We start from the raw sequence: 72,089 nt of genomic DNA on the forward strand, positions 1-72,089 counted from the left end.
TGGTTGGGATTCCAACCTTAATCAAATATGTTCCATATCTGCTTAGTACCACAAAATACAGAAGATATTTGAAATGAGAGAAAATGCTATTATTTCTAAGCAGTAGCCTTGCCCAAAGATACTTCTGCAGTGGCGCCAGTCTCTGCCTAAATACATTATATGTTTATATCCCAGATCACAACTGTCCAAGTGCAAGAAACAAAGGAGACTCTAGAGACATTGCATGGTAAAGAAGAAACTCTTTTTAATTGCAGGCTGCTAAGAGTTGTTACAGTTTTTCTCCCATACAACAGATTTCTCCTGCTGACACAGGGAGCATACGGTAGATACACTGGTTACACTGTATATGAGACAAGTTACACTCACGAATCTGTGCTCCCCCCTGCCCCCGGTACAGTAAAGTTTCAACAGAGACAAGTGCTTTCAATGTTTTTAATTACATGATGTTAGAACAGTTCAGAAAACCCAGCAGGTCCAAGTTCTGCTTCTTTCCCTACAGCTACAGACATCCTTGTAGAGAGAGCGATTTGGGGTTCAGCTACTAAGGGTATCTGATCAAGTGCTGCAGGACTGGCTCAATTAAGCTGTATCCTATTTTCTTTCTCTTTGCCTTATGACACACCAGTTTTTCAGTCAAATTAGATGGTTTTTTCCCCTACCTATTCCCAGCTTGCTGTGAGGTCAGTGGGCATTTCTGTATCTCTGATGAGTAACACCCTGGGTTTTAAAGGATCTCTGTGGCAAGTTATTTATTTCTTTTCTAGCCTCCTTTTCTCTGAGGTCTGGGACTAAATTTCAAAACATTAAAATAAGTACAGGTGAAATATTATGCTTGCTGTTTCCAGGGAAATATGCCTCTTTGAGTATTCTGCATAGACCTGCTATGCTTGGTCCAAAACTGAGGTGGAAAAGAAACTTCGCAGCTGAAGTTAACAAACCATCCCAAACGGATTGAAGACTGTGGGAAGTACCTAGGAGGGGGAAAGGTCCAGTTTGATGCTAGCCACTTTTTGTGGCTGCTGGTTGGACCCTGTGACACATTAACCTAAAATACAAGGCTGTAGAAAGAATATATAGTAAAATTTGATCAGATAAAAAAGTTGTCTCCTTAAAATTGAACCAATGGCAGTGGTAGTGAGAATAACTTGCTCAGAACAGAACTTGGGAAAGTTACTTTTTGGACTACAACACCCAGAATCCCTGAGCCAGAACAACCAGTGTTATGGTCTAAAAATCATTTCCCCAAGCTCCGAGATGGCAAGCTCTCTGCTATGTCATCCACCATCTCTCCCACTAGAGGTTTTGTGAGAACTATGTGAAACCATCTCTTAGACTAACCTGAAAGTGTTGGTTCACCTGCAGGTGCTGGAGGAAGGAGTTTGCAGTATTTCAAATAGCACAGAGGCAAAATGCAGATTGTCAACTGCTAAAAGTAAGGAATATTCATGGTTGGTGAAATACTTGAGTTTTTATTAACTGTGAAAATCCCTGCTTTATAACTTTGTATTGAGTTTAGGAATGTTGGTCAGGTTGATTTATTCTACGTCCTTTGAACGAAACTCAAAAGATGGCCATTTAGGAAAAATTCTACCCATTCTAACCTCAATACTACAAGATGAACTCATAAAGTATATCACGACTTGTTCCTTGGAGTTGATCCATTTTGAGTGCTCCTATTCAACGATCCAAGACATATTGACGATTTTACATGTCACTATTACTTGCTACAACCCCATTCAACATTCAGTTTCAGAGGACCTTTTTAGGAATCAGGGTGACTTCTGATGTACAGACACACTGAAACAAGGAACAAGATCTCTGTATGGGGTGATAAGTTTGAGCTTGATTTATGATGGTACAAATAAGTCAAAAAGTGGTCATCAAGACGGATCATGTCGCAGTTGTATGCTTTCAAGTTGCTTCCAACTTACAGTGACCTAAGTTAATCCTGTCATGGGAGTGGTGGGCTTTTTTTTTTTGCAAGATTTGTTTATTTGGAGAGGGGGTTGCCTTTGCCATCTTCTGAGGCTGAATATATCTTGCCTAAGGTCACTCAGTGAGTTTTCATAACCGAGAGGAAATTCAAATCAAGAAGCATAGCAGGGATAGATAATAGGTTTTTTTTAAGCAGCAATCTGAAAAGCTCATCCTCAAACAAAACTGAGTTGCTTTAACCTTTAAAAGCTTTGGCTTCAATCCTCTTTCAAGGCAAGATATAAGGGCTTATGATATGAAGTGATGGTGCATCTAGAGTCTATGCCAGGCATCCTCAAACTGTGGCCCTCCAGCTGTTTGGTCCTTCTACTCCCAGAATTCCTGACAATTGAACAAGCTTGTTAGAGTTTATGGGAGTTGGAGACTCAAACAGCTGGAGGGCTACAGTTTGAGGATGCCTGGTCTATATCTATCCATCCAGTCCTGACCACTTGATCATTTGATTATTTGCAACCCATTGGGGCTGAAAGATGCACACCAGTGTGAAAGCAACATAATGCGAACAGATGCCACCAATATTTGGATGAGCATCCCAGGATGTACTTTGTGCTTGTGTGTTCTGAACTGGAAAAAAAAGATTCATGTGGGGAAGTGTGCTACTACATAGAGAATCCATTTTCTGGATTGGCATGTAGATTGTATCTGCTGCTTGTGCTATTATCAGGAGCTGCATTATTGGAAAGATTAAAGGCCCATTTCAATTAAGTGTGCTTAGCTGTGGCTGAAATTCCTTTCTATGGCAAACAATTCAACAACATACAACAGAACCCAATACATTCTACTTGGAAGTAAGTCCCACTGAGTTTAATGGAACAACCTCATGTAAGTGAGCAAAAGATTGCAGCTGTAAATATTTATGTGGCTGTGCTAAAATGTAAAAACCCAATGTGAACTGATTGTGCCCAAATGGCCAAGATAATGGTATATTTAATATCCCTGTCATGTGGATTCATCTAGTAAGCAAAACAGGAACTATGGGATACATTCTGAATATATTGCATTGGTGGAAGTGGCTGCTAATGTACTAGTTTTTCTTTCTGGTCTTTTGTGCTTCACAAAGTTGTCGCCTGTGCTATAAGACATTAGAGTGTCCATTTTGGGCAGGTAACAGCTACAGATTCAGCTAAATGACAGATGGGAGTAATTACTGAGAATACTCCAGGTCAACTGAGAATATCATAGACTACTCATTATATGATTATAGCTACTTATTTTGCAAAGTTTGGACACTTCTTATCATATATCTGTTAAGCAACAGCTACCTGCATCTAAATAGAGATCTTATGACCCCTCTATATGAAAGAGCAAGGTGTTTTTAAAAGAAATATTGACTTCTGAAGCTCCCCATCTATTATCATTTATGTATTTCGGATCCACAATAGACATAACCATGATTTTTTATTCATTCTTGTAGCTACATAGCAGGAGTGAAAAATACATAGCCCTCCAGTTATTATTGGACTCCATGTCCCATCAGTCTCACCCACAATGGCTAAAAGTAATGGAAGATGGGGGGTGTAGTCAAAAACATCTGGAGGACCGTTTTCCCCATCCCTGCTATATATCCTGAACATGACTGCACAACCTTTCAGAATAAGCTGTCGATTTGGGGATGTTCTTAAGCCACACTCACTGACAGATAATATTCACAATACGAAAAGCTACAGAATGGCCTTGTAAGTGACAGCATTATAGGATATGCTCATCCTAGTATAACAAACATAAATGCAACAGCAGCTACAAGCTCTAACACAAAGAGAGTCCATGGAGCGATTGCTCAAGGCATCTAACATTGAGTCCCACCACTTTCCAATTCTAAAGCCTAGCAAAATGCCACAATATAATACTGTTAACATTTCCACAGAAATAATGAAGGCAGTGCCCCTTAGTGCTCCCCCACCCACCCCCCAAGTGGGCAGCTCAGCAGGGTGTGGTCACCAATCATACACTAAAAAATTATAAATATATCAAATATACAATAAAATATATCTGTACAGCACTGAGAATGAAAATAGTTCACATTATCACTCTTGGAATATGTCATTTAACAGAATTTACAACACCATTTACAGAATAAATATACAATAGAAATAGAATCTATGGGTTATTCTATATATATTTACATATACACACACATAAATCATGTCTCTTTGTCTTCCCATTGCCATTGCTCTATTAGATAAGAGCATGAAGTGCAGTGGGCCCTTGCAAAATGGCAGGTATGGCCCATGAGACTGTGACCAAGATACCATAGAAATGCAACACAGACCTGCTTCCCTCGCAGGTCTCTTTTACCCACTCCAGTGGAGGTGCATTGATTTTTGATTTGGCTCTGGTCATCTTATGGAATTTCTCAAGTAATATGCCAATGTGCATAAGCAAAGAATCTGGACCAGCAGAAATACATATATCTCTGGCGGTCAAGTCCCTAAAAGTTTCCTTGCTTAAGAAGATGACTTGACCTCAGAAGAGGGGGAAGAAAAATATGGGCCGGGGAAAAGAACAATAACATAAGTCCTGAGCTTTTTCTAGGAGTTAATGGATGTGCTTTAGTCATTAAAGTGCTGTACTGGAATGTGGGAGATTCGGATTCCCCACTCTGCTGTGAAACTCTCCAGAGTATCCTTGGATTAGTCCTTCTCTCCTGGTCTGACTTAACCCACATGGTTCCTCTCCTATCAATTTGATCCACACAATAGTCCAATGGGATAAGACTGGATGGTCCTTGTGGTGTCTTCAAACTCTATGATTCTAGGTCAGTTTGAGAGAAAATAACTAAACCAAGGTTACTCAATAACTCTGCCAAGAACTCACTGGCAGAAAAGCGGGATAGTAGTGTGAGAAATAAGTAAGTGTAAGTGATTATCCCATGTATAAGGAATTCATAGTCTGTTTCATGCCTCTCCCATCCTTTACTCTCTCCAGCTGATTAGCACTGAAAACACTGAGATGGGAGGGAGGATGAGTGTATTTGCTTTGTGTACATGTCTGTGTACTCATTCATGCATTCAGATGGGAGGAGAGGGATTAAATGTAAAAATAAAAAATCTTTCATTGGGTTGTTGTGAGTTTTTCAGTCTGTATGACCGACCATGTTCTAGTAGAGGTTCTGAAGATGCCAACCATAGATGCAGGTGAAACACCAGGAAAAAATGCTACTGGAACCTGTCCAGACAGCCCAAAAAACTCACAGCAACCCAGTGATTCTGGCCATGCAAGCCTTTGACAACACAAAAACCTTTAAGACAGCAGTTCTTTCAGATGAATGGCTCCTTTCTTTCAAAACTCACAGGTTACCATGATAAAACAGTTGGGAAGGGTCAATGAACCCTCTTCTGTTATCCTCTCAGCCATTTTACAAGAAAATGCCTGTGTATTGGTAATAGTTCCATTCAGATGCTCTGAGTCCAAATTTTGAATCTTTACTTGAATTTCCCAATCCAAATCAAAAAATAAGTATGTCAAGAAGGAGAGGAACCAGCTCTACACAGGTAACCCATTAGATTTTGGAAAGCAAAATCTCAATACACTTCCAATCAGTTCTTGAATTATAAGGAAGGGGTTACGGACCAGTTTTAAAGGGTTCCTAAAGCTGAAGCACCAATACTTCTTGATTATTAGGAACAAAGATATCCTCTGCTTTCCTCTAGCCATTTCCTTATTCCTTCTGAGTTTTCACTACCATAATATAATCAGAATTGGTCATACTCCAAGGGCAACCTGGCTGTCTGCATATTGCCACAACCATCTATATGGAGAAATGTTAGCACCATCCAGAAATACATGTGAAAAAACCAACAGCTCCCAAGATCACATTGGGAATAAGTGCATGGGCTTATGTTTAATGCTTGCTTCACATGGTCTCATTATGTTGCTCTTCTAAGCACAACTGCAAGGGGAAAGCAGGTAAGAAGGCTTGAATCTGCAGTCTTTAGTTTGGTTTGGCAAAACATTCTTATCAAGGCAAGTGACTCATAGCTGAAGAGGAGATATGATTGCCATCTTCAAATATTTGAAAGGTTATCATAGAGGAAAATGGGAGCAAATGTGTTTTCTGCTGCTGCCAAATATAGGTTCAAAATTCAAGAAAACGAATTGAGACTAAACATTAAAAAGAGCTTCCTGACCAAATAGGAAGGGTTGGAGACTTTTTAAAAACTATTTTTTAAAATACAAGTTACACTTTTTTGGATATTAGCAACTACACAATGATGCCATAACAGCATGGGATCTCTTTGTAAAGTACACTGTTTCATTATGGTAGTTTTTTTGTTTGTTTTCATGTCAGGAGCGACTTGAGAAACTGCAAGTTGCTTCTGGTGTGAGAGAATTGGCCATCTGTAAGGATGTTGATGTTTTACCATCCTTGTGGCATGCTTCTCTCATGTCCCCACATGGAGAGCTGGAGCTGACAGAGGGAGCTCATCCACACTCTATCCGGATTCGAACCTCCGATCTGTCGGTCTTCAGTCCTGCCGGCACAAGGGTTTAACCCATTGCGCCACTGGGGGCTCCTTATTATGGTGGTGGTAAAAGAGTAGCCTTTTCACTGTTTTCCACTTTAAAAAATCAGACTAGGTGCACACACACAAACAGTGCAACAGAGGAATGTTGAAACACCAAATTAAGAAAGGGAAAAATACACCTTTAAACGGTTATAAAATCATGTGGCAATATTGAACGTTTTGAAAAAAGGATCTCTCTATGCGTGCACTCCCACATTATTAAATTGTACAACAACCAACTAGCTAAAAGAATAACAATATAAAACTTTTAAGAAGAGGTTTTTTAAAGAGTGGCACTGCAGGTCTTGAGTCATTAACTGAATATGACTAAGCAAGAGACCGAACCTGTGTCATTAGTTATTAATAATGTAATTGCTATATCTTATGGGTGACTCTTACACATCTGCATCTACATTCCACCCTTCTATTACAAAAGCAAAGAATGCAGCATCTGAAGGAGGCATGACATTTTCTGAGCCACAAAATGTAACATGTTACTCAGAAAATGTGACAGACCCAACATATGGGTGAGTGCTATCTTGAAGGAAGATGTAGTTATTTTTCAAATGTGCTTTTACTATCCCTCAAACTAATAATGCAAAAAGCCCCTTGCATACATTCAGTGTGGCTCTAGAGCCACATTCCACAAACAGATACTTTCAGTATGTTAGATTGCAATTTCCACTGTCCCCAGTAAACCGAACACACCTGGAGGGCCCCAGGTTGAAGGAAGGCTGCAGCAGAGAGTAGCTGCTCCTGAAGAGTTGTCATTATATGTCTGAACTAGAGAAATGAGACTAGGAGTGATGACACTGATGGCAAATATTCTGCCCTACATGCAAGATTCCTTGATTCTCCCCTACACACATGGCACACAACCGAACTTATACTTTATACTATTGCTTGAGCCATCTTTTGGTAAAGGAAACTGCATGTAATATTAGCAAGCATATCAATGCAAACTTCACTGAAACAACATCCCTTCAGTTCTCTTACAGTTTTTGGTCCCCCATCAGCTTTGGTTTCCCCACCACTGGGCATTGTAATGTGCTGTCAATAGACTATATATCAGGCCCAGACTTGTAAGAAGCATTCACCAAAGCTAGTGTGCAAACTGGATATCATCAAAGCTTAAAACCATAGGTTGTCTGATAAAGCCTTCCTTGTGCTATGAATAGAAGTGCTTAGACGTACTCAGCTGAATGAGATGGGAATGCTTCTTTTAACTAGAGGAAAGGCATGGACACAGACAGAGCTTCTGGGAAGCAAGACATCTTTTCTTTGGCTGTTGCCTTGTTTTGCTTCCTCTTTCCATTCTCTGATTGCTTGAATATGAGTGATTTTTAAAAATGTTTTCAGTACCAATTAGCTAAAATTGTCCTTATGCCCATAAAATTTATTGCATTGTCTTATTATTATTATTCACTGAGGAGGGCTCTGACATTTTGGCTAGAGATGGCCAGAAGAAAGGCTTTCACCCTTCCCAGCTTTTATACCCTCTCAACACCAAGTGGTCCCTGACTGCTGTAAATTCTGGGAAGGGATTCCTAAAGTTCAGTTTCTTTCTCTAGGGCCCCCTCTCCTTCACTCAGTAAGTAGGGGTGGGTAGCTTGTTGATGGTCACAGTTCAGATTCAGGGGTGGTAGCCGTAAGATACCCACCACTGTAGCGTCCATTGGCTACATTGCTCATCTCCATTGGAGATGTCGTCCCTGGGCCCAGATAAGAACGATGGGTAGGCATTGGGGATGGGGCTTCACTCGGTACTTTACTCAAGATAAAACGGGTCTCATCATTATCTTCTAAGTTGGAGATGTCCTTCATCATACGCCCCTTCTTGTACGTGACAGACAGTGCATTGGAACCATCTGATATTAGATGGAACTGACGGAGAATGAAGACTACGGGAAGAGGAATGATAGCCAGTATGATCAGGGAGACAAGGACGCCCATGGCCCATTTTGGATAATAGAGAAATTTCTCTGCAGCCTGGAAGAGAAAGAGAAATGTCATTTCCATTTGTCTACTTCACCACCAATACAATTTTAGAGATAATTTGATTGGTATTTCCAGTGCTTTCTTTGGTACAGTAGCAAGCATTTCACTGTTACCTGTCCTTCAACTCCAAGAAAAGAAGCAGTGTGTGCTGTAAGGGATAATTGTAGTATCTGCATCTCAGTTTTGCTTAAGACAATTTGATATATTATGAGATAGTCCCTTCTTTTAAAAAAATAGCAGCAATTCATAAAGTTATTAAAAAATGCTGCTAAAGGAATAAAATGGACTTTGATGATCAACATCTATGTCCCGAACAATCACATATAAATTCTGGTTTACTCTACATTATACTATGTGGAAAAGGAAGTGAAAACATGGCTTTTTGATCAAGCCTTTGGAAATCTAGTGCAATAGATAAATATAGAATTATGTGCAACTAGCCGTCCCCTGCCACACATTGCTGTGGCCCACATGGGGGTTCTGTGTGGGAGGTTTGGCCCAATTCTATCGTTGGTGGGGTTCAGAATGCTCTTTGACTATAGGTGAACTATAAATCCCAGCAACTACAACACCCAAATGTCAAGATTCTATTTTCCCCAAACTCCACCAGTGTTCACATTTGGGCATATTGAGTATTCTTGTCGAGTTTGGTCCAGATCCACCATTGTTTGAGTCCACAGTCTTCTTTGGATGTAGGTGAACTACAACCCCAAAACCAAAGGACACTGCTTACCAAACCCTTCCAGTATTTTCTGTTGGTCATGGGAGAACTGTGTACCAAATTTTGTTCAATTCCATCGTTGGTGGGGTTCAGAATGTTGATTGTATGTGAACTATAAATCCCAGAAACTACAACTCCCAAATGACAAAATCAATTTTTTTTAGTGAAGGACATACATTGGATTGTTAGGTGTCTTGTGTCCAAATTTGGTGTCAATTCATTCAGTGGTTTTTAGTTCTGTTAATCCCACAAACGAACATTACATTTTTATTTATATAGATTTGAATATTGGAATAGCTCAGACTATGACTTTGAATAACGGTTCTGGCCCAACTTATCTATCCGAACGTATCTCAGCCTATCAGCCCACCAGGACCCTAAGATCTTCTGGGGAGACCCTGCTCTCTATCCCACCGGCTTCACAAGCACGGCTGGCGGGAACGAGAGACAGGGCCTTTTCTGTGGTGGCCCCTCGGCTTTGGAACGCCCTCCCCATAGAGGTACGATCAGCCTCCTCGCTGATGGTGTTTCAGAAGAGATTGAAAACATGGATGTTTAAACAAGCATTCGGTTATCCGTTGCAACAAATTTTGATGACTAAAGGATTGGTAATCATGGACGACGACTTTTGGATTGCGATTCCAGTTACGAGATGCATGGGATTATTATTGGTGGCCCAATAATTTGTATTGTATATGTGTTTTATACTTTTAAACTGAATACTGTTTTTTAAGTGTTGTAAACCGCAATGAGTCGCTGACTTAGGCTGAGATATTAGCGGTATACAAGCGCATAAATAAATAACGAGGTTAACAATGAAGGTATTGCTTATATGTTTTTATTAAAATGATTTAATGTATGTATTTTATAACTCTGTTTTTAAATGCTGTTTTTAGCTGCACATTGTTGGTCTTATCTTCAGTAGGGAGAATAGGAAAATGACTAGTTGTTTTTTCTATAACCTCCACTTGCATAGCTCTGGAAGAATCCACAATACAAGTATTAAAACTGAGATGATTGGTACTATCTTGGATAATTAGCAGAACCAGTAGGAGAAGTTACAAAGTACCTGAGACCCTCTAGATCAGTGGTTCTCAACCAGTTTACCAGCTGTTAGGATTTCTGGGAGTTGAAAGCCAAAACATCTGGTGACCCATGGGTTGAGAACCACTGCTGTAGATCAACAAAAATGTGACAGTGGAAGTCACAATGATTACGACTCTTTGGCTTCCATATGGATGCAGGACTAGCAACTGCACAAATGATCACACTGATTGGCAATGAAGATCTGTTGTGTACACTGGCATGGAGTTCGTATTCAGCTAATGATACCACATGGTATATATCAACACTCCTCAAAGTGGTGGTCCCTACATTGTTGTTGGTTTATGAGTCAGCAATTGTTGGTCTGCAGAGAGTTTCCAGGATAGAAATAGTTGTAGCCAGTCTCTGGCACATTATTTTTAAAAGGATTGCTGATCCTCACATGAGATATCCTAACTCAAGAGAAGTTGGACTATTAATCCTATAAACAAGCAAACAGATGGATAAATAAATAAAATGTCAGTGGTAGTATATTATGCGTCACTGACTCACCTCTTCTCTGATCCAGGCATTATAACCTGGTGGAGAGACGACTAGCTGAATTATACTGGCTGTCATTAGGCCTGCCATGCAGATGGGAGAGATGTACTTCCATGTGTAGAAGTAGAAACGATAAGGACGGAAACCTAGCATTTCAGTTAATTCTTGCATGAATCTAGGAAGAGAAAAGGAAGAAAGCAAAGTGATAAAACATATTAAATTGGTTTTATAGTCCCTATGTCTCTTGAATTGAATGGGGAAACTTTGTCAAGGAACACTGTTGGAGTAAAATAAATGTCCAACCAAATATGAAAGTCATGTGCTTCAAGAGCAATTAAATCTATTACATATTTAGTGGTTATAGTAGATAAGCATGTAACCATATGGTCCTCAGAACACATCTAAGACATAATAAAGAGTGGATTTCCAGCTCAAGGGCTTTGCCAATGCCCCAGATCTGGAATGGAAGAACTGATGTTGGATCCCTGTCTCAGCCTTTCCCAAATAGTGTGAAGATTTCCAGGGTCCCTAAGCTTGTCAGGACCACAGTTTCTTTATGCTATCAGAGCAGAAATGAGTATGTGGAAGATGTGCTTAAGAACAGAAAGTGAGAGGACCTGCATCTACTGGCGTCAAAAGCTTCCAAATGCCCTCACAAAACACACAAATAGTTTGAAGCATGTTTAACTTATTACTTTGTCTCTCTGTTTAGAGAAAACCCCTTTTCTCTCTCTTTCATTCTGGAAAACAACTGACAATTGGTTCCCGTGATACTTTGGCAGGTTAAGCATAGCTTTGAAAGGTCAAGCATAAATAGAGGAGTGCTTCATTTTCCCACTTCTCCTTCAAATTGCTTCTTAAATATTAAAGCACAGGAGTTTGGGAAACCAGAAAATTCAGAGAAGTATAATAATTTTTCTCACTTAGCAAACTTTTTTTAAAAAACTTACTTCTTGGTACCATAAATCCACGCCACTGCAATGTTCTCCAAGATGACAACAAGAGTGAGGGGCAGTGTTGCAGAGTAATCATCAAACATGTTGACAAAGTAGTTGCCTGACCGTTGCACAAATAACAACCCCACAAAGAAAGCAAAAATGCAACAGCCAACTGTAAAGAGTAGAGGATAAGAACTGTCAGTAAGAACACAGGTACACAAGAGTATAACAATCTTCTGATGGCAGAAGGCAGAGTGATAGCATTGTTGTTACAGAAAGGAAGCAATTTATTAATGGGATATATTGCACAACACAACAGAATCTCCTTACAGACTTCAAGAACAGGAATTAGCCTTTATTTTACACTGGAGAAAGATACTCTAGGATTCATCAGATGAGGTAATTTTGGAGATGGACCCCCATGCTGGCCATCACACATGTTGTGTGACTTCCAGCGGAACTCCACCCCCAAACAGGGTGGAAGTGTCCTTGGACACTTCTCCCCCAGTATGGGAGCTTGACCATGTTATGCTGGCTCCAATGGAGTCATCCTGGGTCCTCACCGGAAGAGCAACACTACCCAAGTGTGATGGGGAAAGCATTACAGTGAGGGAGCAGCACGTTGGAAGACAGATTTGTCTTGCTGCCCCCTCAGTCCGGTAGTGAAGCCAGGCAAAGAGGGATGCTTCACCTGACCTTTGTGATGAGGTCATTTGAACTATGAACCATCAGCTGTTGGCCCCACAGCAACCTTCCTCAAAACTACACAACTATGTGAATAATGTGGCATAAATATGGTATTGGTTCCAAGAAAATTGGGCAAGGCAGAACCCACCAGTCTACCAAATTAGATAGTTTGAGAAGCACTGTCCTATCAGAAAAACAGTCAAGAAGCCACTTCCCTCATTATACTAACCAGTTCCCTATTGAAGCATGAATACAAATTGTAAAGATACGTAGATAATTGCTCTATTATATAGATATGGGGATTATGCAATAATAGCATGCCTGAATTTTCAATCTAAGCCAAATACTCTCTTTTTGTCATATATCAAAGTCCAGATTACAAAACTGCTGCATTATGCTAGTTCAATGAATACCACTATGCTTTGTTCTATGGTCGCATCACCAGTCCTGCAGAAAACAAATCTATATCAAGGCCTTTTCACATTTTTTAAATGAAATTTATTTATGAAATTTATACCCCACCTTTCCCCAGTCAAGGGTCCAAGACAGCTTACAGCTAGTAAAAACATACAATATAAAAATTAAAACCAAGTAACAATCATAAATATTAGAAAATGGTGTGAAACACTAATTAAAACCGCAATAAAATACATTTAAACCACCCTGATAATACGTAACGAAGTCAAAAGGTCTTCCTAACCTTCGGATATCACTATTTTCCTCTGAAGACTTCCTTGAAAAGGAAAATTTTATGCTCTACATAAGGAAAAATATGTGACTTTTCACATAAGAAAGAATATGTCACATACAAGAGTTCACAAATCTTGTGATGTCTGAATGCTTCTTTGTATGAATGCCTTGGTGTTTAACCTTAACTTTTGTTCAAGGTTTTACCAGATGCTAGCTTGCAAAGAAGGCAACAGTGCTTTACATATTGGGCCGTTTCATCATTTCATCTCCTCAAACAGTAGCCATGGTAGGTGAGGAATTCTGGGACTTGTAGTCTAAAAATCCATTTTTCTAGCATTTATGAGTTTCCCCCGGAGTGACCTTACCTGTTAATGCTTCTTTACGCACTTTGAACATATCAATGATGGGTGTGGTGATGCCAGCCATGGTCCCAATCATGCTCCCCAAACCCAGATTTATCAGCATCAGGAAGAACATCACTGACCAGAAAGGAGAAGCTGGGAAGTGGGTCATTGCTTCTGTGAAAGCTATGAATGCGAGCCCAGTCCCCTGCACAGACTGTACATGGCCAAAAAAAGATGTTCATGTTATGCTTGGCAGAAAATAATATTTTAAGAGAAAATGTACATGTATTCATGCAAACAGATCTCTATCAATGTAATCAGCCTCTTCAAGCCCAAGAACTAAGCCATGATTGGACTTCTCAAAATATAAACATGGATAAGAGCAGGAATAAGTATGCAATGTGCATACTGATGATTGCAGAAACATCTGTTTTACCGCACATGCATGTTCTAAATAGTCATGGTTAACTGCGACCTCAAAATGCCATGTGCTATGATGTGACATGTTTCTCAAATGGTACACCAACTTATTGTGCAAAGTATTCACACCACTCAGAACACATTTAAATGGGATCTAAAAGGGCTTTCCACAAGCCATCATTCTGAGTGCAAATTTTCTACATACCTTTGGTTGAATTTTTGGGAGTATCTCATCATTACTCCCCCTTGCAAGCTAATGCAATATCTAGAGAACTCTTATAATGTGCATCATGCTAAAGCTGTAAGTTGGCTCCCATTATTCAGAGATGTTTTACAGTGGGTAAAATATTTTGGTTGAAATTCAACTTAATGCTACTATACTGAAGTGCCATTCTAGCACTGGTGTGAAGGATTCCCCCTTTGCACAAGCAGTTGTGCATTTAACAGAGTAGTACTTTGTGCAATTGTTTTGTTTTAACCCATTGTATAACAAACATATTGGATATCATACTTACACTAATTCCAAAAACACACAGCCACAAGTATACTGGGCCTTGTGCAAGCTGAATAAGATACCTGGATATAAAACTTTGGCTGGATCTACATTGCCATATAATGCATTTTGAATCTGCATTATATGTTTTGTATAGACCAGTGGTTCCCAAACTTTTTTTGACCAGGGACCACTTTGACCAAGAACCAGTCTCCAACATTAGGACCAAAAGGATTATGAATAAGTTTTTGGTCAACTTTAGATTTGGTTTAGTTATTTGGGGTGCTGATTCAGAAAATTGCATTTGATAAACCACATCAGCTCTAGTTTCTGATAAAGAACATATGCTATCCAGTAGTCACCATCTGCTCGCCCACAGAAAACCATATTTAATAAGCCTCAGCAGTATATAAGAGGGTTTCATGAGACCACTTGCTCTCATTGCAATGGTGTAGTAATGGTGAGGCCATGGACCATATTTTAGTTCTTATGGACCACTGATAGTCCACGGGCCACAGATTGGGAACCACTGGTGGACCCATATCATGCAGTTAAACTGCACTGAATTACATGGGTCTATATCAGCCATATAATGCAGATTCAAACTGTGTTATATGGCAGTGGATCCAGCCTTTGAGTCTCAAATCATTATGAAAAGCAATTTCAGCTATAAACATACCTTGTCAAGCTCATCTTCCAGTAGACAGGGATCCAGCCCCAGCTTCTGGAAATGATCCTTTTTTACCGTCTTTATCACACCATACATCTCAGTGTAGTCCTTGGATGTGAGATGGGAGAAGTTCACTTGGGGTGGAATGAGTGCATGGCTCAGAACATTGGAGTTCAGATAACCCAGGATCTTCTCAGCATTCCTACAATGGAGAGGCTACAAGTCAATGCATAGCCATTTCCTGGCTCTTGGACAATGATATTCCCCTTGTCCTGGGCATAGGGTGAGGAGCATCTTTGCCTGCAAAACCTGCAAGGTAAACCCTTTATAGCTGGTGTAGGTGACATTAGTCATAATGTTCCACAAAACTTTCTGCAAGAACAATAGGTTAAAGCATATTTCCTTGTCCTCTAAAACACTCTAGATTTCTCATATTGCAGTAATTAAATTGCAGATATAATCTGTCAGAGCTCTAGAATAAAACAGAAACAACCACATCATTGGCTTTTTAAAATATATTCTGAAATATGTGCAGACGGATATAGATACAAACCCACACCCACCCTCCAGAGAAATATCTTAGAAAGAGACTAAAAGTGGCACTTACTCAACCACACACTTCTCATTCATGACATTAGCTTTGAAGCCCAGCACAGCAAAGACTACCAGTGTGGCCAAGACAGAGGTGAAGAAGTTTATGAAGGAGACAAGAGCTGCATCAAAGTGGCAGTTGTTGTCCTGTTTGTTGTAACTGGAGAAAGCAATAACTCCACCAAAACCCAGACCTAGAGCAAAGAAGACCTGAGTGGCAGCTTCTCGCCAGACTTGGAGATCCAACATTTTATCAAGCTGTGAGAAGAGAAAAGAGGAAAGTTAATTTAGTCATCTGCTAGACAGATGTCACAGCAGGAAGCAGTATGTCACTGCTTGTATGTGCAAATACTATGATAGGTACCTTTTTGCATGAGTTAGAAGAAATTTGATTTCATTCTTCTGCATTTATGATTAAGGGAAAATAAAAAAAAAAAACACTGGGCATAGCTCAGATTCAGTAAAATCAAATTGCCATTTGTTTAAAACAGAGTCTTGCAGCATCTCAATGACTAGGACATTTTCAAATCCAGTAATTTTCCAGTAACCATGGAACCCTTATTCACAGCTTTGCTTAAGGAAAAATAATCTTGAAATTTGCAAGATCCTCCAAGAGATTATATGGTATGCTTCCCCAAAAAATTAATAAAGAGTTGCCTTGAAGGACATAGTAAATTCCTAGGAAGGATGCCTCCCTAGAAATCCCTAGGTCCTCCAAAGCAATTCTATGGTATGCTGAAACTGAAAGTGAGGTAATTCCAAGACATTTTATCATATCTACATTCTCATGTTACCAGAAATGTATCACTTTGAGACACATGGTTCTTATGGTAAGCTTGTGGGGAGTCCAGTATTTCATTACAATATCTCTTTCTAAACTATTGTATTTGATTTGGCAGAAGAGTACAAAATTGTACTGTACTGCCTTATCATTGCATGGAGCACAAGCTCTAGCACGTCCAACCAAACTGGTAAAGATAGACCCAGTGGAGGTCTACTTCTGTGCCATCTGAAGACAACTCCAAGAAGTTACTGCAAGTTCCTTCACCAGAGCGTTGAGCAGTAGGTGATGAACTGCCAAAAATTAATAATACGAGAGTGTGTCATAATAACAATATTGAACAAATAAGCAGTGGATCAAGTTAAATATCACAAACTACAAAAAAAGCCTGGCACTAAAATGGCTATAGAAGAAATGCAGGCAAAACCACTTTGAAGAGAATATATAATGACCGAGTGGGTCACTACTAAAAAGGTCCTTAACTTAATTTGGTTCCAACACATAGAAGAGGAACTCTCAAGACAAACATTGTTTTTGTGATTGCACTATGTAACACATTTTTTGTTCCTGGGCTATGCATGTCCTTTCTTAATTTGTTCTATCATAAAAACCTTGAAAAGTGTGTGAGGCCCCTTTCCACACAACTGAATAAAATCCCACATTATCTGCTTTGAACTGGAATATATGGCAGTGTGGACTCAGATAACCCAGTTCAAAGCAGATATTGTGGGATTTTCTGCCTTATATGGCCGCGTGGAAGGTACCACAGACTGCAAAAACTTTGTTTTTAGAGGTCATCCTGCAGCACATTTTGCTGGAGTTTTTAAATGAATACCGGATCTCATCATAGTTTGTGGCAGTCACAAAAATGAAGTTTCTGGGGTATAACAACTACTTTCCAAGTAAACACTTAAAAACTAAACAGGAAATAACACTTTCAAACAGGAACAGAAAAATATTCACATTTTATTACATAGTGTTATATGAAGAAACCCAATTCTTTGGATAGCTTGCCCCCAAACAGTTGACTTGGGACTGGAACTGTGTGCATCATAAGGTGTCAAAAAATCCCCACATCAGATGCCCAACCAACTCTCAAACGTTAAGATGCTTTCTTCTCTATTGAAAAATCTTGAGGAAATGGGTTGCTGTCAAGCTTTCTGGGCTGTATAGCCATGTTCCAGAAGCATATAGCCTGGAAAACTCACAGCAACCTAGTGATTCTGGCCATGAAAGTCTTCGACAATATCTTGAGGAAATACTGAGAGTCATGCCTACAATGACCTCCAGATGGTGCAATTCTCTATTAAATGCTCCTCCCCCCTTCTTCCCATCATCTTTAGGTCTCACATAACATTTCTGGAATTGGTTTGCTTTCAAACCAAGGAATTAGTGTATAAATCATTGACATAATTTTATTGAATTTTCCAATGCCACTTAGCATTTCTGCAGCCCTTTTCATCCAGTTGCAGTTTCCCAGATCATTTTCAAAGGCAGTCCACTCAACAGATTGTATTAATCCAAATGGAAAGTTATCACAGTCATGGTAATTGTAGCATGTTATTCCCATTGACTACAGTAATAGTATCAAGCTATCCCCATTGAGGCAGGGTAAGAATTTATGCATCAGCTGAAATGTACCAGAGACATTTAGAGCTAAAGAGGCTACTTGAGCCTCTAAGATGGCTTGAGCAACTATGGGAGGTTGAGGAGACCCTACAGGGCTGCAACCTGCCACTATAGCCCTCCACCAAAAAACAAGCAAAAAGTAATAGTTGGTTAAATGCAGCCTAGAGGACATTTGGTGTTTTTTTTTCTCCTTTACCCCTGAAGGAAGGCACAGGGAACACTATCCCCACCTTCGCTTTGTTAACATTCCTAGAGTAATACGCAGTCTATAAGATGGATATCCTAAACTGTGTATGAATTGCTGTAGTTGTCCCAGCTGATCCGTGAATGTTAATAACTCATGATTACTGCGAGAAATGCTTTAAAAATAGATGTGGTATTCAAAGGGAGAAATGATCATGGTTTAAATTTTAATTCTAATAATTAGAGTTAGTGTTACATTGCTTTCTACATAAGAAAATAATGTCTGCAGTCTAAAAATGCATTGCAAAGAAAAACCCAATTAAGTTGTTTGCATAGGCCTCTTTCACACCACAAAATTATAGCAATCTAATACTACTTTAGCTACCACGGAGATTATAGCTATAGTATATACATCAAAATGAAAAGCCCAGACTGATTCTCTCCAAAAGCCTACCAGCATGCTTTACAGAAATGCAAGATTTCCTCCCTGAGCCAGACTGTCTCCTTCCCAGGAATCTGCATCATTTCTGCAGACTCTGATCTGGGTGGCCAGTCAGCAAAGGTACGAGGGCAGGCTGGAAGAGACCTCATGGGCCATCCAGTCCAACCCCCTGCCAAGAAGCAGGAAAATTGCATTCAAAGCACCCACGACAGATGGCCATCCAGCCTCTGTTTAAAAGCCTCCAAAGGAGGAGCCTCTACCATACGCCGGGGCAAAGAGTTCCACTGCTAAACAGCTCTCTCAGTCAGAAAGTTCTTCCTAATATTCAGATGGAATCTCCTTTCTTGTAGTTTGAAGCCATTGTTCCGCATCCTAGTCTCCAGGGCAGCAGAAAGCAACAGGCTCCACTTTGGGGTGCCTGGGGAATACATGTTTTGCTCCCCCAGTCAGTCTGCTTCAATTTGGGCTTTTGCTGCCTTTCCACCCACTCTGTGTGTGCTAGGGTTTTATTTATGCTGGTGCTATATATCACACCTTTAGCTCTGCAGCATGGGACAGGATTCAGGGGGTCTTTTTGGAGGGGGGGCACTTTAAGCCCTTCATTCCTAGTTAGAGGATCCCAATAAAATATAGGGGTTCAGGTGGTCAGGGTTCAGTCTCCAATCAAGGGACTGAAGTAACCATATCACCCAATTGTAACAGGATATATCTCAATTGCCAAAGGACTAAATACCTTCCAGCATTTCATAGAATCATAGAATCAAAGAGTTGGAAGAGACCTCATGGGCCATCCAGTCCAACCCCCTGCCAAGAAGCAGGAATGTTGCATTCAAATCACCCCTGACAGATGGCCATCCAACCTCTGTTTAAAAGCTTCCAAAGAAGGAGCCTCCACCACATTTAGAGATGAAAACTAGGATACTAGAAGAGCAACATCAGAATGTGATCAGAATATTTAAAAATGGTGCAAGAAGCTTTCTGGTTGCTCTAAAAAGCTCTGGGAACTTTTAAAGGCCTTTAAGAGAGTGTTGTATTGTTTTAAATTCTACTATTTAACTCCTTTTCATCCTTTTAAAGTGTGCGTTTTAAATAGTTTTGATACTACTAATAATTTAATGGCATTTTAATGTCTAATTTTGTACAGTTTTACTATATTGCAAACCTTTTGATTTTGTAAACTACCTTGAATCCTATCTTGAGAAAGGCGTAGGGCATAAATAACATGAAGTAGATTACAAGCAGCACCATTATAAGTATTGTGGGCTTACCTTGGGAGTGAACATATGCACAATCCCATCTACTGCTCCCCTCAAGAGCAACCCTCGGACCAGGAAGCAGATCAACACCACATAAGGAAAGAGGGAGCTGAAATACATCACCTAAGAGAAAAGGAGATGCTATGACATAAAGTGGGAGGAGGCTTCATATATGATATATTCAAGGAAGAATACTAAAGCTGTGATAACACCATGGAAAACATATGCCTACTTGTAGTGACATACTTTTCTGAAAAGCATTTCAGGAATGATTTTTGGTAAGGTATTGAGAAGAGGAACTTGTTCAGAAAACTGTAAGCTCTCTTCCTCCAACAATATTAGAGTTCCAAATTTCCATTAAATATTAAGTAGTTCATATGTAATGTAAATGTTCTGTAATGCGGTTAATTGAGCAGCATCATCCTAAAAATTGGACCATGTTTTGTGGTTGTCACATTGATGAATGCTGCATCATAACTGGAATATGACTTTGAATCCCCAAAGAGCTATGGAAAGCCATTGGGTGGCCTTGGGCAAGTCAAACACTTTCAACCTAAGCAGAAGGCAGAAGTTAAACCTCCCGTTGAACAAATCTTGTCAAGAAAACCATATGATGAGTTCTCCTTAGGACTACCATACATCAAAAATGACTTGAAGGCCCACAACGACAACTCATTCCCTACAGACTTTTACAAGTGTTCCTTTCTGTATCATATAGCTGCCTAAGGCACAGGGACAGGCAAAATGATTTTGGCGGCAAATCAAAGTGTGCCATCTTCTTTTCCTTCTTATCTGTCTGCAGTTACCTGCCGAATAAGAACTGTTCATGATGTCTACAGATGTTTGAATTCATGGTTACGGGAGCAGAATTGCAGACTCTGAACTGATATTGGTTACTATTCTGGAACAAATCTTAAGACAATTGAGTTGTGGAGTGCCTGATGAAGGATCCAGATTAATCTACCTCCTCCCAGGGTTTAGATACATAGACACACATCACTTTATAAGTCTGTTTTCTTGTGTCAGGGTATGACAAGTTCTGTTATGCTTCTGGTTGCCACAATCAGCCCTTACCTTTCCTGAAGACTGGATTCCTTTGATCATAGCCAAACACACCAAACTCCAAGCCAATAGTAGACATAAGGTCATTCTCCAATTAAGTCCACCACTCTCTGAGATGGAATTTGAAATTTCCAGGGCATCACGGTACCAGAAATAGGTTGTAGCAGAGCTTTTGTCACATTCTGGTTCCACAGCTGAAAATGAGATGTGTTTTGGTTGTTACACAATGCACAGCCCTTTCTTTTGGCATCTCATAAACACAGCAAAGCAAGTCAATATTTAGAGCCAAAGAAGGATGTATAAGCATCACAAGGCACTTTATAAAAGATGGCTATGGTTCATAGAAGGAGAAAGGGAGCAAGCAGATGTTCCAACTAAAAGAGGTTAAATAAATTGGGTAATTTACACACACTATAAAACATTCAACTATCTGTTGGGTGATGTTCAAATTCTATTACACGCTCCATTACCCTCCAAAGCATTTCTGTTTTACTCAATGGAAATTATTCATTTGCTGCCAACCAATGGTCAAATACAATTCCATATCCTACCAGCTGGAAACAAGGCACCACTTAGACTGGGAGGGCTCTCTTAAGTATTTTTGACATTCTCAGAGACAACATAGTTGTCTAATGGCAGAGTATGAGCAGAGCCTGAAAAAGTTACTTGTTTGGCATAACGCTTCTGGTATCCCCATGGAGAAAGCAGATGTTAAGAAAATGCTTCTTTTTCCTTGCGCGTCATAATGATGGAAGAGGGGAGTGGATGACAATTATCCATATTTGAGTACTGAAATGAACAGCCCCAAAGTGAAACTCAAAGGTTTGACATATCTCTCCACCCTCTCATATCAAGTTCTGAAGGCAAGTTACTCACTTGCTACTGAGCCGTTTTTTAAGAGAGGGCACTCGCTCCAAGGCAAAGGATACTGGAAAGATTTGAAGAAGTAAAAGATGCTCCACCCTATGATCACATTGTAATAGAGCCCAACAAACAAGCAGACCTGGCAAAAGGAAAACAAAATAGTGTTTGGATCCTGTACGTCAATAATGTCCTTCAAAGAAGCTCAGGGGATATACAGAAAAGAATGACAAATATTGACCATGGAAATACATAACATCCATCTGAATGCCCATAGGAGTACACTGAAATAACAAACGACTACTAGAATGCATAAATATAGTTGTTAAACTGTAGTCAAATTCAATCCTTAGCAAAATATCTGGTTATTCACATTTACAAGACTTGGTAAGTCAAGAATGGACTAATTTATTTCAGTATAATAACATTAATATAGAAATTCTAAGTGGCAATTTCTCAGATAGTCTATGCAAAAATATTATCTGTTTATTCAATATTTTGAAATGTAAGCTGTTTTTAAAAGTGTTTTATTTATTTTTAATTCAAGTGTTTTAAAACATGAACAACTCTGATTATTCTTTGAGGTTATTGTTTTTAGATAAATATACCAGAATTAAAGCACAATAAAGAAACAATTACATTTCAAAGTATTCAAAATAAGAGAAGCACCATGATAAAGAAACAAACAAAATTAAAATAAACTCCAACAGTTTTAGCTGGAAGTGGAGAGATTATTCTCCCACAACCTTCATATTATTACATTTCTTACCTTTTTGCCCACACTTGTACGACCTATAACCTAACATAAAGTCTTCATTGATCAAACAGAAAGATCTCTATGACAGCCTAAGCCTTTGGAAAAACAAATGGTATCTGATGAATCACATTCTCTAGTGTATCAATAACTAGTGCTGTGAGAACTTTGTGGGATTACAAGCCCTCTAACAATTATTGTTGGCTTTGAGTTCAGTTCTGCAGAAGAGCAATTGCTTTGGCAGCACTGAACTGGAGCCGCAGTGGCACAATGGGTTAAACCCTTGTTCTGGCTGAACTGCTGACCTGAAGATCAGCTGTTTGATGTGGTGAGATGGGGTGAGCTCCCATCTGTCAGCTCCAACTTCCCATGTGGGGACATGAGAGAAGGCTCTCACAGGATGGTAAAACATCTGGGCATCCCCTGGGCAATGTCCCTGCAGATGGCCAATTCTCTTACACCAGAAGCGACTTGTAGTTTCTCAAGACACTTCTGACACACACACACACAAATGAACTGGTAATTAAGACATAGCGGTGAGACTTTGAGGAAGGGCTTCAGAAAATGGAAATGCACATTTTTGAGGTCATAAAGTTTTTGGAGGTGTGTGTATGTACATGCCTATGGTCATATGTTTCAGAAGGGAATCTGTCTCTCAGAGTTGAAACAACTGTCAAAAATAAAGACTGAAGTGTTGCACAGGAGATTTGGAGTTACCCTGATGGCTCTTGGGACCTAGAGTGATCCTTGCAAAACCAGCCACAAATTATCTCAATTGCATCCATTCTACCTATAAAAGCAGCTGGACTGAGAAATACTTTTGATTTCAACAATAGCAACAGGAAAGCATTTTTCATAACACCAGAAGGAAGCTGGTTTCTTTAGGAAATGCAAAGCAGACTGACCTCTAAAAAGGGGGAAATGCTTGGAGAAGTGCCATCCTACACCATCTGCCTCCTGGAGTGGTTAGCTCACTGTCTACTGGTAAAGCTGTCCCTACATTCCTATGATTCACATAAAATGCCAAGTGAGAAAACTATGCTCAGTAGGGGTTTGAGGAGGTGTAGGAATGCTGACCTTCTGTTCTAGTATCTGGTGCCTGTGCTATCACTGCTGGTCTCCTGAGCCACTATATCTGGCAGATGGATCAATGAACTACAGCCACATTTACTTTTGGGAGATGGAAGCAGAGAATCAGATTAGGGCACATTACATCTTCTTGAAGGGTATATCTGGTCTGCTCAAGTGTCTATATTGTTTTAGGTTAAATCAAAATATGTTAGGCATTAATAGCATTCACTTGATTTTGGTATTCAGTCCTGGGAAAACAAATCTCCCAGCCATATTCTAATTCTCTTCTGTAACAACTAGTTATTCTTAACAACAGGAAGTAGATCTGCCAGACCGGGCCTACACAATCCGTGGCCTTCCAGATATTTTGGATTTATCTGGAACATTGGAACAGCTGGTTAGAACTTCTGAGAGTTGGAGGCCCTCAGGTTGTGAAGGCCTGTGCTAGACAATGGGATCCAAATATCTACAATCCATTCAGACACATTTCATACAACCAGTTATGAAGCACCCACTAGGCAGCTGGCAAATCCAATGCCCCCTAACCGGGGACAGACATAATTCCACACTCCTATGCTGCCACGGCGGATTCTCTGGCCCACAGCTAACTCCAGAAAGAACAGAGGGATTCCAATGAGGATGAGCAGTATCAGGTATGGAACAAGGTAGGCACCTGGAAAGGAAGAGAAAGGTTGTTAGAGCAGTCTGCCTGGAATTACACTTTTTTAGAGTGACAATTTGGTATTCTTCTATTCCAGAACTGTCTGTAGTTTCACTCTTCCCAATCCCAAGCAACCCTGCTATAAAATAAGCTTTATTGGTGATAAATGATGCAGAAAACCATAATAACTGAGAATCATTCCTTAAGGTTGAGAACCACTTAAGGCAGTGGTTCTCAACCTTCCTAATGCAATGACCCCTTAATACACTTCCTCATGTTGTGGTGACCCCGAACCATACATTTATTTTGGTTGTTACTTCATAACTGTCATTTTGCTACTGTTATGAATAGTAATGTAAATACCTGATATGCAGGATGTATTTTCATTCACTGTCACTAATTTGGCACAAATACCAGATATGTCCAAATTTGAATATTGGTGGAGTTGGGGGTGGGGGGATTAATTTTGTCTTTTGGGTGTTGTAGTTCCTAGGATTTATAGTTAACCTACAATCAAAGAAGATTCTGAACTCCACCAACAACAGAATTGAACCATACTTGGCACACAGAACTCCCATGACCATCAGAAAATACTGGAAGGGTTTGGTGGGCATTGATCTTGAGTTTTGGAGTTGTAGTTTGCCTACATCCAGAGAACACTGTGGACTCAATGAATGATGGATCTGGACCAAACATGGCACAAATATTGAATATACCCAAATGTGAACACTGGTAGAGTTTGGGGAAAATAGACCTTGACTTTTGGGAATTTTAATTGCTGCGATTTATAGTTCACCTGCAATCAAAGAACACTCCGAACCCCACCAATGATAGAATTAGGCCAAACTTCCCACACAGAACCCCCATGACCAACAGAAAATACTGTGTTTTATTATGGTCTTTGGCAACCCCTCTGACACCCCATTGTTGCAGCCCAGGGGTCCCTACCCCAGGTTGGGAAATGCTGACTTGAGAGCTCCAGCTTCTTGTTACAATCAATGATAAAACTGGGACCCTAGACAAATATTACTCAGGATTTTCCTGGCTGGTGCTTCAACTCTCAATCACTGGTTGTGTCAGGGCCCCCTGAAGAGGAGGTACATTCACTCCAGAATGGGGCCAATGGAAGATGGATTCCCAAGGACTACATAGTGTAGAAGCAAATATGTGTTTGTTTGTGTGTGCATATAACACGAACCATTTCTCTCTCACAGCTAAAAAAAACCCCATGTAATTAGGTTAGCAACATAGGAAAATTCGCATCCATTCTCAGCCTTCCTATCTTTTTCCAGCTTCAAACTGACAAGCTAATGCAAAAAAAAAAAAAATCACATAAGGTCGTGCACACAAGTTGACTCTTTCTCTATAGCTATTTATATTTGGCCATGATGCTAACAAAGGCTTCAAAATCCATCTGCCTACTTCTGAAGCCCAAGTAGCTACAGCTACATTTTACTATCTTCCTCCAAAAGGGATCATACATGCTATTCTCACTTTCCTAATTTTTTTTTATCATTGCAACAACCCTGTGAGATATGTTATCCTGGCAGCTAATGACCAGCTCGAGCTCATAAAGTAAGCTTCTTGATTGAATGGAGATTTGGTCAGATTCTGTCACAGCTCTCCGACCATTATACCACACTGGCAGTGACTGAATCTGTGAGATATCATAATCTCCTCTTCCTACTTGAACATTTTTATATTTTACCTCCAATGGCCCAATTTCTTGCTTAGGTGGAAAAGGACCAGGAGTTGCAGACTGCGCTATTTACCTGACACAGGTCCTATTGTTACTGCTTCATTCTAAAGAGCCATCCATTCCCATTTGGGGCAGTTGGTGGGCTTCTGCATCAATGGTGTAATGTAGCTACTTTCGTTTTTTATTCTAGCCTTTAATACAATGGTTCTCAACCTGGGATCCCCAGATGTTTTTGGCCTTCAACTCCCCGAAATCCTAACAGCTGGTAAACTGGCTGGGATTTCTGGCAGTTGTAGGCCAAAAACATCTGGGGACCCCAGGTTGAGAACCACTGCTTTAATAGAACTGTCCAAGTTGCTGTATCCTTCATCCAAAAGAGATTCAGCACTATGGATAGGTCCTTTGAGAGTCTAGAATACTGTTCAGTTTGTATTCACAAACCCACTGACAAGCATCTCACCAAATTTGAGGCAAGCTCTGAAAAAACTGTGGCCCCTATGTGTGGGATATGCTGTTATTGATAAGAGTTCATGTGCTTTTTGTATTTGCTCTGGGCATTGGAAGATGGCTTCTCCTTTTCCTGCCTCAAGATTTTGGCTGCTGTTATTTAAAAAAGCTGTTCCCTGTGACATGAAGGCTGCCAATATTAGTCCAGAAAAGAGCAAACCAAAGTATACAGTGGCTAAACTAGGAGAGATTCCAAACAAGACTCACAGTATGAGGGGATAATGGCAGCAGGAGGAGCTGGGACATACTCCTAAAAGGGGAAAGCCATATTTGTGGGACTTGTTTTTATATATTACGATTGGGGAGAGTAACAGGAGCAACTGGAAATATGCCTATATTCCCATGAAAGACTTACTATAAAGCAGGATATAATGTTAATAGAGATACTTGAGATGTTCTCAAATATATACTTCAAGTGTATACACACAAGAAACAGACATACTTCTCAAGTGATGCAGAACATTTGCAAGAAACTGTGTTGCATAATGGTAATTCTGAGAGTTATTACAAGAAATATGTGCAGAAAGAACTTTAGATCTGGGGGGTGGGGAGGAGAGAGTACACAGTAGTAGTAGCACATGCTCAGTTTCCTTGAGGTACTCATTCTTTGGAGAAAACTACAATACCTATTTAAGAGAACAGTGTCCTCAACACAATGAAACCAACAAAAATCCAGTAGAATTTTCTTTCTCATGTCAGGAGCAACTTGAGAAACTGGAAGTTGCTTCTGATGTGAGAGAATTGGCTGTCTGCAAGGATGTTGCCCAGGGGAACGCCTGGATGTTTTACCATCCTGTGGGAGGCTCCTCTCATGCCCCCACATGAAAAGCTGGAGCTGACAGACAGGAGCTCACCCCACTCCCCGGATTCAAACCAACCTTTTGGTCAGCAGCCCTATCAGCACAAGGATTTAACCTACTGCACTCCTGAGGGAAGATGCATAAACCCTAATCACTGCATACTTTACTCTGAAGGGGAAAAAAGCCCTAAGCCGATCCATTGGAAGGAATAAGCATTAGCACTATATTAGTGATGAGAACCTTAACAACCTACATTAGACTCATTCATTGCAAGATGACTGCTTACAACTGCTGAATTGTTTCACTCTTTACTACTAACAACATTTAAAAAACTGAATTTTATATATGAAACTCTGGGAAAACTTGGTCTCTAGCAAGATGAAATACATTTTAAGGCTTACATATGATTTATTTATTCCAAGAAATCTATATTCCACTTGTTAATTTTTAAACACATTCCCAGAATAGCCAATAAGAGAAAAGTAAAAGGGAATTTAAACTCATTTCCAAGTTAAACAAAAATATCTATTAATAAAAATAAAAATGTTTTAAGATAGAGGAGAATCAATAAAGCAAAATGTATCACAGAAGAAAGAATGCAGTTCCTTCAGGTCATTTTTAATTTTCTGCCAAAAAAAACCCCCAGCAGAAACCTTAATCTCAAAACATTTATTTCTTATTTAACATCATATATTTAATGATAAATGACAAAATAGCATTTGAGTTCCACAAAGTGCTATAAGGTGCCTGGCAACACCTTACCTCCTACACTACCACAAAATATATAAAGCAATATGTGATGTTAATCATATTTTTAAACAAATGTGATTATTACAATCACTCTTATTTAAGAGGAAAGGCAACTGTGTGCTCTGTTATGGAGAAGACAGTTGTAAGGTCTGATCTAAAACACACTCATGATCTGAATCACTGTCTGTGCAGCTGAAAATTTCTCCTGTCTACTTCCCCTGACCCTGAAAGACTGGTAACTGTAAGCAGCATGTCTGTGACAAGTTGCAGTCAGGTAAGCAGTCGTTTTCAGCTGAAAAACTATGCAAAACCCCAATCAGACTAGGAGCACATTCCAGATGAAGGCCTAACATCCGCTGTTCTTCCAGAAGAAATGAGGCCAGATTAAATTAATCCATTTAAATGCATCCCCAACATGACATGCAGTTTTGGCCCTCTGTCAAAGGGAGTTATTTGCCTAGTTTCTGCCATGTCACTAGACCATGCCTACAATCTCCAGAGACTATATTTCCACTCTCTAATCGAAATGAACCAGGTCACCAAAGGAGACCAAGTCTGTTTCTACATAACTGTCATTCCCAGTTTAGAACAATCATTCCAAATCTTTAGTTGTCCAAATCTTTGGAGCTTCAACCCCCAGAAGCCCCGGTCCATTTGGCCAATTGTCTAGAATTGTTGGAGCTGAAGTTCAAAATACCTGGGGAACAAATACTGGGAACAACCAGTTTCAAAGATTCTATTGATTTAATAATCTTTTCTGCCTGTGTAATAATTGGACAACAAAGCTTTCTTTGTCTTTTCTGTTGCCTTTTGATGCTTGGACCTGTCATGTAAAACATAAGCTCAGATAGCTGTATACCCCAGTTCCAATGACTGTCAACACAGTTGGCAGCAGGATTGCCAGATTACAAACTAGAGATGATATTTATGCCTTTAAGGTTGTTCAGCAGAAGGAATTCAAACAAGTATTGCTTGTTACCCAATTGCATAACAAGGCACATTTGCTAAAATTTCCCTTCTGAATAACTATTAAAGATACCAGAATCATCTCCAGTTTTAGTCTGGAAACTCTAATTAGCAAATAGCTGCTAGCCACAAAATTGGTGTACACCAGCTGTAATCTGTACATTATACACATTGGCCCCACAATCAATTACAGCAGATTAGTATATATTAATTTACTTCAGCTCTATGGATGTTCAGCTGGGCGACTGAAATATTCTGTTGAGTACACAGTGTTCCAGAGAATTGGCCCAGTCTCTTCCTCTTTGTAAGGGAAATCTGTTCACTCTACTAAACATATGTGCACTTTATTGGTATAATGGAGATGGGGGAGAATTGTAAAGTACAGCTACTCCCAGTGAAAATTTGCTATCTTCACATGTAGCAGTACCGTTTTACTACATACAAAAAAAACTTACACCCCAGTCAGGTGGTTCACCAGAATTTCATTTATATTGATTGGTTTTCATTAAATATGTTTGAGAGAGTGATAAGGGAAAACAATATAACCTTGGTGGCCAGGAATTTTGGATATGACATTTGTTTACTGGTTGACTCATAAATGTATGGCAAAGGAAATGATACTTGTTCAGGCTTTGGTGATGTGGTTATGTGTCCGTAAACTGTTTATTGTTTTGCATTCTATTTACACTGTAGCTGTTAATGTATGTAAATAAAAATGTATATTCACAAAAAAATAGTTGATCACTGTGGGTTCTTCCAGACAGGTCCAAAATGTCTCAATTTTACCAGAGGCATCCAAATTACACCTCCGGTAAAAGCGAATTAATGTGGAGTAAACCAGGTTTTACTAGTTTACTCCACATTAATTAAACACCTCAATAAATATAGACCTTCCTGAAAGCCCCCCCCCCCCCCCCGCTGCATCATTTTCTTGCATCAGGAGGACTGTAGGGAGAAGCCTGTGCTGCCAGCAAGCCTGTCCAGTAAGTTTTTATCTCAGTAGTTTGGGAGAAGATTAAGTATCAGAGATGCATTCGTTACAATGAAGCTTATACCATGGGAGAAACTACATACTCTTAACCAGATTTCTTTCCATAGTTCATTATCAATGACAACATTACTTCTTTCCTATCCTGATGATGATTGAGCATTTAATTATCAAGATTTTGATCAATGGCATCACCCTTGTCCTTAAGAAAGACAAATCAGGAGCAACACTACCATTCTGTTTAATCAGATCCTCAGATAGTATAACTAGAAGATCTAACTACCTTTTACACTTTTCAGGATTCCAAAAGAGAGTTTGCAGCTACATGTGTTATTTTTCCCCTGATCAGTGCAGACATATTTGCTATTTACACAGTAAACACACACACATTCAGCTTGCACCAGTTGGTTTCAGTTTCAAGAACTATCAAGGTATAGCTATGAAGTTAGGTAGTGAGTGAGTGCCAATTTATGTAATTGTGAAGGAAAAGATAAAGGGAACTGCCAAAATTCCCCTTCCATGTTGTATTTATGAATGGTAGGCAGGCTCCTGTTGAATAAGTTCTATTTAAGTCAATCTGGCCTTTAGCACAGAGCTGGCTAAAAGGTCCTAATGCTACCAGCTCTTTCTAAAGGGCTACGGATAATGTTCTTTATGGTCAGCAATTTGTAAGTGTTAAGTAAATTTGACCAGAGGACTAAATATCCTAAAGGCACAAGATCCTATTTAACCTTGGAAGCTAAGTAGGGTCAGTATCACCAAGAATATATATCCAGAGAAAAGAACTTGTAAAATCTTCCCTAGATATTCCTTGCGTAAGAAAACCCTATGAAAATCATGGAGTTACCAGAAGTCACCAGGCAACGTGAAGACAGATAGACACACAAAGAAGGTTGACCAGACTATGGAAGGGAAGCAGGGTTGAACTACAAATCTCAGAGTTCCTCAGCCAGTTTTTCCTGAAAAAAATGCCTGCAATTTTCATTCTAATTTGACATTTTTCTCCCATCAGTGCATCATCATGGTTGGCAAGATGTCACACATTGATCTGTTTTGCAACCATTAAAGGAATGGAAACTGTGGCACAAAAATAGCTCACAGTCCAAATGCTGAGTCACCTGATCTCCAAATGGGTTAGACGAGCAGGTCCAATTCTGCTCATTATGGTCAGAAACCATGCTACAAAAATAGCATCTATACCAAAGAGAGACAAGTCACTTGAAAATGGTCCAGGAAACACTGGCACTAGCGCTGCCAGTGGACTTTCATGCTACTGGGTTAGAGAAAACAGCCACGGGAACATATGCTCAGACATGAAAGAGAAATCTTGGAATCCAAGATCTCAGCCACAGGGTGTATTCACTAAACAACCTGCTGTAATGGAGAAAAAGAAGCAAATCAGTGATACTATCATACCCTTTAAAAATCTATTGGAATTACCTTGTTTGGAAAACATGCTAAAATAAGAGAATAAAATTTCCAAATCTAAAACCCAGTTTCTGTGTGTATTTTTCTGGTAATGCTTAGCCAATAAGTATTAGTGATCACTTTCAACTCCCAATCCTTACTCCTAGTCCCTGTATTTTAGGCCCCTTTCACACTGCAATATAATCCAGATTATCAAAGCAGATTATCCACATTATCTGCTCTGAATTGGATTAAGTGAGTCTACACTTTCATATAATCTAGTTCAAATCAGATAACCTGGATTTTATATGGCAGTGTAGAAGGGGCGTCAGAGACTTCATTTTAAAGCAGATGTTTTTCCTACTCCAGAGGTTCAACAATAATCATAATCCTTAATCAGAAAGATGGACTGGAATCATACCACAGAAAGGAACTAATCAAAAGATGATAGACAACACATTGAAATAACTCAATAGCCCTCAGTATAGTAAAACTGAACTAGGTAAATTTAAACCACCAGAAGGTTTGAGTCAGTAAACTACATAAAACAATTGCCTAGCTACAGAAGGATACCAGTAATAGAAGGCATATTTTTATAATTTGATTTGCTTTAGCTATGGATCTGTATGCATGATCAAATAAAATACTTGGCTAAAAACTACTATAAATAAGAAATCCTTCCAGGCTAATCCAGCAATACTTTACCATCACAAGTAGGTATCTTTATCAAGTAACTAGCAATCAACCAAGTAAGCAATATTTGCATACAATAGTAGGAAGTGAGGCATTTATTGTCTGAGGGCCCTTCCACACAGCCCTATATCCCAGAATATCAAGGCAGAAAATCCCACAATATTTGCTTTGAACTGGGTTATCTGAGTCCACACTGCCATATATTTCAGTTCAAAGCAGATAATGTGGGATTTTATTCAGCAGTGTGGAAGAGGACTGAGTGTAAAGGGATCACAAATTAATCTATTAAATTTATTATTTGATATAGAAATTCAAGAAGAGTTTGGTTCAGGGCAACAACTAAACACTTTCTGCTCAATCAGCCCTCATGATCATACAAATGAATGACAAGAAAAACCCAACAATGGATTTGAATCTTTGCTGAGAAACAAGTTATTTGGCCATTCAGGTTAGGGAAGGGCTATAACTCTCTGGCATATAACATGGCATTTTCAGACACAGTTGAGAAATACCCTGTCTGAAAAATTGGGTAGCCACTGCCAATCAGTAGTTTAACTTGGTATATATGTATGGTCTGGTTCCAAGCTTAGAAAATGTACATTTTTGGACAACAACACCTAGAATCCTTCTGTTGGCATGGCTGTGCTGCTTAGAAGATGCTTGGAACTGGCATCCAAAGAAGTAAATTTTCAAATCTCTGTTCTGATTGATAGGGGCAATTTACAGCTTTCAAACCTGTGTTCCCTTCTTCTATATTATGTCCATAAACAAATGCTTTTTAGTTTGCTCATCATGTATTCCTCTCCATCCACTTACCTCCACCATTCTTTTGACACAAATATGGAAACCGCCATACATTCCCCAATCCCACTGAGTAGCCAATCTGAGCCAAAATGTACTGAAGCTTGTTGTTCCATGCTGGCCTATCCTCAACAGGCTCCTCCACATCTGGCTGCTGTTTGCTCCAGTTTTCTCCAGCCACATTTAGGACACTGTGCCTATAGTCCACAGGTTCCTCAAGGGCCAGTAGATCAGCCACTGATTCTGTGACAGGTTCATTGCTTTGTTCCCGCTGGGTCACTTTGCTGCTCTTAGGCATTGGGACTGTCTAGCTCAACCTCTCCAATGCTATGAAGAAAGTGGTGAAAGCAAGATGGAGGTAGTATATTTCAAAGACAGGTTCTGGATTTCGAGAATGGACTTCAGAAGTTGCTCATCTGTGAGACCTGTGAAACAAGAAAACCAAAAGAAGGAAATTGTAAAAACACATGAGATTTCTCTACTTTCTTCTCTGCTATTTCGTGTATTTCACTAGTCTACAACAAACACACATAATGCAGAAATGATTATTAGTTAAACATTTCAAGTCCTTGAAGACCTCAGCATTCACTGGCCAAGCTGACAGAAGCATTCTATCCAGTGCCCTTAATACTCTGCTTTTCTTATTGTTTTGGATCTATGGAAGCCTAAGGACTGGCAGACACTTACTATAATAACTTGTTTCACATTTATTGCATGCCAAAAATGTGTCAGAAGCTATTTAGCTTAAGATATGGTGGCATTAAAATAGGCATATGCTTTGGCAGTTTTTCTAAGGGAGCAGCAAATATCAAGCTTATCTCTTAGTTCCTGACATTATACAAGGAACTGGGATGGCCAGGAATCTTCTGTTAAATTGTCCATGACAGTTTTACAACAGATAGTTTCTGTAGAACATTTGGCATGGTTTGTGAGGCTATCGATTACTATGCTTCTTCATTCAAAAACTCCAGTCTCTCAACAGAAGCCCTTAGCTCATACAACCTGTCACTACCTCACTAACATCAGTGAAACACCTCCAGTTTACACTGACTGAACCCGATTCTTCATTTTGTAAGCTTTCTGTCATACAGTTTCATGATTACAGTGAACTACATACCATTAGGAGCATCAGGTTCTTGAATATATAAGATTTGCCCCATAATGCATAGAAACTCCATGCTCACCAAGATAGGAACAGGCCAGAAGACATAGCAGTGATAAAGGGTTATGGCACTGATGGTGACTGTGATGCCCTTCAGACATTGTTTCAATGCAATTCCCATTAACTCTGTCCAGAATATTTAATGGTGAGAGATTATGTGAGTCATAGTCCAACAACACTTGGAAAGTCACAATTTCCTGTCCCTGAACTATACAAAGCATCATGTGTCACTATGTCCTACATATAACTTGGCACATATTCAGGATCACTTTACACTCTTGAACCACAGAACAGACCAGATTCACATTTGCTTTAATGCTTCTGAATACAGAATCCGGAGAAACCATTGACAGTAACTTAACTGCCATAGAGGATGGTGTGAACTTGTTTATGCATCATAAGCTTATTTTAAAAGGAAGTGAGGGGGACTGAGTTCACTGAAATTAGCTGTACTTTACACCTGTGCCTTCAACTGTGCCATCTTATCAACAGTAGAAGCAAAACTACCCAATGTACAATTAATGTTATTTTGATAACATCAGATGTTAAATAATTGATTCCTTATTCTACTTATACTTATACAGTTATTATTGGGTATTATACAATACCCAATAATAACTGTATAACTTGGGTATTATATAAGTATTATTCTACTTATACAGTTATTATTGGGCATAAGTAGAAGGATCATATTGAGAAAGGCTAAAATAACTTGCCTACCATCATCCCTCCAGATGTTTTGGACTACAATTTGGACCATCGGTCCTAGCTAAAATGGCTAATAGATGGAGGACTTTGATTGTGCTTTTCCTGAATGGCAGGGGGTTGGACTAGATGGCCCATGTGGTCTCTTCCAACTCTATGATTCTATGGTTCTATAACTAGGAATATTGTAATTCACAGTATCTGGAAGGCCAAAGAAAGCTATCCATGCACACTTTTATGTCTCAGGGCACTCTTAAAACAAAAAGTACTGGCACATGATCATCAAGATTAATTTTACAGAAGTAGAAACTTGATGTAAACAAGAAAATACTCCCCCAGTACATGTCAAACTAGCGTGGTCCTGAGATTTGAACTTATACAGTACTAATTCATACAAGACCTTGATGTCTTATCTAGGGCAGCAATAACTAAATATGATGTGAGGTTAATAAACACCTGCTTTAAGTTGCAAGATGACCTTTACAATACAATTCTGTGCAAGTTTACACAGGAGTAACTTGCATGGGTAAGCAAGCAGAGGATCACAGTCTCATTCACAGAAACAGTACAATTTGCAGGGAGTAGATTCCCAAAATTCATAACTGGTTACACTATGTAACACGATTTTTGTTCATGGTTTATACATGTCCTTTCCTAATTGGTTGTGTTATAGAAACATGGAAAAAATAAACTGCAAAACGTTTAAACTTTTTTTTGCAGGACATTCTGCAGCACATTTTGCTATAGTTTTTCAATGAATATCTCACAGAGTCTCAAAAAATTCAACATAGTTTATAGCAGCCACAAAAATGAAGTTTCTGGATTATAACAACTACTTTCGAAATAAATACTGTACAATTAAACAGGAAATAACATTTTCAAATTAGGAATAGATTTTTCCCCCGATTTTGCTACATAGTTATACTAAAATTATACATAAACTATAACATTCCATTGCTATAGAAGCCATAGAACAGGAAATGCTTGTTGGTTTAGCAATCGAGGTGGAAGGACAAGGGATTGTTTTGTTAAAGTATTATTTTATTTCTTCTTGCTTAACATCTATTATGCTCAGCCACCTTGATTTGGAGAAGATGCTTTGAAATTTTAAAAACATGCTAAAGAAAGGACTATTAGAAGTGTTGTAGTAGAGCCTGTGAGTAATGTTACAAACAATAGTGTGGGTGCCAGAAGGGGGAAAAGGGTTACTCAGAAGCAGGAGTCTGATGATGAGCAGCAGAGAAAGAGGATCCGGGACATACTTACAGCGCCTACAGATGAGGAGTCATTTGAGGGATTCTCTGGGGATAATGGGTCAATGTGTATGGGTGCCAGAAAGGGAAAAAGGGTTACTCGGGAGCAGGAATCTGATGATGAGCAGCAGAGAAAGAAGATACAGAACATATTTACAGCGCCAACAGATGAGGAGTCATTTGAAGGATTCTCTGGGGATGATGGGTCAATGAGTGAAGGAGAAGAAGGAGACACCATGGATTAGACTAAGAGAAGTGCAAGCTATTTGTGAGGAGACAACAACTAGTGATACCTTTATGGGGTTCTCTGGGGGTGAAGACTGGCAATCGGAGATCCAACTGAGTCTTAGGGGGATCTAAGTCTTGACAGGAGATGGAGGACTTGGAGGGGGACAACATGGCTCACGTGAAGAGCTGGAAGCAGCTGCGGGGGATAATGATGGGGTGGTGGTCAGTTCATCTTCTGATGATGAGTTGTAAATAAAAGTGGGTTCAAGGGTGAGGGGTCCTTGCAGAAGGCAAGGTGTTGGTGTGTTTTTGTGTTTTAGGTGCTGTGTAATTTGCTGCTGCCGGTTTCGTGTCTGTGTTGGTTTGGGATTTGCAGTTTGAATCTCCTGATCGTTTGCATGCTATTGACCCGGATTGGCTTCTTGTGAGTGTGGACTTCTCCCTTCCTGGACCTGGACCGGCTTGGCTAAAGACGCTGCTTCTGCGGACTCTGGAGCTGTGCTGTTTTGGATTCCTCCTGCTTCGACCCTAGACTTCAGCTGACGACGCTTCTCTTCCTGCAGCTCCTCCTTTTGTTAACCAGTTGTGTACTGTAATCTTTGTTTTACCTCAGAACACTTTGTTTGATTCATTTCTTTTATCCAACTAATCTGGATTATATTCCTGTTAACGTTTTTGAACCAGGACTGGTTGTTTCTTGAGTTTTGACCAGTGCGTCCTTTTTCCTTTGCGTCCTTTTTCCTTTGTTTTAATAAACTCTGTATTGAAGTCACTTTTGAGTCTGGCCCTTTAAGGTGTCTGTGATTCCAACAAGAAGAGTCTTGTTTAAAAAGACCAAAGAGTCATCTGTTTCTCTCTCCCACTAGTTAGTTTACTAGCAGGACCATGATGTAGTTCAGAAACTCTCACGAGTTTTAGCTCATTTAGCCCCACAGAAAGTGAAATTATGCACACAGGATCCGGTTACAAAGGCAAGAGAGGGCAACACCAGTTTAAAAATGTACAACATTTCTTCCCCTTTGACTGCTGTCCCATAGGATTGTTTTCAAATGTATGAAATCACTTAATCTCAACATGTGTTTGAGTTCCCTCATTCGGCATTGAAAACAACAGTATCACATGGTCTTTTAGCAAAGCTTATGATAACCATTTTGCTAAGCCTGGTCAAATATACATCTAAAGACAAATACTATAATCCAGTTTCCATAACACCAATGACACCAGTGCTAGAAAATCAGTTTAATAGTATTCTGTGTAAATATATACAGTTTAATCAGACTGTTGACAGACCATTCTGAAGCATCACCATGCATTATTATCAACAAAAGTACTGACCCTATGACCATTTCTTGGTCCAGAAAATGCTCTTGATAGACCAAAATGGGAGTCTATACTTAAGTATGCTGAACATTTTTATTACCCTTTATTGAGAGATGCGAAACTGGGCTTCAGAACTGACTGCATACACAATGGCGGCCTCTCTGCTTTAAACTACATCAACCCATCTCTTGATTTACCTCAGTACTATCTAAAAGCTGCATGGAGCAAGTTCAAAATCCAGACAGGGCAGAGTAAGCAAATCAAAATATCTAGATAAGAACACAGCTGAAGAAACATTATCAAAAAGCTATGAGCCTCTTGCTATGGCGGAATTGTCAGGAGGCCTGTGTACAAATAAGATCAAATGGCATTGGCCTTAGTAGTTATCTATCCCATGCAGATACAATTGAACCAGGATGGTACAATTCTTGGAATTTACTACTGGTATAATAGTTTTGTCCTATTTAGGAAAAATAAGCAGACTGAAATTTGTTGTGAATTTAGAAATAAAGTGAATGTATAATTAATGCTAAATCACATTATTAACCCTATTGTTAACTCCCAATAGATTCCAACATGATAAGATCAAAAATGCCCAAGAATTTACACAATAGAAGTGTATTTTCCCAGGGCCCTTCCACACAGCCATATAACTCAGAATATCAAGGCAGAAAATCCCACAATTTTTGCTTTGAACTGGGTTATTTGAGTCCACACTGCCATATATTCCAGTTCAAAGCATAAAATGTGGGATTTTATTCAGCTGTGTGGAAGGGGTCCCATTGCATGAAGGCTAAATTGCAAGTTGTTGTGTGTCTTCAAACACTTTCGGGGGGGGGGGGGGGAGGGTAGGGCGGGTAGGGGTATGTGATTCATCTAAGATCACCCAATGGATTTTCATAACCAAGCAGGGAACTGAACCGTGGTCTCCAGAGTCACAGCCCAGTGTTCAAACTACTACACTATGTTGTATCTCATTTATCTGTACCAGCAATACGTATTTTAAGAAACACCAAGGATTTTTTTGAGATTGTACATACACATACACACACACACTGTCAGCTGCAAAAGGCCATCCTACTAGGATATGCAAGCATTATTCACCAATACATCACAGTCCTAGACACTTGGGAAGAGTCCGACGTGTGATCCAATACAACAACTAACATAGTGATCTTGTTTGCTGTGTACTAATATTGTGTTTCTAATAATAATAATAATAATAATAATAATACTCAGGGCAGATTCCTAGCATAAATGGCAAACATTCAATGCCTGAACATATCAAGCAATGCACATATAATAATGTAAACGGTTCTGGCCCAAGTTACCTATCTGAACGTATCTCTGCCTATCAGCCCGCCAGGACCCTAAGATCTTCTGGGGAGGCCCTGCTCTCTATCCCGCCTGCTTCACAGGTGCGGCTGGCGGGGACGAGAGACAGGGTCTTTTCTGTGGTGGCCCCCCGGCTGTGGAACGCCCTTCCTATGGAGGTAAGATCAGCCCCCTCGCTAATGGTGTTCCAAAGAAGATTAAAAACTTGGATGTTTGAACGGGCATTCGGTTAAACAGTGCAATGAATGTGATGATTACAGGAATGGAAATTTGGATGACGGATTGGATCACGACTCTAGTTATGAGATGGATTGTGTTGTCTATTGTTGTGTCAATATTGTATATTATGCTTTTATGGTTTTAAATTGTATATTGTTGATTGATTCTTATCCTTGTTGTAAACCGTGTTGAGTCGCCTGTTGGGCTGAGAAACTGCGGTATACAAGTAAAGTAAATAAATAAATAAATAAAATTGACAATCTATAAAAGAAAATTGTAACTTAAAAACTAAAATTAAATTGTAAAACACAACCTATTATATGAAACACAAAACAAAACATCAAACAGATGCTTACTTTTTTGTAGTATATATTTATTTATTTTATAGGTTGGAATACTTGCAAAATGGAAACTTAGTCTTCTTGGAATACTGTGACTTGAGAAAAATACAGCTGTCTAGTGGAAACACATCCCCTTTGCTGATATGATAATATGGAAGTGCTGTCCCAAATGAACTGGTTGCATTTTAAGACAACAGCAGCACAGATAATAGAAAATAATGGATCTAGCACATCAAGTTGAACTAAGATTTTATCTGTTTAATATTTCCTTCGAACAAGTTTTTTCTTGATCCTGTGATAACAATACCTGACGTGTACAATTTTACAGCGAAGGATCTACTTTCTAAAGGTGACATTATTTGAGTGACAACCATAAGCTGCCAGAGAACAAAATGAATGGCACGGTTTTAAGAAACCAATCTAAACTACACTGTAAATTCCATTTTAATTTGGGAAACTACTTAAATTGAGAGGATGTCTCATATTCAGACAGTACCGAAAGAGCAAGTCCATAGAATTGACAAAGTATCTTAGCAACCAGCAGCTTAAAATAGCATTTCTAATAGAAGCAGGAACTGCACGGGTGAACTGTGAGTTCTCAAAAGGAAGAAAATAATGAGGTAGAGAATCAAAACAGTCCAACATATCTAATTGTTAAGCATTAATTCCCCTGTGAATCCTTGTCAATTCACAGGCGATTCACTAAGTCTTCCAGACACTCACAGTAAATGTCTCAGCTGGTTTCCACAAACATTACTAGGCAAAACTATGACTCTCGAGTAATATGTACACTCAGACACAGTTTAACTTTATAATAAGCTTCTAGTAATTTCCTGATGTTCATATAAGTAGAACAATTACAATACAATCTACAAGAAGTCTATAGAACAGTATAATCCAAGTAATATGGAGAAAAAAGGTTCTCCACACTACTGCAAGAAATATGCCAGTTAACAAATGAAGTTGTGTAATACTTTGGATTACTATTGACAAGCTACCATATATACTTCGTGATACCCAGGTGTGGGAGGGGCTGCTGCTCCCCTGCTTCAATTCTTTCTCTTCTATCCTTCCATCCACTCATACCTTTTCCCATTTCCTTTCTCTTCCTTCCCTTCCCCCCCCCCTTTTTTCCCTTTCATCTCTTTCTCCTTTATTTTCTGTCTTTATTTCATTCATTCCTTCTTTCCTCCCTTCTCCAGCTCTGAAAGGGTCTACCTCACAATATCTCTATGGAAACAGGGCCCTCCCATGGCTCTTCCCTCCCTTCCCCCCATACACATGTCACTTTTGTTTCCCAGCAACATCACAAAGGGCCACTTCACCTAGCAACAGCCAATCCAGTGTCATCACAGAGGGTAATTTCACATAGCAACAGCCTTTGTTGTACAGATGGACAGAGAGATGAACAGAAGACATATATTGCCTTTTATATATACAGATAGATGCAGACAGGCCCATAGCCGGGGGGGGGGGGGGTGGTCCGCGAGATACATTATTTAAACTATCATGTTTATTCATATCATGATCTGATCATCATGCTCAATATATCCCATATGCATGGGGGTATTGGGACAATGATACAAAAGGTTTGCTAGGGTAGATCCTGAGCCCCCCCACCCCACCCCCCGAATCAAAGTCCTGTCTATGGGCCTGGATACAGATAGATACAGCTCCATACTTTCTAGCAACAGGAAGTTGAGATCTTTTCCTTGAATGACAGAATTGGATCTTCTTTTTCCCACCTCATGTGCAACTTCAAAATAGATGGAAGCATTTATTTTATATATGAAAGTTACATGAGGTGGACAAAACAGAGCTAGATTCACAGTGAAATAACATAAATTTTGTTAGAATCTACTGATTCAAATCCTGTTGATGTCTTACGTATATGCAACTTCTACAGAAACAGTTGGATATTTTTGTCCAATGCACTTTATGCAGATTCAGTTCAAGGTTGTGTAAGTATTGTGGCACATGTGTGCATTCTTGACTGATGTGCATCTGTTCATTTCCTACTAAATTTGATAGTCGTACTCCTCCAGGGTTCCAGTTTCTCGCATATCTATCATGCAATATGGCCATACAACACAGGGATTATATAGTGCAATCATGGTAACTCTGCATGCAGAGGATTTACACTATGCAGTCCTGATGTAGATTCAAGTGTAGTATGCCTGGTATTCTTGGAATATGATTCCCAACATTTTATTCAATGTAGTCAAAACAGAGGAATGGCTGGAAGTTATAGTCCAATAACACATAGGGCAGTGGTTCTCACCCTGTTTTGGCCTTCAACTCCTAGTAATCCTAACAGCTGATAAACTGGTTGGGATTTCTGGGAGTTGAAGGCCAAAACACCTGGGGACCCACATGTTGAGAGCCACTGACATAGAGGATACTGCCGCTACAAGAGGCAGCTCCAGCAGGAAGAATCAGCACCAAGGACAGCATTCCTGAATATTGTAGCCAGCCAGGTGTACAGAGAGGGCTGTCCTTGGGACTGATCTCTCCTTGCAGAGAAGCATAATGTAATGAAACAGATGGGAGAAACGGGTAGCTTTCCTCTTTTGAAACCATATATGCTTTATGCAGCAGTATGAGCACAGCTGGCTGTATATCATATGCCTCTCTCTCCATTTCTGTCTCTCTTTCACTACAGCTCTTCTCACCTCTGCTAACTGCATGTCAAAACTGATTTCTTATAGTCATCATTGACCCCAATTTCCAAGATATGAAGAGGAGCTACACAGTTAATAAAAATAACCCACATCGCTAAAAAGGGACATGTGAACAATTTACCTTTCATTATGCATAAAATGCCATAAATTGAACTTCAGATAATGAGTTCAAGTGGAAAAGCGACACATAATCTTTTTTTGCAGTCCATTTTGCCATCACTCTTAACACCAACATATTCAAAACTATTCTGAATCTGATATTGACTTAAGGTGAAATGTAATGAAAACAATATTATAGCTATCAACTACCTGCTCCCTTGATCTCTCTCTATGCCAGTGGTTCTCAACCTGTGGGTCCCCAGGTGTTTTGGCCTACAACTCCCAGAAATCTCAGCCAGTTTATCAGTTGTTAGGATTTCTGGGAGTTGAAGGCCAAAACATCTGGGAACCCACAGGTTGAGAACCACTGCTCTATGCAAGGTTCTTCCATGAGGCTTTGCAAGGAGTATGCTATCAACTATCTTAGGAGTTCTCCATATGTGGATCCCCATGTGTTTTGGCCTACAACTCCAGAAATCCCAGCTAGTTTACCAGCTATTAAGATTTCTGGAAGTTGAAGGCCAAAACATCTGGGGACCCACAGGTTGAGGACCACTGAGCTATCTGACTGTGCATTTGGCCAAATGTCACAAAAAGTTTTGGTTGTATTGGGTCACACAGCTTATGGTCAAGAATCACCATTTTCAAGGTTCACAGTTCCAAGGTTCACAAACAGCTGTATTCAGAAAGCTCGACTGAACTGATTGATCTTCCTCCTGGACTTCTTGCATAAATCCATCAAACTTTATCATGCTCTTTCCCTTCTTTCTCCCTCCAGCATGCCTGTTGACTTCACACATACTCTATCTATCCTTCCTGATTCCCCCTAAATACAGTAATCAAACTGACAAGAGTTCCAACAAAATCTTCCCCATAGAGGATCTTGGCTAAAGGCCGCTCTGTAAATTCATGTCAGATTTGAGATTTCTGTTCATACAGAAGTTACCTACATCAGAGATGGGATGGGAAAGTCAATAGGTCTTGCCGCCTGTTGCTGATGGTGCCAGATCCAAAACAAAGTAGAACAGAGCCCCAACTGAACCAGGACTGGGGTGCAGCTGGCTGAGTGTCAGCTGCATTAAGATCACTTCTGACCAAAAGGTCATGAGTTCGAAGCCAGCCCAGGTCGAAGTGAGCTTCCAACCAATTGTGTTGCTTGTTGCCGACCTTTGCAACCCAAAAGACAGTTGCATCTGTCAAGTAGGAAAACCTAATTACAGCAAAGCACTCCAACAAAGCATGCGGGGAATGCAGAAGTACTTCATCAGTATTGCAGATGGACGATGAAAATGACAGCTCCCCTGGTGGCCAGAAAAGTTAATAGCCTCTGACTGTCTGTCTATGTCTGTTGTGTTTGCCATTGAATGTTTGACATATATATGCACATTGTAATCCGCCCTGAGTCCCCTGCAGGGTGAGAAGGGCGGAATATAAATACTGTAAATAAATAAACTATCTATAGCATTTCAGATATGCAGATCTTACTGAATTTGTACTACTTACAAATCTCCTGCTTTCTCCCTGCCCCACTGCCTCCACTGCACATTAAATAATGTAAACTAGGCTCTTAAACAATATACCAGAAAGAATAAGTGTATGTTATTCCTTCCTGTATCTACAGAAAATACATCTGCCTGTTCAAAACCACTCATATATCAAAAGCGGTGTGTGGGGAGAGGTCACAATAAGGGCAATTCAAGTCAAGATTCATCACAGAATGTGTGCTAGCATGTGCTAAACAAACAGTTGTAATCAAGGTACAGGGGATTTACAATCAGCTAAAATATTTATCTATGGAGGCAAGACAGACTTGGCTTCCCAGAATCACTGCAACAAGTGTTCCCTAGCTTCACCCCATGGACATGCTTCATGCACTCCTGTTTGCTTTCCTTTGACTGGTGTCTTCACTAATTTGCATTTATGAATAGTATTTATGCTCATTACATAGAAAAGTGACCATTATTTATTTATATATTTATTTCCTATATTTATACCCCCCCCCCCCCCTTCTCACCTTTGGGGCAGGGGCGAACGGACTCAGGGCGGACTCACAGAAACACCGTATGAAGCCAGCATCATAAAACATTCAACAATACATTAAAATGTTAAAACAATAATTAAATAAGAGATTAAAACACGCGTATTAAAAATCAGAATCCAAAATCATTATGAGCCTTCATGTAAACTTCAGCTTTCATTAGTACATTTAAGAATGGTAGCCTTTCTTGGAAAGCAGAAAGGATCATTCACATTTTCTCCATTTACTAGATAAATCCCAAGGGCCCCAAGTAAAATGAGTATTGTGAGGTGCTTCAGAGCAAAGTAATGCAATAGTAAGAAGTTAACTGGGATTAGCCACAGTGTCTCCACCTCCCGCCTCTCTAAAGGTGATTTGTGATGTGGGTAGCTTTATCTATAATGTTTTTCTCCAAAATCATTGCAAGCCTAGAAGAATAGGGATGAAGTTCACCATCCTGCTCCTATTTGGTGATGTCATAAAACATCAATGCAGACAGCAGGGAACAAAAGAACATGATACAGATTGTTTTTCTTTTTCGCTTGAAATTGACCATAGCTTGTGCTGGAGGACCTAGAGATTCCTAGAGAGGTGCTCTCTCAAGTAAAAAAAAAATCAACATTTTAATTCAGTTTTTCAACTTTTTCAGGAGCCCTGCATGAAACCTCTACAAAAGTGGAGGGCCTGCCTTACTGCATATTTTATCTTAAGCTCTTACTATCAGCAACTGAGTCTGTGTGGAGTGGGATAGGAATCAAGCCTCCTAAGTATAATACACAGGGTGTCCCAAAAATCTCCATACATAGGGGAAAAAATATCAAATTCATATTATATATTATGGTGTGTGTGTGTGTGTTTATATTTATACTAGAAGAGTAAAAATTTGCAATGAATATTTTGTAAATACATATATGTTTAGCTACCATTTCCCATTTTCCTTATGTGTATGAACTTTTGGGATCTCATATATATTTCGTATTATATAGCCCCTGGTGGCACAGTGGGTTAAACCACTGAGCTGCTGAACTTGCTGATCGAAAGTTCACAGGTTCGAATCCAGGGAGTGGCATGAGCTACCACTGTTAGCCCCAGATTCTGCCAACCTAGCAGTTCAAAAACATGCAAATGTGAGTAGATTAATAGATACCGCTCCAGCGGGAAGGTAATGGCACTCCATGCAGTCATGACCTTGGAGGTGTCTATGGACAACGCCGGCTCTTTGGCTTAGAAATGGAGATGAGCACCAACCCCCAGAATCAGACATGACTGGACTTAATGTTATGGAAAAACTTTTACTTATAGTCAATAGTTAATAGCCTTAGGATATCCAGCAAAGAGGGTCAGGGAATGAAGTAATCATTTTCAGTTGCTTCTATAACCAGAGGGGGAGAGAGAAAAACATTGCACTTAAACATTAATAGTCCCAAAGTGAGTAATTAAGACCATACATCTGAAACTGTCCTTGTTCATTCTTTGTTTTTTCTCAGAGCAGCAGACAAGAGTTCTAACAATATTACCCTGTATTTGAAATCCATGAAAGTTTTTAGCCATATGACTGGCTTAAATGTGACTCACAAGATTACTTGTTTCTACTTAGAGTCAGAGGGTAAATTGGCATTCTGACAGAAAAGCATAAGACCAGCTTCTCTATGAAAAACATCAACAGGGGACTGAAAGTTAATACTGAACTGCAAAGCATCACCACTGTGGATTATATTCAAATGTTGATGGTTACAGCCCTTCATTCCATACTGTTGACTTTCTCTTATTTACCTCATTCCCACTTTTGTGATATTTTGATATTTCACAGTTGTGGATTTGGGAAAATTTGTTGTAGGCCAACATAACTTTGCCTTTTGTTTTATACATTTTTCTGGTGAGAATTGCATGTCCTGTTGGGTACATGTAGTCCATTGAATCCCTAAGAGAACCCACCAGAGCCTGTCTCCCTCCACCACAAAAATGCCCTAAAATTGACAGTTATACTTCCAGAAGCCTGCAGAAAGCATATTCAGTCTATTACTATTAGGGGGCAGCTTCCAGGCCTTTGGGGAGAAGGACAAAATACCCTTTCTATAAAATTAGAAGAGTTTATTTTGTTCTTTTTTGAATAGTAAGGGTATCAGAAAACAGGATGGCACAACCTGCCAGACCAACCAGTATTATCCATATCATACTCACTGTTGTTATTGTTGTTGACATGTGCCTCCAAATAATCTTTGAGTTATGATGGCCTCATCAAAAGATTTTCTTAGCAAGGCATCTTCAGAGGAGATTTGTCCTCTACTAACACACCAATCTGCACTAAGTTACATACTGGGTTCCCATAGCTGAGTGAAGATTGAGTTTTAGTCCAACCACACAAAACTTGCTCATATTTATTTACAGGGACAATCATTCTCTCATTCTGCCCTGCTACATAATGTCTTCCTATCAGATATAGGATTGCTGCCATGCAAGCAAAAGAAAGGTATGTGAAGGGATATGCAGAGGCTTGAAGCCACCAAATGGGGAATATGTTACCCCTGAGGAGATAGGACAAGATGGGAGGGACAGATAGGAAGAGACTTCTGCCAAATGATGTCAGGACCTCAGCTGCGGCCACTCTTGAGGCCACCAGCAATGCATTCTGCAGGATTAATAATGCATGAAGCACTTCCAATTGTATAAAAAGTGCTTTACCATTTCTAGATCATGCTGCTACCCCCAGCCTTAATTCTCAGTGATGCAAGCTTGTGAGTTCAGTCACAATTAATCATTTTCAAAACAGGGCATAGATGGAGATTGGTCCAAGGCCACTTGATAAATCTATTTGCCTAAGTTACAGAATGGGATCCCTGAATTTTTAGATTTTGTGTCTCATGGTCCATATCAACTATCAGCATCAGAAAATGAGCAAGAAGACAGAAAACTTGAGTCACGTGAACGTTATTACTCCCTTGGGATCATCATGATGGATAGAGACGTCCTTCAAAAAGGCCGTATTATTTGCAGCGTAAACAAAAATTGAATTCTAGAAAGATCAATCTAGCCTCTGTAGCAAAAGCAGCATCCTATCAGACATTTCAATTTAACTTAAAATCTTTAGTTCATATATATATGAAGAATGAATTTATAACAGTGAATCGCAGTTGAATTAAATGTCATTTGGAAATAAAGCTGTATACCATGCTGGCTTTACTTTTTGGCAATTCTAGGTCATGGGTGAGAAACCACGGGTCCTCCAGATGGTGACCAACTATTAATCCCATCATAGCACCATCTGCTGGCCAAGCTGGATAGGCTGATGGGAATTAGAGTCTAACACCATCTGGAGGACCCTGTTCTAAAGGAATGACTAAGAGCACACTCTGAAGGAACAGCACTTTTGCGGCAAAGCAGATGACACAGATAAGCCATGCTTTGTTACATCATGTTCTCTAGTTGTCCAAACTAGAGCAGGACCATTGAATCAAAGGAATGCATATAGGTATTGACTCAACACTTCACATCTGATTCAGGAGGTCCACTGTAGTTGAGACTACCAATAGGACTCTTGCACATGTATTTTGATGCCTGAGTACAACAAAGTATGAATGAAGGATGAGGGGCTTGGTAGAAGGAAATGGGAAATTCCATCTTAGGCCAGGTGTCTGCACAGCAGTCTCAGGACATATCCTGGCACATGCTGAAAACAGCAGAAAATAGCTTGTTCAGCAGGCCCAGGTGCAGGAAGTAGAGTGGCAGAGAAAGAGGCCTCATCAAGAATGGCAAGGACACCATCAAATGTGATATATGGAGAGGATCCAACAGTGCCAAAAGCCTTGACATGCAGTGGGTGGGTACAGTTTAAATCAGAGTGGACAACTACAGTGGAATCAGGGGAAAATTTTAGGTACCAGGGCTCTCCATGGACCTTTCAAACTGCCCCACAAAAGCTGAAAAAACTGAATTTATACAGACTTCCTCTTGGTTTGTTTTTATTTCTAAGCTGTTTGCATGACCTTCAAAATATTTAAAATGTGAATAGTTATTCCTGAAGGCCTTCGGGAAAGGCAATTCACCATGGAAAAGGATTTACTTTTGTCTCCAGGGTAAACTTTAACTATCCTGATTTAAATATTTCATAAAGGGCACTAAAATACCCACTGTTTATACTCTTATGTCTATGTGAGATAAACATCTGATCCTGGAGCAGGACTGATACTGTCCTTAGAGAGAATGAGGCAGGTTCCTCAAAGCAGATGCTGAAATGTAAGATACAGCAGCAGTATGACTGAGAAGCGAATTGTGTGTGCCATTCAGCCTCTCATCTTTTGTATTAACTTAGTACTATCGGGTTATACGAAGGATGCTGTCTTGTCATCAGTAGTGAAATCATATTTAGCTGCCAGCCTGGTTGGCTTTTGAATACGGAAAGAGAGCAAGGGTGCCATTTTGCCCTCATTCCAGGCAGCCTAATATCTTGCCCTAAATTCATTTTGGTTTAAGCAGAAGTGCGAATGGAATTTCACACATATACACACCCTGAGTTTTTTTAAAAAAAAATCTGAGCTAGGAACATATTGAGATCTCTCTTCTGATATTTTTAAAGCACTTATGCTGCAGTTACAACACCACCCTGTTACTTCTGACCTCTGTTTCTTAAACTGAAAGGCATTTGTTCACTGTATTGTTGAAGGCTTTCATGGCTGAAATCACTGTATTGCTGTAAGTTTTCTGGGCTGTATGGCCATGTTTCAGAAGTATTCTCTCCTGATATTTCGCCCGCATCTATGGCAGGTATCCTCAGAGGTTATAAGGTCTGTTGGAAACTAGTTAAGTGAGGTTTATATATCTGTGGAATCTGTGGAATGTCCAGGTTGAGAGAAAGAACTCTTATCTGTTAGAGGCAGGTGTGAATATTCCAATTGGTCACCTAGGTTAGCATTTAATGGCCTTGCAGCTTCAAGGTCTGGCTGCTTACTTGAAGCTGCAAGGCCATTCAATGCTAATCAAGGTGGTCAATTGCTGCATTCACACTTGCCCCAAACAGACAAGAGTTCTTTCTCCCACCCTAGACATTCCACAGATAAACCTCACTTACCTAGTTTCCAACAGACTTCACAACCTCTGAGGATGCCTGCCATAGATGCAGGCAAAATGTCAGGAGAGAATGCTTCTGGAACATGGCCACACAGCCCAGAAAACTCACAGCACCCCATTTGTTCTCTCTTAGCAACCTTGAGTCCCAACATAGTGGGATAACAAAATAAAGTAAATAAAATAAAATAAATAAATGTGGCCATGTACATGCAAAAGCCCTGGATGTGCCATCAGCCTTCCATAACTATAGATATGAAAATATTAGAAAAAATATTGATTTTGGTACCCACCAGAATTTTGGTACCCACCGGAAGTGAATCAAGGACTCACTGTATCCTCTAAGAGCAGGCATGGGCAAATTTGGGCCCTCTGGATGTTTTGGATTAGAATTCCCACAATTCCTAACAGCCTCAGGCCTCTTCCTTTTCCCCCTCTGCCACTTCAGCTCCTCAGGAAGGAGCCTGAGGCTGTTAGGAATTGTGGGAATTGTAATACAAAACAACTGGAGGGCCCAAGTTTGCCCATGCCAGCTCTATGAGTCATCGCTATTTAAAATGTCAATGTCCTTGAAATGAATTACTCATTTTGCAGGTGTGTAATATTATTTTTTCAAGAAACCCAAAATACACACAAATACCACTTTTCTTCTTTGCCCATGTCAATGAAGGATAGAAGTGACCCCCTCTGTTTCATCCTCATGTCTAAAGACAAAACCCAATGGAAAGACAGAAACCAAATCTCTCAAACCCCAATTGAGTAATCATTCCAGCTCAGCAGCTTATTTGGGGGTCCACCTCAATGCCCCTGAATAAGGGCTCTGCGGTGCAGGCCTGCCAAAGGAAGGGAAACAAGGCTTCATGCTTTCATTATTCATGAGGGTGGAGTGGAGGCTGCTTTTCCTCTCAATGTTACCATCAAGGTCAGGCTCCAGGAGGCATCGAAGGATGGTGGGTGAAGGGCCTGGGACCTTGCTTTCCTGGTGAGGTGTCCAAGGCAGGCTTCTCTCCCCTTTCAGAAGCAGGCCAATCATTTCCTTCCTTCTTTTTTCTTCCCTCCTCTCTCCCTCCCTTCTTTCCTTCCTTCCTTCCTTCCTCTGCCTTCCTTCCTCCTCCTTCCTTCCTCCTCCTTCCTTCCTTCTCCTTCCTTCCTTCTCCTTCCTTCCTTCCTTCCTTCCCTCCTTCCTTTTCCTTCCTTCCTTCTCCCCCTTTCTTCTTTCCCTCCTTACTCCCTTCCTCTTCCTTCCTTCTTTCCTTCCTTCTTCTCCCTTTCTTCCTTCCTTCCTTCCTTCTTTCCTTCCTTCGGCCAATGCTAAGGAAGGTGGGAGTTGCAATTCGGGGAGACGCCGGCACTCTTTGCCAAAAGCGGCTAGAGAGCTCCCATGATTCCATAGCCTTGAGCCTGGGCAGTTTAAATGCTGTCAAATGCTTATTCCGTTCGTAGCGTATAGATGCACCCGGAGAGGCTTACCTGCACGGTGGCTTCAGCGAGACGACGCCGGCGGGGCTCCTCCGGGTGGGGAAGGCGAAGGCAACTCGCACGGGGGCGCCTCTTCCTCCTCTTCCCCGCCGTCCCTCCGCGCTTGCCTCAGGTGCGGGCCCTGGTGCCTTTGGCGCTTTGCTGGCGGCGCGCGGTGGCTGGCTCGAGCAGGAGCGGAACGCGCGCCCAACTTTGCACCGGTGGCTCGTGCCGGTGGCGCGCGCTGGTGCTGCTGCCGCCGCTGATGGCTGCTGCTAATGACCAAAGCGCGGGCGCGTGGAGGGAGAGCGCGAGGCGCGGGCGCACCTGGCAGCGTCGTCTCTTTCCTCCTTTTACCCCCTCCCCTTCCTGAGGGAAAGGCGTGCGCGTCTTTTTTTGGGGCTGGGCGCGCGTGACGTCGGCTTGAGTCACTCGCCCAATGATGCGCGTCAGTGGCGGGTGGGGAAAAGCGCGGGCCTTGAGGGGTTGGTTGGCTGCACCAACAGACACGGCGACAAGCCCGGGGTCCCTGGGGAGGGCCGAGCCTCGCTGCCTGCCTGCCTGCCTACCTGCCTGCCTGCCTGCCTGCCTGCCTTTATGGCTGAGGCCAAGGCCGACCGCGCCACCTGATGCTGCTTGGACCACAGGCCAGCCTGGCTCGCTGCCGGGAAAGTCACCCCTAGAGCAAGACGGCTGCGAGCGGAAGCGCACGGAGGAGGCCCTCCTTGACTTTGGCTTCCTTGAAGAGCAGGACGCCTCCTTCCAAGAATCAGAATCCTCTAGTTCAGTGTTTCTCAACCTTCCTAACCCCTTAATACAGTTCCTCATGTTGTGGTGACCCCCAACCATAACATTATTTTCGTTGCTACTTCATAACTAATTTTGCTTCTGGTCGCAACTGTATACAACTGTCTGGTTGCTTCTGACACGATAAATAGACAGACAGACAGACAGACAGACAGACAGATAGATAGATAGATAGATAATTTTGCCACTGTGATGGATCATACTATAAATATCTGATATGCAGGATGTATTTTCATTCACTGGACCAAATTTGGCACAAATACCAGATACGCCCAAATTTGAATGCTGGTACTTGCTGGGATTTATAGTTCACCTACAATCAAACAGCATTCTGAACTCCACCAACGATGGAATTGAACCAGACTTGGCACACAGAACTCCCATGACCAAGAGAAAAGACCGGAAGGGTTTGGTGGGCATTGACCTTGAGTTTTGGAGTTGTAGTTCACCTACATCCAGAGAGCACTGTGGACTCAAACAATGATGAATCTGGACCAGACGTGGCATGAATACTCAATATGCCCAAATATGAACACTGGTGGTTGTTGTGGATAATAGACTTTCACATTTGGGAGTTGTAGTTTCTGGGATTTATAGTTCACCTACAATCAAAGAGCTTTCTGAACCCCACCAGTGATAGAAGTGGGCCAAATGTCCCACACAGAACCCCCATGCTTTGAAGTGACTCACTGGCGCGAGCCTCCCTCCAGCCTCACACGCTCTCCCTCACCTGCAGATTACACACCACGCTGTCATGCTTAAGTGGCTGAGAGGGGAAAGGAAAGCATGCGAGGCTGTTAGGAATGGTGGGAGTTGAAGTCCAAAACACCTGGAGGGCCCAGGTTTGCCTATGCCTGGTTTATAGTGGGATACAATATGAGATATAGTGTTAGTTTGGCCTATTTTTGATAGGAACTCTTAAGCAACCAGAAGTGACTTTTTCTGGCATCTATCAATCCCCATGGGTGCATAAATAAATCACAGATCCACAATGGAAAAACCTTTTTTCTAAATTGTAGCCATTTTAATGTATTTTGGGTTGCTGAATTTGAAAAACACTACAAAAATGGCAGGCTGCACACATTTTTTTCACAAATTTAATTACTTTTTTCAATGCTAATTTTATTCAGTCACAGATTACAACATAAAAATGTCAAAGCAAGTTGTGAAAAAAACTATGTGAAGGAAAAAAAAAATATCTGAGGACATTTTTTGGATTGAGAATGCCAAGCTGTAAAACAAGCATACATTTAAAAAAAAAAAAAAAAACAGTTTTATTCCCCTTAGCTTTGCAAGCCTGTGTAATGACTATTTTATGGGTTTCTTTTTTTACAGCTACCCATCTGGCAGTCATTGTTCCTGCTTGTTACAGTATCTCGGATTGTAAAGTACTGCAAATGTCTTATCAGAAAAGCAGCATGTAGATACCGTATTCATCTGTTTCTGTGTTGCTATTGTTATGTAGCTTCAAGTCAGCTCCAGTTTTATGATGATCTTATCCTGTTCCCTCTGCAAGATCTATTCAGAGGAAGCTTGCCATTGCCTTCCTTTTAGACCAAGAGAGTGTGACTCACTCAAAGGTTAGTGGATTTTCATGTCTGTACATAGATTTGAACACTGTAGTCCAACTCTTTTATAACTACACCAGGCCAGTTTTCTCTACATAAACATATACAAATGCATATAAATACATACCTATATACACACCCAGACTTAACCCTTACTTTTGACCCAGCAGCTACTAATCCAGAAGGATACTCAAAGATTTATAGCAGGGGTCCTCAAACTAAGGCCCGGGGGCCAGATACAGCCCTCCAAGGTCATTTACCCGGTCCTTGCTCAGGGTCACCCTAAGTCTGAAATGACTTGAAAGCACACAACAACAACAACAACAACAGTTCTATCTCATCAGCCAAAGGCTGGCCCACACTTCCCATTGAAATACTAAGTTTATATTTGTTAAAATTGTTCTTCATTTGAATTATTTATTGTTTTTAAGTGGGGGGGGGGTTGCACTACAAATAAGATATGTGCAGTGTAAATAGGAATTCATTCTTTTTTTCAAATTATAATTAGTCCCTCCAACAGTTTGAGGGACTGTGACCTTGGCCCCCTGTTTAAAAAGTTTGAGGACCCCTGATTTATAGGTTCTGAGGTGTGTCCTTCTATATGTCTTCTATATGTCTGGTGAATATGGTTGATTCTCATTAAGTAATATTTGCCTATACAACAAGATAGGTTCTGTAGAGTTTTTCCCCCTTAATTTGAATTTGTATGAAAGTCAGAATAGATAAATTTTAAGTGTAATTCTAATCTATCTATCTATCTATCTATCTATAACCTTTGGATAGCTTAGGGAAGGGTTAACATCCCTGTGGTGTTTATTTTGCTGTCTTTGTCCCTGTTCAGAAGATTTCATCTCACTTTCTGTCCCTGTGATGATTGGATTTTGAAAAATTTGGCTTGTTGTGTAAACAAGGATTGGTGAGAAAGTTTCATTAGAGACATTTTTCTCCCATGATAACTCTTCCATGAGTGAATTTCCCTTCCTAGGGGAAGATTTATCTCACTTCCTGTTGTCTTACCCCTGTTCTTAACTATGAAGTCAGATGATTGTAATTCGAGGACTGCCCATATTGCCTTTAAGAATAGGACTCCACACCCACCTACGGACCCACTGCCAAGGCACCACATCTGGAAGACAATCATCCTCGAGCTATGAGGGATTGCCTTAGGAAGTAAGTCCTGCCTGTATTGCCTTTAATCTTACCTCACTCTCCTAATGGCTGCCAACTGGACTGTCCCTTGCCCAGCATTGCAGTCTTTGCTCCTTCTCACCAGCATCCTCCAGACCTGTTCATTGCTGTAGAAGGGCACAGTCAGTTGCGGCAGCAATTCAGGTGAGATCAGCATTTGGAGAGCTCACTGTGTTTCTCCCTGTGGACTGAGAAAGGCTCCTCTTTCTCAATACACTTGCTACTTAACTATTTCCCAATTATTTATTGATTGAAATATTTATATCCTGCCCTTCATTGTGGGAGTTTAAGGCAGTGTATAGATTAAACCACAAACAGCTGAAAACAATTCCTGATTAAACCAACAAAATACAATAGCTTGAACAGAATGAAAAGATATTCAGCGAAATAAGTTAAAGAAGCTTAAAAGGCTTTGTTGTAGTTGTCTGCCTTCTAGTCATTTCTAGCTTATGGTGACCTTATTGTGGGATTTTCTTCATAACATTTGGCCAGAAGGGGCTCCCTTTGCCTCCTTCTGAGGCTGAGAGGGTGTGACTTGTCTATCATCACCCATTGAGTTTCCATGGCTGTGTGGGGATTTGAAGCTTGCTCTCCAAAACCAAAGTACAGCACACAGCACTCAGACATTTTCTGGCTCTTTCTTGAAAGGTTTCAAGAATTATATATAAAAAACTAGCCATTCCCTGCCACACATTGCTGTGGCCCAATCTGTGTATATGTGTTTTATCTGTGTGTATATGTGTGTATATATTTGTGTATATGGGTATATATGTGTCTTGGTGTGTATATGTGGTTTTGCACATGTGTTGTAATTTCTTTTTGGTTTTTGCCCTTTTAAGTCTCTTCTGCTGTGTTTTTTAGTGTTTTTATGAGTAATGGTCACTTGTTGGCCTGTTAGGTGTATTGTGTTTAAATTTGGTGTCAATTCACCCAATGGTTTTTGAATTATGTTAATCCCACAAACAAACATTACATTTTTATTTATGTAGATGTACTTGTGTATTTAAATTAAATTAGACCCCCAAAGCTTTAATTTTTAATAGCCATACCTTGATTTGGTGCTGGAAAGAAATCAGTGTTGATGCTAATTTAATCTCCAAGCAGAGGACATTCTACAATTAGAGTGGAGTTTGTAGAGCACCAGTTGACAGCAGTATGAGAAGGCTGCAGGGAAGGAGAGGTTAAACTTTTCCATCACACTTCCTTCTCTTGGCATTGCTAACTGAGAAAGAGCTAAACGACAGTGATGGGGAGCTGATCCACATTGAGAGATGCTTCCTCAAGGCACACTGAAGGCTCTGAGCTGGCAGATTCCATGTTATCAATGGACTCTGCCAGACACCTTCCATGTTTGACCTGATTTTGGCCAATCCCACCTGTAAGTTTACAGATCTCAGTCCAGTTTCTAATTTTATACCATCCCTGGTCCTCTAATATCTGCTCCGACTCAGTTCAGGATAACTGCTTTAGCAGCTGAAAAATTGGTAACCCCAGAGCTTGTAAACATCCATTAAAAATTGTTACTCCTACCTCTAGGAATAATAAAAAGTTATATTTCCAAGCTCTAATTCACAATGACATCTTACTCTAAAAACTAAGGCTAATGCTGTGTGCTCTGGAGAAGAAAATAGTTGGCATTAACAACACTGTGTCTGCCAGCAGTGATTAGTATACATGCTGAAGAACACATGTGCTGTAAGAGATCATCATAATCATCAGAGCCCGGAAAACTTATTTGTTTGGATTGCAGCTGCCAATACATCTAAGACAGTATGGGGCTCTAGAAGAGGTTATCCAAAAGTAATAATAACATTTAGAAGCTTTGGGCAAACAAGTGTTGTGCAGAAGACATCCATGCCTCCAATCAGCTTCTTTAAAAGACAAGCATAATGTCTCATGAACAGGTCAGCCATGAACAGATACACGCAGAAGCAGAAAAGAGCAATTTTCACAGATTAAGGATGCTTATGGTAAATATTGCTCTTCCTGGTCTGTAAAACAAAAGAGGATTTGACTGCATCCACATCTCTTTTTATTACATTTCAGCTGGGCTACTATAATACCACTGGACATGTGACTGCCCTTGAGGAGAATTTAGAAGCAACACCTAAGGCAAAATGCAGTATTTTTCTTTGGATATCAGATGTCACCAATCCTAAAACAATTGCACTAGCTTCCCATTTGTTGTTATTTTTCTCCTCTTTCCAGATGCTGGTGTAGACCTTTAAAGCTCTAAATAGTTTTGAGGCCAGGACATCTGAAAGTTCGCCTCCTCCTGTATCATCACTTTGAAATTTCAGTGCAGTCTGTTACATAAAGTTGCTAAGCACTTGACATTAAAACTTCCTCTGCAGTCCCACCTTATTTATGGAACACCTTTCTGACAGAAATCAGGTGGGTCTCATCCCAAACATCTGACGTCTGTTTAAAATCATATTGCTGTAAAGGAACGTTGATATTTAATTTGGTTTTTATAACTGCCTTTACGGAGCCCCCAGTGGCACAATGGGTTAAACTGCTGAGCTGCTGAACTTGTTGACTGAAAGGTTGCAGGTTTGATTACAGGGAGTGGAGTGAGCTCCCGCTGTTAGCCCCAGCTTCTGCCAACCTAGCAGTTCAAAAACATGTAAATGTGAGTAGATCAATAGGTACTGCTCCGGCGGACAAGTAACAGCACTCCAGTCATGACAGCCACATGACCTTGGAGGTGTCTACGGACAATGCCAGCTCTTTGGTTTAGAAATGGAGATGAGCACAACCCTCAGAGTTGGACACGACTGGACTTAATGTCAGGGGGAAATCTTTACTAAACTTTACCTAACTGTCTTTAACATATTTTAAAAGAATTTCAGTGAGCAGAGGCAGGATATCACTTTGGTAGTCCTGGTGAACAAAAGAGCGATAAACAAATGTCTTTAATAAATAATAAATGAAAGGCCCCTATTCATCAAACATTTACATTAAAAAGAGGGTCTCCCTTCCTACTGTCCCATACTGACAACATTCACAAATGATATATTCCCAACTAAGGTTGAAAATCTATGTCTTTTTACCTGGGAGCTACCCCCCATTTAATTAGTGGGATTTACTTCTTAGTATGAATACAGAGAATTAAATCCTACTAATTAGTTTAATCAGGGGGATTTACTTCTTAGTACATATACAGAGAAGGGCCTAAATACCCTAAAGGCACTCAATCCCATTTGATCTTGGAAGCTAAGCAGGGTCAGTGCTGCTTAGCACTTGGATGGGAGACCAGCAAAGAATATCAGGAGCTGTAGACCATATTTCAGAAGACAGAAATGGAAAATCACTTTTGAGTATTAATTGCTTAAGAAAACTCTATGAAATTCATGGTGCCATCATAAGTCAACAGGTGGTTTGGAGGCACACATACACATGTATGCAGAGAAGAGCGCTACGGAGCTATGATCCTGTGCTAACGTGACTAGAAGCAAACAGCACAGCTGGCTGACCTCAGAGTAAACACGAGCGTAAAACAGTTGCACTAGCCATTGTTAATGTGACATTTGAAAGCAACCTTACACAATATGAAAGCTACCCCCATTTCTACCTGGCTCTTCTGCTGAGAGAGTAAATTAAAGGGCATGGCTATGGCTACATTACCACATGATGCTACATAATTCTTTACTGGCTCAGAGGATCTCATCCAGTCCATAGTTAATAATATTCAGAAGTGGCATTTCCAGACAAGAAAAAAATTAGCATCAGCCCTAAATGGCAATATATCAAAGAGTTGCTTGCTCCAACATATCTGCCAGCCTTTGATTATCTGAGAAGTTCAGAGAACCTGAAGAAGCAGCAGTTTGGCAAGATGACATGACACATTCACCAAGATTATATGAGAATATTTTATATGGCACTAGCTGGAACCAGATTTAATCATGCTTACAGTAGATGTTTTGGATTTGACTTCCATATTCTCTTCTATTTATACCTAAACCTGGGTCTAGTCTATATTTGTTTGTGCATGAACCAGAAATACAATGTAGGTCAACTGGTTAAATGTGCTATTGACATGCATTGACTTTGTTTAGCTTAAGTAAATTAAATTAATTGGATCTTCACCATGATCTTGATACAGACAGTCTTTTCTTTAACAACCTTGAGCAGATATTATGCAAATGCTAGTACTGGGAATCCTAGGGTTAAACCTAGTCCTCCTGGGGACCCAAGACATGCCTCAGGGGTTCACCAGGTAGCTATAGTATGTACCCTTGCCCTTTACATTGAGTCTTCTTTGGAAGAGGAAAGTGGGATACAAATATCTTCACCATCACCATCATCACCCTTTGATGGTTTCCTAAATTTCTGCCTCTGATTCTAAAAGATAGAAATGATCACAAGACAAATCTGGCCATAAGACAAGTCATGCATATGTTATTTCTATTAAGATCTGTGAACAGTTAAATCTCCCTGTTGCATTATTCTGTAACATTCAAAGGAAGCTTTTTATTGGGAAAAAATTAGAAAGCTCTTCCTCACCTATAACTTACTATCTGTCTAGAAACAGAAGCAAGAAAAGTGGGACAGAAAATAAATAGAGAATGAAGTTCACTATGATATAGAGATGATATAGATATTACACATTGAAGGTTTCATCATATATTTCTCCACTGAGATCAAAATGTTAACATTTTTCTTTCTCTTCATTGGATCAAATTACAGTAGTTTTGCTTCTCCAACATGAACGGGCCAGCAGAACATTGGATAAGTGAAAATGTTGGATAATAAGGAGGGATTAAGGAAATGCATATTAAATGGCAAATGATGTTATGATTGTACAAATTAAGCACCCAAACATCAACATTTTAACAACAAATTGACCAAAAAAGCAGTTCAATATATGATAACTTTATGCAGTAATTACTGTATTTACAGTTTTAGCACCAAAACATCACAATGTATTGAAATAGCTGTGGATTCGGGCGGGAGACAGACTGTGTTGGATAATATAGAACGTTGGATGAGTGAAGGTTGGATAAGCAAAACTCTACTGTAGTAACATTTTTAAAGTAGTAAAATGCTTAAGGTCAGACTAAATACGTTTCATAAAGATGTTCACCTGTAGTGCAGTCACTGAAGGGTGATCCCAACTAAACTAGAGATGGAAGGAGCTTAGCACCATGGTAACTTACATCTTTTGCATGCAAAAACATCCAGGATCAGTTTCCACCATCCACACATAAAACCGGGGTGAGTCTACATTGCTGAATGGATGAAGTTTGACACTACTTTAACTGCCTTGGTTCAATGTTTGGGAATCTTGAAATATGTAATTGGGTGAGGCACCAGGACTTTTCAGAAAGAAGTCTGAAGGCCTTGAAAAATTACAACTCCCATGATTCCATAGCATTGAACCATGGCAGTTAAAGTAATGTCAAATTACATTCATTCTACAGTGTAAATGCACCTTGGGAAAACACCCTCGATTATTCCAAGGATCCATAGAGACCACACTGACGTACAAGGGTAAAACATCTTCCTGTGCCCCTATGGATACTAATTAATGTGCTCGTACTGCCTTCTAGTTATATGAACAGCATGAAAAGAAGCTGTTTTGCTTGAAAATACAGAAGAAAGGAAGAATTTGCATGAAGATTTATCTTTTGTGCATTTATAGACAATTTGTTTATAGGTCCAGCCTTACAAATAGGCAGAATGAAAATATTGTCTCTAATCATCTGACTTGGAGTGGCATGAAAGGACAGCAAACATTTAACATATCAATATTATAATTTTGATATTGAGGATAAGCATTTGTGGGATTTTCGGGAATAAAAATAACTTCCAATCTATTTTGACAGTGTGGGAGTGGATGGAGACATTGCTCTGTTATTTGTTACTTCACATCAGTGGTCTAAGCAGGAAATATTCAAAGCTGTGATATGAGCTGTTTTGAGTGTAATTGTGGGAGCATCTAAAAAAAAATAAAAAAGTGGGAGGAGGGATAAAAAGAAAATAAATTGAGCATGAATCCCAAACTCTCCTGATCTCAGCATATGTTGCTGGAGAATCCCCCTTCAATTCAGAATTTGGAGGGATTTGTCTAATGCCTGAGTGCAAAGCGAAATAATCCCATGCCCACCTGATGAGAAATGGCGAAGATTAAACACCACGCTCAAAAAGCAGACGCAGCTCCATACATTCACAAACACCAGCCTATAAATAACTTGCTGGTTATGCAGCCAGCCTCCTGTGATCCCGAAATCTTACATCTTACAGCTGCCATCTGTCTCCATGGTGATGGTATCACATGACGCAGGACCCATTCATTCATAGCCATTTCAGCTTGACAGAAAGGAAAAGGGGCCAGGAAAGGAAAGAGGGGAGGCAGGTAAGAACTAATTTGGGAAAACATGACACTGGGGATCTGCAGGGAGGAAACTTCAAAATGTGGGAAGAGATTGACGGATCTGGATCAGTCTGCATGCTAAACAGGGGTTGTTTGATAACTTGTGCTTCATCTGAGCAAAGAAAACCCATTTTAATAATTCAGGGTCAGACCTAGAGATGCCAGGAAATCTTGGCAAGGAGAGTTTCACCAAGTGCTGATGATCTGGCTGCAATGCTGAAATCACATCTGTCAGATTTACCTCTCAATTGTTCAAATAACACCAAATAAACCATCAGGGATAATAGAAGATATTTTACTACCTGTAGTAGCAGCAACCCTGAAGTGGAAAAGAGGTCCCATACTCCCTTTACCTCTGCTAGCAGCCACCCATTCCCCACCATTATCCCTGCCCATGCCCTTTATGGTGTGCCCATATTGTAGAATCAATCAATTTTGATACCACTTTAATTGCCATGGAATCATGGAAGCTGTGTTTTGCAAGCTTCTCTGTCAAAGAGTGCTGGTGCCTCACCAAATTACAATCCCCAGGACTCCATAGCATTGAGTTATGACAGTTGTGCCAAAATGTATGAATTCTACTGTATAGGTATTCCCTATGTCAGTACTATCCAAAGTATTTGATAGTTCTGGTCCACAAACCATTGGCTACCAGTACATGGCAAGTTTTTTTTCAAACCAAACACTTGTAGCTAATATGGTACCGTCCTTTGACATGTTAAATAGTCTGGGAAGCACTACTTGTGCCTCATGGACCATAAGATAGCAGGTCTCTATGGAGAGTAATAGCAGTCAGACTAAATGCTTGGTTCTATTGTGGACCAGAGATCCTATTCTGTGCTATCATAGCCTCAGGATGGATCTACATTGGAAAATTGTCAGTTGGACATGACTTTAATTTCCATAGCTCTGTCCTATGGAATCCTTGGATTTGCAACTCTTTGGCAAAGAAGGGTAACTTTGTGAAACTACAGCTCACAAAATTCTATACCACTGAGCCATAGCAGTTGTAGTGATTTCAAATTGCATTAATTCTACAGTGTAGATCAAGCATGGGCAAACTTTGGCCCTTCAGGTGTTTTGGATTTCAGCTCCCACCATTCCTAAAAGTTGGTAGGGAGTTAAAGTCCAAAACACCTGGAGGGCCGATGTTTGCCTATGCCTGGTGTAGATGCACCCTCTATTGTCTAATAGGAGGACCAGCCCTGGCTTGAAGCAAATAAAAAGATGGTGCCTCTCTCCCTCTTTCCCATTCTAGGCAGTACAGAATCTGACCAGACTGGCAATTCAATCTTATAATGGTGCTGCCTAAGTGTCTTCTACAACACTTATAGGACATAGGCTAAACCACCTGGCACACATACCATTGTCCTCCATCACAATGCCTGCATCCATCCCTTTTCCAAGAATCATGACTCCCAGTTGCTTCCTCTTTTGGTCTTGATGTTTCTTTACTTCTATTTGGGGCCTATGGTAGATATTTCACTCCACCTACTGCTATGTCCAAACCTGGCCATTTATAGCAGGCCAGTGACCCATTTATATCCTTGTCTTTTCAGTCTAGAGACACTGCAAAAGGAAAGCATGTATTAAAATCTTCACAAAGGAAACAGGTCCATGTTCTGAAATGAAGCTCTTTCTTAATGCAGTAGAGAGATGGAGAAAAGGTAGGAAAATGTGTCCCCCTTTGGAATCTGCTGCTTGATGCAATAACTGTGACTGTTTCATCTTAAGGCCAACCTGATCCAAAACAGCTATTATATTCCAACAGTTCATAGCCATGAACTGTTTTAATGGTGACTTTCCTTCCCTATGGAATCCCATGTGCTCTAGTTAATCCTATTAGGGGTTAAATGGAGCCCCCAGTGGAGCAATGGGTTAAACCCTTGTGCCGGCAGGACTGCTGACCGATAGGTCAGTGGTTCGAATCCAGAGAGAGCAGGTTGAACTCCCATCTCAGCTTTAGTTTCCCATGTGGGGACATGAGAAAAGCCTCCCACAGGATGGCAAAACATAAAACATCCAGGCATCCCCTGGGCAAAGTTCTTGCAGACAGCCAATTCTCCCACACCAGAAGTGACTTGCAGCTTCTCAAGTTACTCTTGACAAGAAAAAAGGGGGTTAAACAACATTAAGATATCACAGGAGCTTATTACACCATTCCTTTATGCCACGTTATTCTACTTGAAATCTACTGCAGCCAACTTGCAATTGTTGGCATTCTCTATTGCACCTTGATGTATTTGCACTTTAAGAGTATCACTTGTATGTTTTATCTGCATTAATGGAGCCATTGCCAACTCCTCTACTTTCTTCATGGTTGGTTCCTCTATTAGCCATAATCGTGAATGAGAAAAACAGTATGATGGTAGGATGTGCTATAACAATATGATGTTATAACACCAATTAAACAAATATCCTCAGCCAGAAGAGGTTGTTAAGAGGAGTTTTAAACATACTAGAAAAATGTTCTTCCTGGCTGAGCACCAGAAGTAGTTTGGGGTTTCTTTGCCAGATATTTCCTTGGAATTGCTTGTGGGAGGGAGAACCTGGCCACATCCAAACCATGCCTATTAATGTAGAAAACTGTGAGATATCTGCACCCAAACTGGTTGTTGAATTATTGTGGGGGGAAGGAGGGATTATTTTCAGCATGGGGAAAAAAACAGATTCCCAATTACTCTGTAAGGCGACAATGGCTGGAAAGCAAAGATGTCCTGTGACAAGGCTGAAACAAAAGCAGGACTAATGCATTGGTATGACAATGTAACAACGTGGTGTGATAACGACCTAAGAAGAACTCAGTTGTCATTTTTAACTGAATGGGGATTGTGACTCAGATGGACAAATCAGGAATGACTTTCCTCTGTAGTACATTCCTAATCTAGGGATTTCCCTCTGTGCTGGAGTACAACTCCCATTATTCCCCAGCAGCAGGTGGATGGTTTTCCATGACAGATCTGGGAGTGTGTGGGAGAGAACCCTTTCAGTAATGGTCTGGAATCTTTGCTGCTTAGTTTTAATGGATCATGGGGATGGGGCAGGTTGAAAGGAGTGCGAGAGATCCAGATGACCCAGGGGCCATATGTTACCCATTCTTACTACAGAAAATAATGATGCAAACATGTCAGGATTTGTCCTCAAATGTTATTCTGCCTTGTAGGATCAGATCAGAGTTCCTATCTGGGCATGTACTGTATATACTCGAGTATAAGCCGACCCGAATATAAGCTGAGGCACCAAATTTTACCACAAAAAACTGGGAAAACTCGAGTATAAGCCGAAGGTAGGAAATGCAGCAGCTACTGGTAAATTTCAAAATAAAAATAGATACAATACAATTGCATTAATTGAGGCATCAGTAGGTTAAATGTTTTGAAAATTTACATAAAACTATAATTTAAGATAAGACTGTGGAACTCTGATTAAACCATTATTCTAACCTTCTTCAATGTAAATGTGCTTGCATATCCTTCCAATAAAAATAGAGTAAAATAATAAATGTAATAATACTAATAATAATAATAATAATAGAGTAAAATAATGGAAATGTAATAATAACATTAATAATAGAGTAAAATAATACATATAATAAAGTAATAATAAAGTAGAATGATCAATGTAACAACAACAACAACAACACATTTATTATGTATTTCTAACAGGATAAAATAATAAATAACCTTGACTCGAATATAAGCCGAGCAGGACTTTTTCAGCCTAAAAAAAGGCTGAAAAACTAGGCTTATACTCGAGTATATACAGTAATCTGTCTCTAACAATCACAAGCCAGATAATACTTCTTTGCATTTTGCAACAATTGCATGTTTCTCTACTGGACTTTAATTATCATCTAATCAGACCAAATTGCAGTATGTCTTTCCTTCATCTTTGTAAGAAAGTAAGGAATCGTTTTAATGTCAATTCAATAATCAGGCCAAGGCAAAGCATCCACAATCAATTGCTAACAAGCAAACAGATTAGTGAAGAGCCACAGTTCATAGCTCTGCATGTTCAGCCAACACGGATACTAATAATGGGCAGTCAAACATGAAGTTGCATCTGGTTTCTTTTTTCTGCTGCTACTTTCCAGGAACAGCTCAGGGCTGTTCTTTCTTTCCAGTTGGTGACTGTCTAGTTGACACAGGAAAGTAAAGCAGATGGACATAGGCTTACAGGCAGTTTTTCTGAAAGTCAGTGTAGTAACATTCTGTGAAAAAATAGATAGGTGGCTAGATAGAAGGATAAATAGCTTGGTGCTTATATTTGCTCAGTTCCATTTTGAAATAATCAAGGTATAAAAATGTTAGACTCTGATGATAATTTAACAAGGGGTAAATTCTTTTGCAGTGTAACTAAAGCTTATATGAGTCCCAGCTGGAGATAAACTACCTGGATTTACGTAAATGTTGACACATCCTATAGCAATTAATACTGTGAGCCAGGCCCGTAGACAGGATTTCGTTTCGGGGGGGGGGGGGGATATTTTTCAGGGGGGGTTTCGAGGGGGCTGAGTTTCGGGGGGGGGTGAGTCTGAGTGAAAGAGGGTCTAGCCTAGCAAACCTTTTGTATCATTACCCCAATACCCCCATGCATATGGGATATATTGAGTATGGTGATCAGATCATGATATGAATAAACATAACAGTTTAAATAATGCACCAGTAAGGCCTTTTCGCGAACCACCATGAGAATTTCGGGGGGGGGGGGGGCTGAAGCCCCCCGAGCCCCCCGAGCCCCCCCCCCCCCCGGCTACATGCCTGCTGTGAGCAAACGCCAGTTAAACCTAGCAACTGGATTTAGGCCTAAAGCAACAAACTTTTAAAGGGACTTTTGCAGTTACTCCATGTGTACTCACTTAACTGCTAATAAGCAACACTGCATGGCTTAAGTGCTGCTTTCTGCTTAGCTGGGAGATGCTGAGGCAGCAATAAGGTTGATAGTGCATTTTATACAATAAACCAGCATCTTGTCACATTCCATTTTTTAAAAAGTAACTATAGTGGACCCTTGTTAGCCACTAGGGTTTAAGTCCAGGACTGCCCATTGAGATTAAAAAATCTGCACTTACTCAAGTGCCGTTATATACGATGACGTAGCAAGATGACATCTTATATATAAAATGGCAAAAATCAAGATTTGCTTTTCAGAATTTATTTTGGGGAGATACTTTCAAGCTTGTGGATGGTTGAACTTGAGGTTATAGAATAGATTAATATGGAGGTCCAACTGTAAATGTAACTAGTCATCCTTTTAAAAAAAGAGAGAACCACAACAAACAACAAATTGTCACCATTATAAATATTGCTGCTGAAAATGGAGAAGCCTAACTGTTCCTACTTTTTAAAGTATTTTCCCAAGCTCAGGACTATATTTTTACTATATGAAGCCATTGTATCCCAGCTCTCTGAATGCTGCTGGGGTCTTTGAGAAGAGACTGAAGGATGGAGATGAAACAAAGCCCTGTTTCTGTAAATTTACTCTCCCCCTTCTCCTGAAGGCTTCCTGCTGAAGCTTGTGCTTCAGAAAGGGCAGCTCGTGTTTCACAACTGTCATGTGATTCCCCCCTCCCTAGTATATTTTAAGCCTCTCCTTGACGTCACACTCTTTTCCATCGCAATAGGATTCTGCTCTGACTGTTTTTAAGGATTAGACTTCTACCCTATAGATTGCTCCTGTTTATTATTCCCATTACCATAAGGCATTGGGTGCTTAATAATGCTGATAATAACATTAAGAATGAGCTGCAATGCAAATCAAAGGGAGAAGGTGACGTTCGGCTTGCTCTTTATTCTTCTGGCACGACAAAAGCATCACTTCCCCTGAGTCACCCTGACCAGCTGCTCCTGTTATAGAATCACAGAATCATAGAGTTGGAAGAGACCGCATGGGCCATCTAGTCCAGCCCCCTGCTATGCAGGAAAAGCACAATCAAAGCACCTCCGATAGATAGCTATCCACCCTCTATTTACAAGCCTCCAAGGAAGAAGCCTCCACCACCCTCTAGGGCAAAGTTCTACTGTTGAACAGTTCTTATGGTCAGGAAGTTCTTCCTGACATTCAGGTGGAATCTCCTTTCCTGTAATTTGAACCCATTGCTCCGAGTTCTAGTTTCCAAAGCAGTAGAAAACAAGCCTGCTCCCTCCTCATTATGACATACTTTCAAATATTTAAACATGGTGATCATGCCTCCTCTCAACCTTCTTTTCTGCAGGCTAAACATCTTCAGATCTTTAAGCCACTCCTCATAGGGCATGGTCTCCAAACCTTTGATCATTTTAGTCACCCTCCTCTGGATACCTTCCAGCTTATCAATATATCTTTTAAATTGTGGTGCACAGAATTGGACACAGTATTCCAGATAAGGCCTGACCAAAGCGGAATACAAGGGCACCATGACTTCCCTAGATCTAGACACTAGGGCTGGGCGGTTTCGTTCGTTAATTTCATAATTCGTTATTAATTCGTTATTTTTTTTTTATAATGATGCGATATTGAACCATTCAGGAGCAACTAAAAATTGAAACGAATTTTTAAAATTTATTTCGTAATTGTTTCGTAATTGTTTCGAAATTGTTTCGTTATTATTTCGTTATTATTTCCGTATGTCTGGTGCAAGTTTTATAGTTGTTGTTTGTTTTATCAGTGATAAAAAAATTAATTATCACACCAACAGTCAACAACAGAGGGAGAGGGAAGCTTCAGAAGTTCCCCCTGTCCCATTTGGAGGGTTTTTTAGCGTATTGCGCAATCGTGTCCACCATTAACGAATCAATTCGTTATTGTTTCGAAATTGTTTCGTAATAACCGAAATTTCGTAAATATCGAACTTTTTTAAAGAAAAATTTCGGAATTCTTTTAAAAAACGAAATGCAAAACCCCCCTAAAAACGAATCGAGTTTAGAAACAAATTTTTCCGTGGTTGCCCAGCCCTACTAGACACTATATACTCCTTTTGATACAGTCCAAAATTCCATTGGCTTTTAAAGCTTCTCCATCACACTGTTGGCTCAGTTCAACTTGTTGTCCTTGAAGACTCCAATTTTTTTTCTCATGTACTGTTGTCGAGCCAGGCGTCATCCACAAATCAGTAAAATTCATTTTTTCTGTCTAAGTGAAGTATCCTACATTGAAATTCATTTTGTTATTTTGGCTCAGCAATCTAATCTGTGGAGGGCGTTTTGAATTCTGATCCTATCTTCTGGAATATTAGCTATCCCTCCCAATTTGGTGTCATCTACAAACTTGATAAGCATCCCTCCAAAACCTTCGAGTCATTAATAAAGGTGTTGAATACTACTGAGCTCAGGACCGAACCCTGTGGCACTCCACTAGTCACTTCTTTCCAGGATGAAGTGGAACCCTTGGTGAGCATTTAACCAATTACAAATCTATGAAATAGTACTGTTATGTAGTCCACATTTTACTAATTTGTTTGCAAGGAGATCATGAGGGACCTTGTCAAAGGCCTTACTGAAATTGCTATGCTATATCCACAGCATTCCCTGCATCTACCAAGCTTGTAACTATATCAAAAAAATAGATTAGATTAGTCTGGCATGACTTGTTTTTGATAAATCTATGTTGTTGACTTTTAATAATCACAGCATTCTTTTCTAAGTGATTGCAGACTGCCTCCTCAGTGATCTGCTCCAGAACATTTCCAGGTATTGATGTCAGGCTGGCTGGACGGTGATTGTTTCGGTCCTTTTTTTCCTTTCTTGAAGATAGGGACAACATTTGCTCTCCTCCAGTCTGCTGGGACTTCTCTCAAAGATTATTGCCAGTGGTTCTGAAATTACTTCTGCTAGTTCCTTCAATGCTCTTGGGTGTAGTTTATCTTGAATTCATTTAGAGTTACCAAGTATTTCCAGGTTGCATTTCCCTTTTTACCCATCCGCTCCAATCTCCTTTTGGGAGAAGACTGAGGCTAAGAAGGTGTTGAGCAGCTCTACTTTTTCCCTGTCACCTCTTATCATTTCACCACCTTCTCCATGCAGAGGCCCTATTATTTCATTTTTCTTTCTTTTTCTACTGACATAAACAAAGAACAATTTTTATTGTTTTTAATCTCTCTGCAAGCTTGAGCTCATTTTATGCTTTAGCCTTTTGGACCCTTTCCCTACATATGCTGGCTGTTTGTTTGAATTTCTTTTTTGTGATTTCCCCCCTTTACCATTTCTTGTGCATATCTCTTTAAAATCTTAGCTCAGTTGAACGTTCTTTGATGAAGTGTTCTCCTGAGACTCTTCACCAAAGCTTCTTTTCTCATCTCTTGAACAGTGCCAGTAGTGAAGAGTGCTAAGGACCTATGCTTCAATCACCAAAATGCCTCTTCCTTGCTCTGTGTCAGCCTGACCTTGCTAAGGAAAGAGAAGAGAAAATAGTTTGTGGGTCAGGTTAGCACAGATTTAATATTCCTTATCTAAAGTGTTTGAGACCAAAAGTGCTTTGGATTTCAGATCCCCCCCCCCAAGATTTTAGAATATTTGCTTGTACACATGTCAAGTGTGTACATGTCAAGACCTGGCTGTTCGAGCAAGTGTTTGAAAATGCAATGTAAAAGACATAGGAACTTGGAATGGCTGGACAAAGAGATGGATAATGTTCTTAATTAAGAGACACAAATATCTTATGTTTTTATTACTTTTGCTTGGTTTTATACTATGTATTTATTTTTTTTAAAAAATGATTTTTATTGAATTATATCTTGAATACAACGAAAGAGGGTGAACATTTGGAAGGGGATAGAACAGCAGGAAAGGAATATAAAAAAAGGAAAAAAGAGAGAAAGAAAGGAAAAAAATATATAATAATAATAAAAAAATAATGAAAAAATATAAAAAATATAATGCACTAAAAAAAACTATATTAAGATAAAAAAGATTTGACTTCCATCTCCTCATCAGGTGTTTTGTCTCCAAAAAAAAAGATTTTTCATTCCCTTAGATTTGGTATAGTTCTCTTATTTGCTGTCTTCTTTCTCGTAACTATCAAAAAGTGTCCAGTCTGTCCTCTTTATCGGATTTCCGGTATTCTTTTTTAAAAAGAAAGTTAGTTCATCCATCTCTCTTATTTCTCTAATTTTCCCTAACCATTCCTCCTTGGTAGGGATACTGTCCTGTTTCCAAATTTTTGCTAACATAATTCTTGCTGCCGACGTAATATAAGTAAAAAGTCTGTCCTCGTTCTCCTGTAATTGTAATTCTATATCTGTGAAGCCTAATAAATAATATTCCGGTTTCTTCTTAAATACTTTTTTCAAAATTTTTTGTGCTTCTTCATGTATCATTGACCAGTATTTCAATACTTCTTTACATGTCCACCACATATGATAAAAGGTACCTGTCTGCTCACATCCTTTCCAGCATTTATCAGAAGTATTTTTATTTATTAAAGATAGTTTCTTTGGGGTGGTATACCATCTGTGGAACATTTTTATCCAGTTCTCCTTTAAGTCTGTTGCATAAATATATTTCAGCTTTTTGTTCCACATCTGTTCCCACTCTCTGAATTGTATAGGTCTTCTTATATTTTCTGCCCATTTTATCATACATGGTTTAACTTGTTCGCGTTCCGTTAACCAGGTTAGCAATGTATTATAAATCAGTGAGATTACTTTTTTCTTTAATTTCAAAATTTTATCCCATAGTGATTCTTCCCAGGCAAAGCCTATCTTATTGTCCTGCTTGGTATATTCTTTCATTTGTAGATAGTGCAGCCATGTCAGATTCTTATTTTTTTCCTTTAATTGCTGGTATGTCCTGATTTCAGCTGTCTTCTCTATTAAAATATCTTTGTAGGTTGGCCAGACTCTCCAACCTAACAACCTTCTTTGATGAGCCTCCATTGGAGAAACCCATAATGGTGTGTTATTATAAAAATAATTCTTATATTTCATCCATATTCTCAACAGGGATGCTCTTACAAAGTGATTCCCAAAGTTTTTTTCTTTTTTCTCTCTATCGTACCACGTGTAGGCATGCCAGCCTACTCGTAGGTCGTGGCCTTCTAAATTCAGACCTTTTTCATTTTCTAACAACATCCAATCTCTAATCCATAAGAGAGCACATGCGTCATGGTAAGTTTTTAGATCTGGAAAACCTAGTCCGCCTCTTGTCTTTTTATCAATCAAATTTAAATATTTAATTCTAGGTCTTTTTCCATTCCACACAAATTTCAATAGTTCTTTATTCCAGCTTTTAAAAATTGTCTGGTTTCTAATTACGGGTATATTTTGAAATAGAAACAATAATTTTGGCAATATATTCATTTTAACTAATGCTATTCTTCTTAATAAAGATAGTTTCAATGATTTCCAATTCTTGAGGTCTTTCTGTATCTTGCTCCATACCATTTCATAATTATTCTTGAGCAGTTGACCATTCTTTGCGGTTATCCAGATTCCCAAATACTTTATTTTTTTGACAATTTCCATTCCTGTAGCCATTGCTATCTTCTCCTGATTTTCCCTCTTTACATTCTTTGTTAAAATTTTTGTTTTTCCTTTATTCACTTTGAAGCCTGCCACTTTTCCAAACTCCTGCATTCTCTTTATCCAGTTCTGAAGGTTATTTGTTGGGTCTTCCACAATTCCTAACAAATCATCCACAAAGGCTTTGATCTTATATTCGTATTTACCTACTCTTACTCCCTTAACATTTGTATCTTCTCTTATTTTCATCATCAGCGGTTCCAATGCCATAGTAAAGATCAAGGGGGATAACGGGCATCCTTGTCTCGTTCCTTTTGTAATTGTAAATTCTTCAGATTGTTGGCCATTTATCCGAATTTTTGCTCTTTGTACGTCATAGATGGCATTAATTGCATTTATAAATTTTGCCCCCATATCCAATTCTTGAATCAAAATCTTGAAGAAGTCCCAATTTAAATTATCAAATGCTTTTTCCGCATCAACTGATAATATGGCAGCTTCCTTCTGATGGTTCACTTCAAAGTACTCTATCAAGTCCAGAACTGTGCGTATATTGTCTTTCATATATCTTCCTGGGAGAAACCCTGTTTGGTCTTCCCCTATCCAGTCCATCAAAAATTCTTTTAGTCTTGTTGCCAAAATATTCGTAAATATTTTATAATCCACATTTAATAAGGAAATCGGTCTATAATTTTTAATATCCTCTGGTATTGAGCCTTCTTTATGTATCATTACTATTTCAGCTTGATTCCAAGAATCTGGAATTATCTGATGCGATAATGCCTCATTCAGGACCCTTTTCATTATTGATAATAGAGTTCTCTTCATAGATTTGTAAAAACCTGCTGTAAATCCATCCGGGCCTGGGGCCTTATCTGCATCCATTTTA

General features: G+C 39.8%; 1 protein-coding gene across 1 annotated transcript; it reads right to left on the reverse strand.

The window, feature by feature from the left end:
* Window positions 1–219: 219 nt before the first annotated feature.
* On the reverse strand, window positions 220–51,201 carry SLC6A17 (solute carrier family 6 member 17). Its single transcript, XM_060773265.2, has 12 exons — window positions 50,839–51,201; window positions 32,963–33,372; window positions 24,191–24,348; window positions 21,866–21,992; window positions 21,002–21,183; window positions 19,940–20,050; window positions 15,653–15,894; window positions 15,055–15,247; window positions 13,484–13,676; window positions 11,754–11,913; window positions 10,816–10,978; window positions 220–8,489 (listed from the first exon to the last, which is right to left on the reverse strand). The coding sequence occupies exons 2-12, from the start codon at window positions 33,243–33,245 to the stop codon at window positions 8,121–8,123; spliced, it is 2,181 nt and encodes a 726-aa protein (XP_060629248.1). The 5' UTR covers window positions 33,246–33,372; window positions 50,839–51,201; the 3' UTR covers window positions 220–8,120.
* Between the last annotated feature and the right edge of the window lie 20,888 nt (window positions 51,202–72,089).

The sequence above is a fragment of the Anolis sagrei genome, chromosome 4 (assembly GCF_037176765.1).
Source record: "Anolis sagrei isolate rAnoSag1 chromosome 4, rAnoSag1.mat, whole genome shotgun sequence".
In the NCBI taxonomy this organism is placed as follows: Eukaryota; Metazoa; Chordata; class Lepidosauria; order Squamata; family Dactyloidae; genus Anolis; species Anolis sagrei.

What these genes read in the sequence shown, in the direction of transcription:
- SLC6A17 (XM_060773265.2), bottom strand. Translation starts at nt 33,245, where the DNA reads ATGCCTAAGAGCAGCAAAGTGACCCAGCGGGAACAAAGCAATGAACCT. An exon ending in GTGTCAAAAGAATGGTGGAG is followed by an intron (nt 24,349 to 32,962) that starts GTAAGTGGATGG and finishes CTTCCTTTCCAG; the next exon opens with GTGCCTACCTTGTTCCATAC. An exon ending in GCGTAAAGAAGCATTAACAG is followed by an intron (nt 11,914 to 13,483) that starts GTAAGGTCACTC and finishes TACTCTTTACAG; the next exon opens with TTGGCTGTTGCATTTTTGCT.